Source organism: Ctenocephalides felis, unplaced genomic scaffold, assembly GCF_003426905.1.
Source record: "Ctenocephalides felis isolate EL2017-DRISC unplaced genomic scaffold, ASM342690v1 CF-g0.4_SCAFFOLD_01170, whole genome shotgun sequence".
Lineage (NCBI taxonomy): Eukaryota > Metazoa > Arthropoda > Insecta > Siphonaptera > Pulicidae > Ctenocephalides > Ctenocephalides felis.
In genome coordinates, this window is record NW_020537324.1 from 85,997,601 (window position 1) to 86,069,689 (window position 72,089).

The following is a 72,089-nucleotide window of genomic DNA, read 5'->3' on the forward strand; positions in this document are numbered from 1 at the left end:
TAAGGAATTATTTGCAGTTGCATATGTATAGATATATTTATTATTTGATTCCAGTAAATAATTAAATAATAATTTTTTTTGAGAAATTTAAGAAAAATATGTATAAAAATTTATATATATTCATAAATTATTATGTTTAAAATACATTTATAATTAAAATAGCAAATGTTAATTGTAAATAAATATATAATGTTAATAAAGAAAATAAAATTAAAATTAATTAAAGTATATATTTACTTAAATTAATAATGATCTAAAAATTTAATAAAAATTCGCTGAAGAAATTATCCTAAAAATGTTATTATTTAAAAATATTCATAGTTGTATATGTATAAATTTATATTATTTTGACTTCAGTAAATTCTTACTATACTTATTTCAGTTATTATTTTTATTTTTTAAGATAAAATGTTTTACTAAACATATATTATCTCTTCTTCTAATTTAATTTAATTTTTTTAACAATAAAATAACAATTTATGGGCCTATTCATATTTTAGATTCATATTTTAGATTATTCTAGGGTAAAAAAAACATACAACAAAATTTAAATACACTTACTTAAGTGTCTTTACTCAGGCATTGAACAAAGTGTGATTATTATTTTTAGTTAAAGTTATTAATTAAAAATAATTAAAATAAATATAATTTATATTATTTAATTATATTATATATATATATATATATATATATATGTGCATATATATGCATATATACGGGATGATAATGCACTGTGAACAAGTTTCTTTGAAAACTTAAAAATCGATATTTTTTATGATTGGGTTTGCACGTGGATTTGTCTTTAAAATGTAGAAAATTTTTACATATATATATATATATATATATATATATATATAAGGTATACATATTAAAAAAAATATATTTTTTATAATCTGATGCCAAAATGTATGTAAGCTTTCAAATTAAATACCATGATCTAATTAAAGTTGCACATTAAAAGTAAATGCCTTTTTTTCTATTATTACCGGTGCAAATTAAATTGAAATATAATCTCCATAAATATTTACCTGTTTCCTAGAAAGTTTCGATTTTGCGCGTTAATGAAGAAAATATATTTCGTCTTGGCAACCAGCAAGGTAAACAAGAAGACCATTTTCAGTTTTCCATTTTGTATTGGAAAAATCATACACAGTTCAGGTTTTCCTAAAAGGAAAAATATATTAGAAAATACTCTACATACAATAATAATAAATTGATATTAAAACATTGTGTATAATTATTAGTTATATTAATAATCTTTTTAGAATTGCTAATTGGGATTTATTTGTAAGTTCGAAAGGAATCTGTGAACAAAATATATTTTTGGTGCAATCATTTTGTATTAAAATTGTGTATTTTTTAACAATGGCTTTTTAACTTAATTATTAATAAGAAAAAAATTAAGACAGAAAAATCTTTAAAACTTATAATAATTTTACATACAAATATGAAACTTAAATATTTGCCACGAATTGAATATATTTTGCATTTTAATTATTTAGTTAAAAGTTTATTTTATTAAAATTATTAGTTTATCAAATCATCTAATGAAGTTAATAATATTAGTTTTTTAAGTCAGTTATAATTTGTTTTGTAATCTAATAAAATTGATTAAAAATGTGTAATTCGTAAAAATTAAACATTTAGCATTAAAAAAAATATAATTTGTATTTTAATAAAATATTAGTTAGTTAATTCACCAAAAATTATTTTTCATTAATATTTTAACAAAAAAAAATCAAAATTAAAAGTATTTTGAACTAAAAATTAAATATTTGTTACTAATTAAATATAATTTATAATTTAATAAACTTGTTATTAAAGTGTAGTTTGTGAAATCAGTTATTATTTTTTATTGTAATTTTAATAACGTATGCTTCTTTAAATTTAAAAGTAAAAACTATATATACAGCATTATTTATAGATATTAATTTTATATTTGTTGAAATTATCAGTTTGGTAAATCAGCTTTTACTTTTTATTAATATTTTTGCAAATTTTATTCATATACACCAAATATTATGCACAAATTAAATATTTAAACAAAAAAAAAATTAAATATCTGGTATAAATCAAATATAAGTTGAATTTCAGTTAGATTTTGTATTAAAATTATTAGTTAGTTAAATCAGTTATTAGTTTTAATAAAAAATATTTAAAATTAAAGATAAAAGATAAAAATCATTAAGATTAAAAATTGCAATTAAAAAAATACAGTTTGTATTTCACTTAATCATTTATCAAAGTTATTAATCTTTATTACAGTTAATAAGAAAACTGCCTAATATTGCAGAAGTGAATATATTTGTAATGAATAAATATATAATTTGAATTTTATTTAGCTATTTATGAAAAAATTTCAAACTTAGTCCTCATTGGATCTATATTATTAAACAAAGATGATTTAAATTAAAAGAATTGTTTAAACAATATGATGTTCAACAATAAACCATCATGTTCGTTGGTGGAACAGAAAAAAATGCAATGGGCTCGAGAAAGAGGTAAAAGTCATTTTTAATAATTTATTATTTAAAATAAAATATATATATATATATATATATATATATATATATTAGGGTGGTCCTTAAATGGATATTTTCGAATTTCCTTGCTCCCGAGGGCTCAAATGGTTCCAAATTGATGAAAAAACAATTCTCTTAAAGTTTTATCTCTTAATATTGTCTTTTTGATTGAGCGCAATTTAATCAAAGTTTTGTATGAAATTAATACAAAAAAAAATTCAAAAATTTTGCAGACGTCGAATTTTCAATGAAAAATGACACGAATTTTCACTTTAAATTCATTTGTCGCCAAGTTATACCTAAAAATTTTTTTTTCAATTTCCAAAATTTTTCATGCTATTTCCATATGAAGTTTGATTGAATTGCGCACTATCTAAAAGTTAATATTAAGAGCAAAAACTTTCAGATAATTGTTTTTTATCAATTTGGAACCATTTGAGCCCTTGGGAGCAAGAAATTCGAAAAATTTCCATATTAAGGACCACCTCATATACATAATAATACAAAATTCTAGTATCATTTTTCCTCATGAACGGCTTGACCGATTTTGTCAAAATTTTATAATAGCTTTCAGTACGACTCAGATTCACATTTATAACTGAGGTTTTCATACCCCTTGGTAGTAAGAGTTGGCAATCCTCATTTTTTTTTAAATATTTAGAACCAATTTATTATATTTTAAAAAAACACGTAAAACCCTAAATTTTCACCCTCTTAGCACAAACCCCAATTGCGCAATACCTATTTTAAAAATGAATGAATGTATTCAAATTTGCCGGGTCAACTAGTATATATAAATATATAATTATTATATTGATTGTTTCTTTTCCGATCAGTAAATTCAATAATAAAAAACAGTTTGTTTTTGAAGATGTTTAATTACGACGTTTCGGAACTAGATACGTTCCATCATTCTGAAATAATTTATATATCCATATCACTAATATTTTGTTAAAAACACTCGTTTTTTCGAGAATATTTGTAAATGTTTTTGACTTCACAAGGCTTTGTACCACACTGTAATGCTATTATATATTGAAAAAATCCAGGATTTATCTATTGAATATAATTATTATTATTATTTTAGAGGAATTGGCTCGTCTAGGAATGCCTTGGGATATGCCCGTATGGAACTCCGAAAGATTGTCAAACAGGTAATGATAATAAGTATAAATGAAACAAAATAAGGCCAAACGCCACTTACACCTAGTTATTTTCATTTACTATTCTAGATCTCGTTACACTTCGGCCAGCGATTTAAGCAGCGTAGTATCTGCCAATAGGTCAGAAGTAGAAACAACAAAATATTACGATATATCCCCTAATAATATTCCGAATCATAGACCGACAAGGAGCCCTAGTTTGCCGCCCCTGGCTCGGCACCAAGCCGAAGGAAACGTCGCCGAAAATACAGGTGAGGAGAACATTTTTGTAAAAATTTGGTTATTCCAATTTTTTAATGTTAATTTTGATTTTAGATACGCAGAGTTACGATGTTGAGACTGATATAACTATCGAGAGGCAAACTGAAAATAGGTAAGTGGTAATAATTGTTTATTTTTATAAGGGTATCTCGAGATAAGTTTGCGGTCTTTTCACTTAAAAGAAAATAAGATAAGAAAATATTATATAAATAATTAATTATGTATTATTAAGTTCATGCAACTTGCCTTAAGGCAAAATGCCACTTACATCTAATTATACAAAAGCATGTTTCATTTAAAAAATACATAAATTATTATTTTGAACAGATTTATATGATTTTTACAACTCTGCACTGATTGTGAGTAACCGATATTTTTCTAAATTTTAGTCAAACTATCCTAAAATATTATAAGCCTACGAAAAGTGGTATAAGATTTTTGAGGTTTTATCATACTGATTTTTGGTCATATTTTATCATATTATTGGAATGATTGCACATTATGTTATATTGGTTTATCATATTCAGTATCCACCATCAATTTTTAACTTGCCAAAGGAGAACTTTATGTTTTTGCTAGAAAATCCAATTTGCTAATTTTATGTCTTTCTCAAACGTTTTGGACCAAATTTGATAATGTTTTTTTCAAAAACGGCTGAACCGATTTTAAAAATTCAGAAACCAATCGATGTAGCTCAATAGGGACTCGCGTATAATGTGAAAAAAATATCTATTATATAAAGAGAGTCTGTTAAAGAAAAGGCTTATACATTTATTATTCAAAACTAAGAAAATGTTTTCACCCGGATTTTTCTTTCCAGAACCAGGTTAACTTTCACCCATAAAATAAAATGGCCATAAAAGTCCAGTTACCCCAGAAAAAAATGCGAAACATTTATAATTTTTACAAGAGACACATATAGATTAAAATCTAATCTTAAATAATTACCATTTTAAGTGACACGCGATGTTGTTCTGGTATTTTACATATTAAAAAGAAACGGAGGCGTTGTAAATAATATTTGGGTCGAATTATAAATATGATATTAAAAGAGTAGTGAAATTTGTATATTATGAAATTAGAACAAGCTCGATTCGCATTGTATAGAGGTACTAAGATCGAATCCCAGCAATTTGTATAAAAAATTGATTGGGGATAAGTAGTGAACAATATAAACCAATATAACATATTGTGTAATCGTTAATAAAATAGTAAAATTTAATATAATATACCTCAAAAATCTTAAACCACTTTTCGCAGGCCTATAATATTTTAAAATGAATATCACGGCAGCTTGATATCAAGCTGTCCGAAATGCAGGGGTAACCTGGGACGCCAGGATGTTCGTTTCGTTAAAATTTAAAAATAAACATCGGTTATTCCGTACGAAGTAGTAAAGTCGGTAAAATAACTTTACTCAATCAATTTTATACATTTAATTTTACAAATACATTTGGAAGTTATTTGCCTATTAGAAAGTAACCCTATGGTTGTCTTTGTTAATTGTACCAATGCCCTAAAAAACTATCTACCCTTGAAAATACATCTTGATCTATATTTTGACCTGAAAACTGATATCACTATTGCATGAACGGGTTTTTAACTCAAATCTCAAAAACATTTGGAAGACATTTACTACGATCATTCCATTGACTATATAATTGAATTAAATTATCGGTTACACAAATCTGTTAAAAATATCGTTACCTCGTAGTAGGTTTATTTTCTCCTGATCTATATTTATATCGTTTCCCATATAAATTATGCATTGGCAATAGTTCTTTGAACTTAAAGTGTTGTAAAACAAATGGACGGTCGTCCAAGTCCTTAAAGGAGGTCATATCACATTGAATGAATGGCTAACATGCAAACAATCTGGAAATAAAATCGATGACGATATAGTAAAATATGGAGATATATATATATATATATATACAGGCTGTCCCAGAACTCAACATCAAACCGAAATGAAAATTTGAGCTTCAAGAAAATTATCAGCCTTAAGTAAAACCCAGAGCTTAGTTGGAAAGGTGACCATTTTCTAGCTATTGTGGTCACGTTTTATCATTTTTTTTTTCATTTTAATTATGGATCTGACATTAGGTGGTTTTCGTTAGAATGCAACCCAATAGTTGACCAACAAATATTTATTTTTTGTTCTATTAAAATATTTCTAAAAAAAATGATATATTTTAAAATTTAAGCTGCAATGCCGGGCAAGTATATGTTTACTTAGATATTTCGAATAAGAATGAATATCACGGCTGCTTGATATCAATTTGTGCGAAATGCAGGTTTAAGATCCCTATTATAATAACATTAATAAATATATAAATATTATTAACTTCCCGTAGGGTGTGTTATAGTAATCGCAAAAAAATCGAAAATGAAAATTTTTATATATCTTCACGTTTCAGAAGTTTCTGAACAGTTTGGCATACCTTAGAAAAAATGAATATGTGTGTGTGTGTATGTATGTATGGATACAATTTTTCCTCCTAAACAAAAAATTGTTTTCGGACGCACGGACCAACCGATTTCAATGATTCAAAAAACATCCGATTCCTATTGATAAGGAGACGTGCTGATTAGTTTTTGGCAAAGGCAGGTCTAGCCGTTATGAAGATACGAAGCAAAGAATGCAGAAAATTCAAATCGAGTTTGTGAAAGAACGGAGTATCGGATTTGAATGATCTAAAAAACATTCAATTTGAAATGATTGGGAGAAGAGGTGATTAGTTTTTGGCAAAGACAGGTCCCGCCATTTCGAAGATACAGAGCTAAATGTGCAAAAACTGGCTGTTTTTGAGTGAACTAAGCATCCGATTTGAATGATATAAAAAACTTTCTGCTTGTATTGACAAGACAATTGCTTTTGATGATAAAAAATTATTACATCTTTTTTTTATTTTTCATAAAACAATTTTTGTAATTTTGGATTATAAATTGAAAAAATGACTCAGGCTAAGCACAGTCTAAGCGCCACTCTGGTACAAATGTTTACCCAAGTGCGTTTAGACTGTTTATCTACTGGAGCACTTTTCCAATTTTGTGAAAAGTATTGAAAAATGTATAAATGCCGCCAAGATAGGCACAGTATAAGTGAAAATGTCGCACATAATTATTTGCATTAGACTGTGACTATATAGGAGCACTTTTTCAATTTTGTGCAAATTAGGCAACTATTTTTTTCGAAATTGAATTCGAAATGAAATGACAATTGTTAAAGTTCTGGAGATAAATTGATTTATGATTTATGATTTACATTTGATTTGCTCAGATATAACAAGAGAGATAGCAAAAATAATGAAAATTGCAGTATTTGTAATAATATTTTTGAAAGCGTTTGAAATTTCTCGAATATTTCATTACGGTACGGGAAGTTCCAGCAATTTGCCTTAAGGCACGATTCCATACACCACTAGTTTGATTTTGTTTTCAGCATTTTTTTTTATTTCAATTATAGAATATACAGTTCACCAGAAATCTCATCACAATCTAGTGGAAGCATTCATGCACCCATGATGCCTACTGCAACAACCACAACCAGACCGAGATGGGATGATCGAGGTTAGTATTTGTCTTTATATTATAAATTTTTTTAAATTATTATTAACAATATAGAATTTTGTTCAACAATTTCAACCGTCTTCTTGAAAAAAATTGAATATGTGAATCATATACTTGGTAAAAAGTAGGTACTAAAAATTGAATCATAAAAATTACCAAAGTACCAGGTAGATTTTTATACATTTTGCATGTATAAAAACTACCTAAATTAAAATATTTAATTTTTATGTGTCAATTTCAAAATTAATTATAATTTGGCAAGTGCAATAAATCTTTCTATTATATTTCCTTTACCTAGGGTCCAGACAGATGCCAAGACGCATGATGAGCACCTCATCCTCCTGTTCGTCTCTGGTTGCAGCAAGTGCATCAGGAGCACCAGATTGGCTGGACAGAAGTAGCATTGCCGCTTCTGGTACGGAGCAGGAGGACGAACCAAGGTACGTGTCATCATCCTAAAATACTTTTGTATTATAATATGGTAATTGTGATTATTTAATGATGTAATTTTTGTTGGTCCTAGGACTCATTTGAGAGGTCAAAACGTGCCCCTGGATTCCATGGTGTTGATGGAACGCGAAGCAAAAAGGGCGCAAGCTTTAAGGGTGCAGGCTGAAGTTTTGAAGCAATTGAAGGAAAGGGAAGATAGAAAACGAGAGGAGTTGGAGAGGAAAAAAATTGAGGAACGGCAAAGGGATAAGCAGTTGGCAGAGCAAAGACAAAGGTAAATTTTACTCCAAAAAATATCTAACACCATAAACTCAAAAACAAGAATTGTATAAAAATTTAAACAATACTATTTTAAAGTAGAGGGCAAAAAAGGATGAGGTGACAATTTATAAAAAAATATCCAAAAAGCTTATTTCTATGAAAATTTTATAAAATGCTTAAAATGTATAAAAAAAATTAACGATACTATTTTAAAGTAGAGGGCAAAAGATTGTCCGTTTTTACCTTCCGGGATAAAAAAGACCAGGTTCTTAATTCAAATAATGATGAAATTTTTGCAAAATGTACAAAAACTTTTAATGATACTATTTTAAAGTACAGGGCAAAGTTCCCTTTTACCTCGTCTATGGGATAAAAAAGATCAGGTGACAAATTTTAAAAAGTACTATAAAGTTTATTTCTATAATGATGAAATTTTTATAAAATGTATAAAAAGAGTTAACGATACTATTTCAAAGTAGAGGGCAAAAAATGGTCCCTTTTACCTCGCCTATGGGATAAATAAAACTAAATGACAAATTTAAAAGGCATAAAGTTTATTTCTAAATGATGAAAAGTGTATAAAATGTACAAAAAATTTTAACGATACTATTTTAAAGTAGAAGGCAAAAAATTGTCGCCTTGTACCTCGTCTAAAAAGAACTAGGTGACAAATTTTTCAAAAATGGCATAATGCTTACTTCTATAATTAGAAAAAAAATTACCGATACTCTTTTACCTCGTCTATGGGATAAAAAAAACATGTGACAAATTTTTAAAAAAAGCAATAAGCTTATTTCTATAATGATGAAAATTGTATAAAAAAATTTGACGATACTATTTTAAAGTAGAGGGCAAAAGATTGTTCCCTTGTACCTCACCTATGGGATAAAAAGGATCAGGTAACAAATTAAAAAAAATAGCATAAAGCTAATTTATAAATGATGAATTGTTTTAAAAATTTATAAACATTTTTAACAACACTATTTTAAAGTAGAGAAAAAAAACTTAAAGCTTATATCTATAATAATGAAATTTTTATAAAATGCATAAAATGCAAAAAAAAATTAATGATAATATTTTAAAGCAGAGGACAAAAAATTGTCTTTTCCCTCATGAAAATTTTATATTCAGGTATATTAAACTAAATAACAGTGCTCAAAACCAAAATAAACTAATAATGAAAAAAAATACGTTTGTTGAAAAATTACCAATGTGGCCTTCATCTTGTTTTAGCAAAGTCCCCCAAAGTTAATAGCTACACATCATTTGCCCTCTACTTTAAAATATTATTATTGAAAAACTCCAAACTTTACTTGTTTTTGAAATAATGCTTGTGGACTTTGTTACCAAGGACTTTCAAGTTCCTCTCTATCCTGTTATTTAATTCTGGTATTTAATTTTTTTTTATATTTTAGAGAAGATGATCAAAGACGTCGAGAATTGAGAGAACGTGAAGAAAAACAAGCTCGTGAAGACGAAAGAAGACGAGCTGCCGAAGAAGCTTTAAAAAAGGCTGCTGAAGAAGCTGAAAAGCGAAAAAAGGAACGTAGGAAATCTAGTAGACGAAGCAACGACCAGGTTACTAATTTATTAAAAAAATTAAACCTAACCAAATATTTTACTGATAATTTTTTATAGGTTGATTCTGCTTTTGAGTCAGGAGCATCTACTGGAAGCAGAACTCCGAACGAGCCTCAAACTAATACAGTACTTATAGGATCACCTATAAAATTGCGAAAAACGCAAAAACCTGCAGCCAATGAAGAAACTACAGCAGATACCAATAAAAACCAAGAAGAAATTCCTGATCAAAACGTAGAACCAACAGACAATCAAACTAAACCCTTGATAATTCCAAAATCCCAAACACCAGTCATAAACTACATACATCCAAATATTTCCACATACGTAGACAATAATGTAAACTCATCAGAATATTACCAGCTTTTGAGACCTCCAGATGTTATGGTGCAATCTGCACCACCAGTACCAAATGTCCAGATACTGTCAGCACGAGAACAATTGGCTTATGCTCCAAATTTTATGCAAAACCAACAAATTTATCACGAAATTCAGAAAGAGTCATCACAAAACGTTAGCAAGTTACAGAGTAGTTTGGAATCTTTACAACTGGCGTATACACCAAATTTTATGGCTCCTAATGTGCAACCTCAGATAGTTTATACAGTCAGAAATTTGGGAAACGAATTTATCCAAAAACCTGATTCAACACCACAAAATACTGCCAACTTACCTCCAGAATCTTCACAAATAGTTTCACAACCACCTCAGAACCAAGAATTAGTTATCCCAAATCCCTTACCATCCCCCAACACTAGCTTCCAACCCTACCACAAAGACTTTTACCCTCATCAGGCAATACTACCACGATATGCTTCTGCAGGAAGTCTTTGCCACGTGGCTTGTGGCTCCGACAGACCCTTGACGCCTTCCAAATTCAGGTCAGGACAACTCAAGGAAGCATGGACTCAGACTGATGAAAAAAATAAAAGAAGATCGGTTTCTTCTTCTGATGGCGGTGCCAGCAGTGTTAGAAATAATAGTAAAAGGAGACCTTCGAATGAGAGGCCTAAATGGGGTGCTAATAGACCCACTGTGAGGTACGTGACTCAGAGTGAAAAGGATCCTTTTTATGAATTGAGGAGGAACAATGGAGGACGTAGGAAGCATCGCCAGATTAGACTCAGAAGGGCTTATGAAATACAGGTAAGTAAATATAAATTTTATCTTCATATATATAAAAATGGAGTTCTCGATCAAATGATCCGCTAAAACTCGAAAACGGCTAAACCGATTTGGCCAGTTTTAGTCTTGAAAAATTCGTGCTAATCAGTAGATTGTCGGAAAGGTGAGATATTATTTCAAAATCGCGTATAAACTTTACATTTTCAATTTGAACATTTTTGTAGAAGCGCAATTTGAATAAAACAATGGACGGTGGCAAATCCGTCAAATGACAAACGTTTTTGACAGATGATGTTCATTTACTTTTAATAGGATGTTTTACGTGAATATTATTTCATTATGATTAAATTGTTGTAAATAGTTTTGCTCGTAGTTATATTTATATACAAAAACGTTATTAAACGGATCGCAAGTGTTACTAGAAACTCAAAATATCAACTTTTTTGAAATGTTAATATAAAAATGCACTTTTTGGCGTTGTAGCACTCTTTTTTCCAAATCATATTTTTCTCAAACACTTTTTCTATTTAACCAGGGGCCCTTTGGGGTAGATGATACAATTGTTTGAGTATAAATACCTATAACTTATAACAATATAAAGAAGGCTAGCAAATGTAATAAGAGAAGAAGGTTGTAGGGTAAAGTTCAATATATATCAATAACTAATTCGAAAGTTCAATATATCATAAACTAAATAGAGTGGTTCTATTCACATATCTTATGGTGATGAAACATTTATAATTTGCAGTCCGCTTATATCTAATTAATGACAGTGATCCTCATCAATTATTTTTTTATTTATGTTATTTAAATTCAGAACCTAAATTTGGTATCGATCAAAGGGACATTTTGTCGAATAACATTTTCCCAGTTATAATTTCCCAGAATTTATCGAAAAATAGACAGTAAAATAAGAAGGTCCGGGGTCAAAAACGTCCACCACCAATGTGTCAAAAATCAGTTAAGTTAAGCATTGTTTAACAACAAAATTTGAAAGTCGAGGGAAAAGGGTGTATAACCAGCTATAACCTTGATTCTTATGACTTTGCCATCGGGAGATAAACGACAATCTTTGAAAATCCATAAAAAAAGTATTTTCTTACGTTGTTTTTCTGAGTTTTTTAGCATTTAGTTTAAAAGTGTAATTATTTTGTAAAATACCTTTAAAATTAAATAAGACATTAAACCTGTTTGCCACCTGGCCGTTCCGAGTTACTCCGCCTCCGAAAAGGTCTAGATAACAAATTTTTGAAAGACATAAAAAAATCACATTTGTACAATGATGAAATAGCTGGCAGTTTAACTGAACGTAGTTAGATAATTGTTCGTTTGATATTATTGTTGCGATATAATTAGTTTGATTTTTATAATATAATTAATATTTGCTCAAAGTCAAATTCGACCTTTGTGCCTCGCCTTGCTCTACATATATACTTTTTATTAAGTTTACTTTAATTCATCGAATATTACTTGAAACTTTTCAAAAAGCAGGTCAAAGAAGAAATATTTAATTCATTTTCTATCTCTCCTCGCAAAAATTTGAAAATTTTGTATAAGCTCAGTAGTATTATTTACAATTATACACAAAATCCAGAATCCAAAAAGAATCTGAAAAACTTGAAACGTAATCAATAAGTCGAAAGAGCAAAAAAGACTAGGATTGGATTATACAATGTTTTCTATAGAAAGTGAATAAGACTTCCAGTTTGATTGTATTGACAAAATATAGACAAAACTAATGGGGTTTATATTACCTCATTGTATATAGCATTCACAAAACACATCCTTATTCACTTAAAGTATTAATATTTTTGATTTTCTAGAAATTGTTTAGAATAAACCTTACTTAGCAAAACAACGTTTGCCGGGTCAGCTAGTATACAAATAAATATATGCATAATTATTTTTTTATTTCAGCAAGAGTACAGCGTGGATGGTTCCAGCGAAGACGATCAGCCAAACGACGAAGTCTTCTCAAAATCCACATCAGACCAATCTTCAAACACAGAAACACCATCAAAAACCCAAAAACCAAAACAGATTTCAAGAAACATCATCCACCAGACCACAGAAATCGTACCCCTGGTCCGTACTTCATCAGGTCTCACCAGGAAGGACAGACTGGACGAGCAGAATGAAAACCAGAAGAAAAAATCTTCGAGGAACAGAAAGTGGTCTAGTGGAAGTTCCAGCGATGTGATTTTGGAGCAGCTCATGACCGGATCTGGTGTGTGGAAAAATAAAGGGATTGTTACCAGGAACGGTTGGAGAAAAATTGAGAAAAATGGAGGCAGTGATGAGGATTTGAGGACTATTGAACGGTTGGAAATAGAAGATTGAAGGAATTAGATTTAGGTCTAAAACAATACGTTTTGGAATTATTAAATGACTAGTTACAAAGGTGTGCTATATATAGTAAAGATGATCATATAATTTCCAAAATATTTTAAACGTATGTTGGGATTTTTTAGTATTTTGAGAAGGACAGCTGTACCGATTCGAAGATTCAAAAAGTATTCAACTTGTAAATTTTTGTATTTCTGGTGAAGGCAGACTTAGCCATTATAAAATAATAATTATTTTGTTCTAAGAAAAGCTTTCTGAGACTTAATGGAAATTTTTTCAAAGTTGTTTTTTCATAAATAGTTAAATTAAAAAGTTTAGCTTTATTGATTATTAGTGAACTTGAGTTTTATGAAGTTTTTCAGAGTTTTGTATTAAATAATCACATAAAATCAATGTAAAATTCATATATTTTTTTATTACTATATTTATATAAATGATATATTAATATTGTTTTTTGTTTTTACTTCCCGTAGGGTAGTTATAGTAATGAGCCGAAAATCTTAAATGAAAATTTTTGCATTTTCGACGTTTTGAAGGTATTTGAATCTTAGCATACCTCAGAAAAAAATAATCAGTCTAAGCACAGTCTAAGCGCCACTTGGTTACAAATGTTTGCCCAAGTGCATTTAGACTGTTTATGATGTACTGGAGCACTTTTCCAATTTTGTGAAAACTATTGAAAAATGTGAAAATGCCGCCAAGCTAAGCACAGTGTAAGTGAAAATGTCGCACAGAATTATTTGCAAATGCGTTTAGACTGTGACTATGCGGGAGAGACATTTTCAGTTTTGTGTAAATTAGGCCAACATTTGTTTTTTGAAATTGAATTCGAAATGAAATGACGATTATTAATGTTCTGGAGATAAATTGATTTATTTATAATTACATTTGATTTGCTCAGATATAACAAGTATGCAAATTTGCTATAAGGCACGATGCCATACACCACTAGTTTAATATTGTTTTCTGTTTTCAATTTGATATTAAAAAAATATATCCTTGAACTTAAATATTACCGTATTGTTATATAATTATAAGAACATTTTTATAAATTTTCTGCAATTTTCAAAATAAAAAATAATTGTTGGCTTTTTCTATAAATTTTGGAATATTGACAAATAAAGTTGCAAAATTTTTAAGTCTTAAATTTGTAATTAAATTAAGAAATATCACAAAAAATCACATGTAAAATAAAAAATAATTCATAAACTCATGTTTACTATATATAGCACAACTGGCTATTATAAACTCACCAATAACCATTTATATAAAAGTAGATTTATTAAATAATAATTTTATATCAATAAATTAGTTGTGTTTTTGCACCGATTTATATTGATATTATACCTTATTTAATATTTTATATATTATTCTATTAAACAATAATTAGATTTACTGAATTTTGATTATATCTATTTAAAATATTTTATAACATTTATAAAAATGTTTAACCGAATGTAATCATTGTTTTAATAAAAATGGAGTAAAATTTTTATAATTGTTTGAAAAACTTATTTTTTCTTTAAACCTTAATCATTATCTGATAATATATTTATAATAAAGTGATTTTAATATATTTCCGCATTTTTATAATTCAAAAATATGTACAAAAGTAACATTCTGATCACCAAACCTTGTAAAATGATAAAAATTATTCTCTAATAAACATTGCTGTTGATAGGTGTACTTTAAAAACTAATTCATGATTTTAAAATAAGTTTAAAATTATCAGTTTCTAATTTGTTTTAATTTCCATTAAATCAGAAAATACTCCAAGAAAGCTATTTATAGAAATAGGTTAAATTTCCCAGTTGTTTGATCAATAAAACTCCATTTTGCCTAAAACTTGTTAACCTTGTTAGTTAATATTTAATATATTAAATGGATGATCTGTTTGGTGATAAAAAAGAGGAAACAACAGTCTTAGATTTATCCAAATGTTCAGCTGACACCAAGGAAGAATTTAAGAGGCTGCTGGAACAAGTACCTGACTACAAAACAAGACCCATCAAGGTAATAAAAAATGTCTAATTAAAAAATCTCTTATTAACTTCTCCAGAACAAATATTTTTGTAATTTTGGATTAAAAATTCCATAAAATGAGCCATGCTAAGCACAGTCTAAGCGCCACCCTGGTACAAATATTTACCCAAGTGCGTTTAGACTGTTGGAGCACTTTTCCAATTTTGTAAAAACTATTGAAAAATGTAAAAATGCCGCCAAGATAAACACAGTATAAGTGAAAATGTCGCACATAATTATTTGCAAATGCGTTTAGACTGTGACTATACGAGAGCACTTTTTCAATTTTGTGCAAATTAGGCTTTGTTTTTAATTGAATTCGAAATGAAATGACGATTGTTAATGTTCTTTTCGGAGATAAATTGATTTATGATTAACATTCGATTTTGATTACTCAGATATAACAAGATAGCAAAAATAATGAAAGTTACAGTATTTGTAATAATATATTTGAAAATTTGCCTTAAGGCACAATGCCATACACCACTAGTTATTTATAATTTTATTATTCAGGTTCGTCAAGAAGAGATCAGAATACGTGAAAAAAACTTCAAATTTCGCATTTCCAAAAAACGTTTGAGCCAGGAACTTCGGTTGCAACAAATGCAGGAGGCAAGGGCTAATAATACAGGATCACCTACACCAGGTAGAAAAGGAAATTAATGTATATTAAATTTATTAATTGCCATTTAATATTTGTTAACATACCGAAAGAAAAGTTCATGTTTTTGTCAAAAAATCCGACCAAAATTTAGAAACAACGCGTTGTTTAGTTTTGCTTGACAATCAGCCAAGAACTTTCTTAATTCTTTCTTCTTTTTTTTATTATTTAGGGATGGTTCGTAAAAACAAAGAAGCAAACACAGGCGGCAGATACAAATACCAAAATCCAATTCCAATAGAGATGCAATCTCTAAAAATGGAAGATTTATATTCAGTTCCAATAGATTGGAGAATGTTGACCACTTTGCGTCCAAAAAATAAAGTGGACGAAGAATATTTCAGCAGGTACAATGTTTAAATACATACAAATGATTAGAAAACAATAAAAGGTTTAAAAAATCACTTACAGACTGGTGGAACTCGGAAAGGCTTCAATGAAAGCTCTGGAACGAGAAAAGACCCAGGAAGCAAAACAACCTGATGCTCGAAAGACCAAAAATCGCGCAGGGGTCATCGAAACAAGATTAGTCTCTTGTGCTGAATGTCTTGAAGAACTCTGTGACGGTAAAAAAATATTAATACAAGATAAAAAAAAGTTTGATTTATCAAAATTCTTTTATCCAGGAAAGAATTGTTACAAATTCACCTACGACATGTTTGCCCGTCCAGATCCAAACGCGGCTGAAAATCAAACCGGAAACAATATTCCTAAAACAATAGCGCCCCAAAGTTCCGGAGCGCCCGGAGGAGGCACCGGAGGCGGAGGTGCGCGTGGGAAATCCCGAAACAACCAGAGGAGACCTCGTACAGTCGCTGTAGGAAATTCTAATGCGAAAAATAAAAGTGCGAAGGGCAATAAGCCCCTTAGAAGAAGCAAAAGTGTCGGACCTCAGTCTGCTAGATCTAAGAGCAAAACTATGACCAGGAGCAAAAGTTTGGGAAGGAAACAGAATTGAGATAAAAATATAAAAGGATATATAGTGTTTATTGTAGACATTTTTATTTATTTTTTTTTATTTTTATATATATATATACATTATTTTCATATCTCAGTCAGGCAGAGTTGCCTGGTATGAGAGATTATGAAAACAGTTTTCATATAATATATACATTTCATTGACTATAATAATCTATTTCATTAATATAATATCTATATATAACTAAAATATCTTTATATATCACTCTCAGTCTTCTTGGTCTTCAATTTCCTTATAGTGTTTTTTATTTTTCTTTTAAATTTATCGTCATCTTTGGTCATCTTAATATTGTTTGGCAATTCGTTATATGTTTTGCTGGCACTCCATATGACATTTCTCTGAAATTCTTCTTTCTATTGTGTTCAATGTGAAAATTGTTGTGTTGTCTAGTATAGTGTTCATGTATATCTTGATTTATGTCTATTGTTGTTGCTGTTTTAATTCGGTTAATTTCATTTTGTGTATTAGTTGCATTTCTCTATTTTAATTATGTTATTTAGTGAAAGATTATTTGTTTCTCTCTGTAAGTATTTGGTGGGTGTCAGATGTGGAAAATTGTATGCTATTTTGGTGGCTTTATTCATTATTGTCTGTATGTCATTTAAGTTAGCTTTAGTTGTTTGGCTCCATGTTGTTATTCCATATAAAATTATAGGTAGTATTTGTGTTTTAAGAATTAGTATTTTATTTTTTTGCGCGAAAGAGTGGATCCTTTTCAATGCCCTGTTAATGTTCCAATTTTTCTTTTTATTTTGTTTATATGTTCTGTCCATGTCAGTTTTTCATTTATTATCAGTCCTAAGTATTTTATGCTTTCCACTTCTTCTATTTCTCTATTATTTACTTTAATACTTAGTTTAGTGTTCTCTTCAGTATTTTTTTTATGTTGAAATATAGTATTTTGTTTTATTGATGTTAATTCTTAGTTTGTTTTAGTTAGCCAGTCGGTGTATGTTTTCATGTCCGTGTTTATTGTATCTTCAAGCTTTTTTTTGTCCTTATCTGCATATACTATGGCAGTATCGTCTGCATATAGTATGTATCTGCCCTTTAATTTTACATCTTTTAGGTTGTTGGTATATAGCAGATATAATAAAGGACCTAAAACAGAACCTTGTGGGACTCCACAAGTTATGCTACGACCCCCACTTGTAAAATTTCCCACCTCGTCCTTACCACCCTTTCCACGAGAAAATCTTTAATTATGTTGTAATACAAACCTACTACACCCAAATCTATTAATTTATTGAGCAATATGCCATGATCTACAGTGTCAAAAGCTTTTGTAAGTCAATAAAAATTGCAGCAGCTGTATGCATATTTTCCTCAAGGTGCTGACTGATGGTATTGGTCAAATCTATTAGGGGCACTTGAGTATTTGATGAAGGGAGGAAACCATATGATGTTTATCTATTTTTGAATGAGTAAATTAGTAGTCTTTCTTTAATTATTTTTTCATATATTTTGGAGAATGTATTAGTTATTGTAATTGGTCTGTAATTATTTGGATCTGTTTTGTTCCTGTTTTAAAAATTGGTTTTATTGTGGCTGTTTTGAGGCACGAAGGAAAAATACCCTTTTTATGCAGTTATTGATTAAAAAAGTGAGTAGAGGAGCTATTTGATAAATTATTTTTTTTATAATTCTTGCTGTTATTTTATCTTCTCCAGGTGCAGCGTTGTTTTTCAGGTTTTCCACAATTTTTATTATTTCTTTTTCATTTGTTAGTTCAAAATTTGTTTTTTGTTTTCAGGTCTAGATATTGATGATATGTAGTTGCATTGATCTAGTTTTTCTTGTAGTTTTGTTCCTATTTCAGCAAAAATGTTTATTGAGATACTCCGCAATGTTTTCCTTTTCCGTAAGAAATATGTTTTATCTTGATGTTTAATTTTTTAATACTGTCTTTATATTCATTTTTATTATTTCCCCCTTAATGATTTGTTTATTAGCTCCCAGATTTTCCGAGGATCATTTTCACATTTTTGTGTTTCTTCTAGATAGTACTGTCTTTTTGCTTTGTAGATCATATTTTTTATATGCTTTGAAATGTGTATGTTTTGTTATACCGTTGTTGTAAAATTTATCAATGTCACTTTAATAAAAATTAATATCAATTTACTGGTTGTTTTTTACTTTTAAACAAATTCTGTTAAAACCGCCATTTTGTTTATTGAAAACTTCAAACCAACGGCGGATTTTACATAGTTTTTTGGGAAAATTCACTTCATATAATTACATACAAATAAACAAAGTATTTACCGCAAAATTTGTGCAAATTATAAACATATTAATTACTCTTAACAATGAACAACAAGCATTCATAAAACAATACAATGACACTGTACATAACCCCAATAAAAAAATTCTTACCTTATATCCACATTTTTACTTATTTTATTTAGTTATGTATTACTAATAAAAACGCATCCACGTATATATAATAAAGATTTATATTCTTTTTAAAATCAAAACACATAATTACACAATAATTTTCAACAACCAAAAATTGTGGCAAGTACAAATAATGTAACTGTCAAAACACCTGAAGATAGGCGTATAAAAAAAATTAACTTAAAACCATCTTCACACCACTAAAGTAACGCGTCAAATTCAAAATTAATTATCTACAAATATATAATTTATAAATTATCTATTATACTACATTATTAATTACACATATTAAAAATCATTTAGTAAAATTGTCTTGTAAAAGATATTATAACATTGTTCAGTCCCATGGGTAAAAATTCATTTGGAAACTATACAAATTATAATTTATCAAATAGATGTATAAACATATCATGTTTTTACTTGAATTAATATTTGTTCAAAATGTTTTGCAAATTGCATTCATTATATAATAGTTTTAAAAACTAATTTTTCTGCTTTTAATCTAAAATTCATGGTTTGTTTAAAAATTCTTTGCAGACAAAACATTTTAATCAAATATTTCATTCTTACAATAACAATTGCAAAAGAATTTTATATTACAATTTCCAATCTGATTAAAATTAATTACTATAAAAAATGATATGCGTACATAATTTTATATACATTAGCTAAATTTAAAGAATCTTCAAAGTCGGACGACTGTATTTAGCAGCCTTTGTGATATTTATAGGTAAACTTTTGTGTTGCCGATAGGAAGAGACTTAGTATTCATACACTGAACATGCAATTTTATTTATGCCTAATAGAACTTAAACATTTTTTTTGGCACTAGCAAATTTTTACCCAAAAGCCAACAAAAATAACTTACAAAATATCTCATCTTATATTTCCATCGTAAGCAAAAATAGGGCATAACACATCTTTACAATATATCTATATCCAGATTATTTATATATATATTAATTGTCTTTTTATTTATAATCTAATTGATATATAACTATACTTATGCTTAAAAGTAATATTAAATATTTACAATTACACAGTATTTCAAATATCATCGAAACAGAAAACATTTATTTGGAAAAATATATAGGACATTTTATAAGTACACAAAAGCAGCGCTCTTTCTATGTTGCAGTCTTATAAAAGTCGTATAGCGAGTTTTAAAAATCATGTCATAGTGTGCTGTATTTAAATTAATCGATTTTAATTAATATATTCCAACTATTAGTTAAGGTTAACTAAGTTTATTGTCATACAGTCGATCTATACCAATAAATTATGTGATTTAGATCATATACACATTAAATGTATATATATATATATATATATATATATATATATATATATATATATATATAATTATGTATTGTTTGTATAAATCGACCCTAATTCTGTTGGACCTCCTAATACAATGAGTTTACTTTCATTCTAAACTATTAATATCTTCAAACAATAAAAAAAACATCGTTGTTAACAATTAGTTGGTCATTTCGCAAACAAAATCTAAAAACACAATCTCTAAAATCATTCTCCCGAAAAAGTTATTACACTTTACAAAATATAAATACATGCAGCCTTTGATTTATTTTATTTATCTCAACAAAAGCTGCATGTACTTTGACTAAAACAATTTTTTTTACAAAGCTCAGGTACCAGCTGAGAAAAGGCAGTGCACTTTTCACTCGATAAAACTTAGAAACATTCAACAAAATTATGTTTCAAAAACCAAAATTATATCAGCATATGATTCTGAAGTTTCAACCGCATTTATACGACTGACAGATATGATACAAACCATCACACGAGTGTCTTGTATTATTTAGACAGACAAGACAAGAACTCGTCAATTTTTCTTCTAGTAATTATCTACAATGTGATATTTATTCATTCCTTGCGAGCTTTTTCTTGGTTTTCTTTGCAGCTTTGGCCTCGGTCCACACATCTGGTAAAAGAATTATTGAAGATTAATTTGTGAATTGTATTAATTAATTGTAGACAAATGCATTGGACACTTGTATTTGAAACATAATTCTATTTTGTAATATTTTTCCTCTGGAGAAAATCGTGGTCTATTATTAACTTTTAAACAATAAAAGCAGATTACACCGGTTTTAAAGAAATAACAAATTTAAAACTGTAGTATTAAACGTGTAATTTGAAATATTGATAAATGTATATTAAAATTTCATTGTTATCTTGTGTAAACATGGAAGAATATTTCATTGTGTCTGCAATGAATTTTTAAACAAACAATTGACATGAGATCAAGTTTTTACAAACAAATGCTTTGTTTTCATTGAATTTCAATGTGATTTGCAAAATATTTAAACAAATAATTGTTTGAGTATAATAAACACTTTGGTGTACTTATACTACTATTTTATATTTTTATTTATAATTTCTTACCTCCCAATTCATCAAAAGCAACAGGCTGGTCTGATACCGGTGCAGGCACAGCAGTTTTAGCAACTTCAGGCTCAACTGCAACTTTAACAGCTTCCTCTTCGACTGCTTTGACCTCCTTTTTAACTTCCTTCTTCACTTCCTTTTTGGTTTCCTTTTTCTCAGCTTCAACCTTAGGTTGACTTTCGACCTTCTTAGCTTTCTTAGCCTTTTTCTTATCCTCAACAGGAGCTTCCTCTTTAACAGCTTCAACTACCCGGTGTAAGCACAACTTCCTTGATCTTTTCGACTTCTGCAGCAGCCTTTTGCTGTTCATTGACTTTGTCTTTAATTTCTTTTGTGACTTCTTCAAGTTTTTTGTTATCCAAAACCTCAGCTTTCTTATCCTTCTTAGCATTCTTCTTGGGGCTTTCCTTTTTAGCTTCTTCTAAGTTTTTGCGATTCTTTTTATCATTCTTGGTCAAAACTGTCTCCCAGTTGCCATCATCAAAGTCTAGAGGTTTTTCTTCGGGTTGCTTATTTTTGGAGCTCTTTTTAACTTTCACATCATCCTGTTGATTATTTTTAGTGGTGGCTGCAGATTTTTTATCATTTTTCTTTTGAGCGGGTGCTTCTGCCTTTTTATTTTCTTTGTCTTTCTTGGCAGCATTCTGCTCTTTTGTGGGTGTCTGCTTCTCCTTCACAGGAGACTTTTTAGTTGGGGAGGCTTTTACTTCGGACTTAGATTCTGAAGCGCTGGTGGCATGGCCATTTGACACAGTTTTCTGGGATAATAGAAATATAATGATCACATAGGATAGGTATTAAGATTATATATGTATTTATAAATCTATATATGCTTTTTCCAAACAATTAATCCAATAAAAAAACAGTTTTTTAGAGATGTTAACTACGACGTTTCAGAATTAGATACATTCCATCATTAGGTTTTTCAGTCAAAAACAATTTTTTATGAAATAACAATACGATGAAGATGATTGCAGTATATTAAAAAATTTATACAAGAATGGAAATTCTTTTTTCAGGTGCTTTTGACAAAAAATGAGAGGTGTTTAATTTGGTGTTAAGCCGAAACAATACTATTGTTCAATAAATGGTCAATCAAGGGGATAAGCAGTTGACCGGCTTATAAATGATTTAATAAATGACCAGAGACCAGTTTTATCTAAATTATTCATGTGAACATCTTAGTAGCATCAGAATAACCTTACTATAAAGTGAATCAGCGTTTTAGCGTTTATTGTATTAAAAAGTTTAAATAAATAAGTTACAACAATTAAAATATCTTAGTCGAAGTAATGCTCCAAAGAATAAATTGTTAACCAGTCAATAAAGAGCTAGAGATCAGGATATCTAAACCATCAACCATGATCATAAGATGGTGATCGTAATATTCAATAATTATAGTAATGTATTAAAACAATATTACGATACTACTCTGCTAAATCACAGAGCAATTGTTGAAAGAGTGAAGGAATATAAATTTTATAAACCAAATCATTTTTCAACCACTATACCTATTTTCTAAATGTTGATAGTTTTCATATTGTTTCACATTGCATAAGTATTGTAATTGCACACGAATTGAATTAGCATATGGTAAACTACAAATTCAAAACAATGTGAATAAATTATACTAAACAATATTGCATAAAAGTTCTTAATTATAACGAAAGACTACATATGCATGCACTAGATTTATAATTATAATATTACATATTATGTGTCCATTATTACATATGTCTATTATTACCTTCTCCTTAGTTTTCCTTTTCTTGGCATCGCGTTTCTTATCATCTCCGGCCGATAATTTTTCGAACTTAGGTTGTTCGGCCGACTTGAATCCGAAAATAAATACCAAAATCGCACAAACCAGAACTGCAGCCACAGCAGTTGCAGGGAAAAGGAATTGTGCTTTAAGGGCGCTCGATAGAACCTCCATTACGAATTAATTTATTTACGATTTAAACAGCTAAAAAGCTCCCGTGGATGTGGGAGAGACAGATATTTGATAAGACGATTTTAACTTATGCCTAGACGGTAGACACTTGCCAGCTTGTCACTTTGATATTTGATGACGCGTCTCTGACGTACACAAACTTGACAACCGGGACGACATAGAGGAAAAAAGGTTAATAGATAGGTGACTGCGTACAAAGATGGAGGATTCGAAAATGGATTGAAATTTATGAGTTTCAAAAGCAAAATATTTGTTTTGTGAAATAAACAGCTGCAATTTTTTATCTAAATAGCCAAATCTCAATTCTTAGATTTTTAAGTCAATGTTTTAGAGATATTAAGTCGATTATTTACTTGCAACTTGCCTGAGGCAAAATGCCACTTACACCTAGCCATACCAATTTAAAAAATTAACACATTTTAGTATGATTTTAATTATCCCTTCCCTTAATTATCTTTCATTTACTATTACATAACAATTCGTTCGTTTATTTTGAGAAGCACAGACATTCTCAAACATAACCTAATATATTTTTATTCGCATGCCGAATTTATTCGCTAATGTTTTTCAGCACCTGTGTACGTCACACTAGCAAATTTAGTAAGATTATAAATAAAACAAAAAGTTTTTATTTGAAAATGGCTGATGAAGCTTTGTTAACTCGCATAAGAAACAATAATGCTCAAGCAGAAAAAGAAATAGCATTCCTAAAGGAACAGGTATGACAAAATATACTTTGATGTAATGATGGTGATTGAACTAATTGTTTTTGTTTTGTTTCGTTAGATGAAAGAAATTCAAGAACTGTCTGTAAATAATGAAATAGCCAAATTGAGAACTGAGAATTCAAAACTGTCTCAAGAAGTAACCAAACTTTTAAATCAATTAAGAACTTTAGAGATTGCTAAAGGAATACCTCAAATACCTGTACCTGGTCAAACAGTCCACATAGAAGCTCCAAAAGAAACTAAACCAGCCCCAGTACAGGAACCTGCAGCACCAGCAAAAGAAACTAAACCAGTTCCTGAAGTAGCAGTAACTAAGGACCCCGAAAACAAACCTGCCAAGGATAAAAAGAAAGATAAAGCACCAGCAACTCCAAAAGCACCTAAAGAAGCAGCTCCTGAACCTGATATTGATGTAGGCCGATTAGACTTCCGTGTTGGAAAAATTGTAGAAGTCAGCAAGCATCCTGATGCTGACAGTTTATACGTTGAAAAAGTTGATTGCGGCGAACCAAATCCAAGAACTGTAGTTTCCGGACTTGTTAAATTTGTACCTTTAGAAGAAATGCAAAACAGAATGGTTGTTCTGCTTTGTAATTTGAAACCAGCTAAGGTAATAACTTAACCTTAATCCTACTTTATTCCCATTATTATTCAATTTATTACTTCAGATGCGTGGCGTTTTATCCGAAGCCATGGTGATGTGTGCCTCAACTCCTGAAAAGGTAGAAGTCTTATCCCCACCTGAAGGTTCTGCTCCAGGAGATTTAGTCCACTGTGAAGGATTTCCCAGGCAACCCGATGCCCAATTGAATCCAAAGAAGAAAATATTTGAAACTTGTGCACCTGATTTACAAACTAATGAATCCTTAATTGCATGCTATAAAGGTAAAGCTCTGCATGTGCCAGGAAAAGGTAATGTGGTTTCAAAAACATTAAAAAATGTTAATGTCAAGTAATTATATTTAGTTGTACTAAAAATCAATTATACAAATACTCGAACTACATGTGTATATATAATGTTTGTATAAAAATAAACTATTCACAATGATTAGAGGACTTCAGTTTGTTAAAATAAGTCACACACATAATAATTAAGCACTTCAGTTACTCTTCCATGCTCATACTCATTTCGTCGACGTTTGTTTCGTTCATTACTGAAATATTTGCAGATTGAGATGGACCACTTACACTTTGTGAAGGTTTTTCTGGTGTTATGAGTTTAATAGGTGCACTGGTGCCTTCTCTCAACTCAATACCTTTAAGTTTTAAAGGATCATTTGGAAAATCGTCAGGGGATAAATCTTCTTCCATTAATTGCTCTATTGTTAAACTGAGCATTGTTGTAGAAAATGTGTCATCCCTTCTTAAACCCAAGGCTATGTGGAACGAATCAACTGCTTGCGCAGTGTGTTTCATTAAAGCCTGCACAAAACCAATAGCAGCATAGGTATTAGGATTTTGGGGATCTATTCTTAGCGCTTGTTTGTGGAAGTCTAAGGCTTCTTGTAGTTTACCATTGCGGCGACAAGCATGTCCCAAATTGTTTATCAAAGTCTCCCAGCATTCATTCACCAAACAATCACCGGATGAAACTTTAGCTAAGGCTTCTCTGAACTTATTTTCAGCAGTTTGATAATCCTGGTTATGAAAAGCTATAACACCCATTTCGTGTATAACAAAAGGATCTTCTGGAGCTATTTTTTCAGCTTGCTGGAAAAACTTCTCTGCTAGTTTGTTATTATTTGTTAAACCACACTCCAAACCGATGTACAACATGGGTAAATGGCAACCACGCATAAGTTGTGAAGCTTTGAAATAAGCAGCCATTGCTTGGTCGTGCTCATTTTCCACACCAAAGCTGTGTCCATAAGCTAACCATGCTGGTCCTAGTAACTTGTCTAGTGAAGTAGCTTTAGCTAAGTATCTGCGTGCAGGGTCACTTTTACCAATAATGTAATAATAACATCCAACAGCATACCACGAAATAGCTTTATCCGGGTACAAATCAACAAGTTTATGTGCAAGATAAAAGAGTTTGTTGTAGTTACACATTTCTGATAAACAGCTGATGTGCACTTTTAAACAACCGACATGGAAAGGATCCTTTTTCAAAATTGCTTCTGTTAATTTTAAACATTGTTTGTACCGGCAGTTGTAAAAATGCATCTCAGCTTGGGAAACTTGGACATCAAAGCTTTGGTCAAGCCGCTTTCTGCCTTCATCCAGAGGCACTACAATGCCATTTCTATTGGTGTCCACCGGTTGTGCACCATCACCAATAGTTTCATTGATTTTAATTTTGTTGTTGGAGCCTAGTTTGTTTGAAAGTGACCAAGTCATTGAAGACATTTTTGTCGGATTATTGGTAACTGATTGATTCTGTAGTAAAGAAACATGAACGCTTGTGTTCCAATTTGATTTTGTCAATTTTGATGCATCATTTTTGTTAATTATAACTTTTAGTTCTGAAATTGTACTTTGCATATCCACGTCTTGTGTAAGGATTTCAGAGTTGTTGTAGCTTTAGATGTATTTGAATGGAATTTCTTTAATAAGCCTTCGTACAAGGACCGCACAATCACTGATTCAGATTCAGTGCATTGTTGATTAAAAGGTAAGGAATCCAGTAATTGTTTTTCTTCAAGAGCGGTTAACATTTGATGTTGCACCAAAGCATTAAAAGCCTCATAGCAATGCACGTCATTCTGTATAGCCATTCTGTAATACTCACAAGCCAAAACTCGATTATCTAAAGCTTCAAAGACTTGGCCCCTTAAATAATTCAACAAGGCATAAATCCTCATTTTACTTTTATCTTCAATAATAGACTCAGCATCTGCAAAACTAGTTCCATTAAAATTTGGCTCGTTGTCAGCACTATTCAATAAATCCAGAGCCTCTGCAAACATTTTAGCTTGAACCAAAGATTTAACTGCTAAATAGTGACACATCATGTTAGTTTTGTGCAAATTGTACTGTTTTATAACTTCACTGGCTCTGTGGTATTCGTTTAACGAATACATACACTGCGCCATGTTGTAGACATCCATAGGATCACCATTTGATAAGGCACAAACTTTATCTGCCCAAAACAATGCCGTGTTGTGGTCTTGCAAATTCATGAAATCTTTTACTAGTTTTCTATAGTTTGTTATGTTTATTAAAGGTTGTTTATCCGTGTCTTTTGAATCTTCCATTCTTAAATTATAATAATAAAATTTTATTCGTTAAAATTGATAAAAACTAAAAAAAATTTTGTATATGTTCCTGGGGCTTATGAAACTCTGGTGTCATTTCAAGCAACGCCTGAATATAATTATTTCGTTCAATTTTATGCCCTCTAGCTTCTTCAAACACTACAATAAAAAAAATTGATTCATAAACATTTTATGCAAACAAATTGAGGGGCCCATCCTTGGATAAAATAGTAATGGTAATAAATAAATATGGTAATTCAATAATCGTACAAATTAGTAGTCACAAATTTTAAAAAAACTATGTATTTTTACATCAAAAACAATTTTATCATAAGTGCTTTCTAATGTTTGATAACACATTCGTAAAGTAAGAATTTTTACTCATTACCACTAGTTCATCCTAAAATTAGCCCCCGAGTTCAACTACTTACATCTAATTGCTTGTTGAGGATGAAACCCTAACCTCCGAATCATATAACTACAAATAAAGAATCCTGTTCGATTTACACCATGTGTACAATGAACGCCAATAAACGATTCACTGTTACCGCAATTTCTAATATAATCATCTACAGTGTCAAAAAATCTAGAAAAGATAAAAATACACAATCACAAATTAATTTTAAACAAATTTGTCTGCAATTTGTATGTTTTTCTTACTCTTGCACAATTTTAGGGTCGGGCACAATACGTCCAGCTGTCTTGATCTTCTTATATTGTTTACCACGGGAAATTAACTCCTACAACAAAATAATGTTTTATATACAGATTGCTTTACAGTGTGCTCAATTAAGACTTACTTGATAATTATAATAACGATGTGTATTTGTTAAATCTATAATTAAGTCGACATCGGGGTGTTTTCTCATCCACATTTGAGGTGAAAACCTGAAAAAGTTATAAAATTAATCTAAAGTAATTTCAACATTAATCTATTCCATACATACCTTTTCCACCTTGGAAGATGTAACACAAAGCCTAAAATACAAAAACGTTCATTATCGTTAGAATTATTAATGCATAGTTTTATTTATAACAATATAACCTCTTTAAGGGGCACTTTAAGAGCTACAAATCTTGTCCCATCAATAGGTATACCATGAGGTGTATAATCCAACCATCTATAAAAAGAAATTCGAAATAAAATCAAATTATTAAAACACATGCAATAATTCTAATAAAACAAATTAACTACATAAAAGTGCTACTGTCAATACGAAATGAATTTAGGAAAAAATTACTTAACCACTCGTCTCGAACGAGTTTAACGATTAGTAGAATCCGAATATCTAATACCTATCTGGAATACTTCTGGAATGCATCCTTTTCATTTTTTTTATTATTTTTCTATATATAATTTAGAAAACTAATTACTTAGAGCCAGATCAAATCAAACTGAACAGATGCTTGTTGGTTATGTGACATTGTGACAACTTGAAAATTGCCAGATGATAAATTTAATATTTGCTTGTTATTTAAATTTAATTCACCTTTACGAATAATAATTTTTTTTTTCAATTAAAATAGTAATAATTAAATAAACAACTGATATGTTCTTTACAACCGCTTTTTAATAAAACATGTTCCCATAGATAAGGAAAGGCATGTTTGTAATGCCCATTACAAACTGACATTTATCATCTGGCAACACTTTTTAACCTAAAATGTGGTCCTGATTTTGACGCAAAAAGATATTAACAAAAACTCGATTTAAAATGAGTCTAAATACCATATTAAGATCCACCATAAATATCATCACCAAAAAATCAATTCCTATATCTCCATTTCTACAAAATGGCCAAAACAAATTCTATCACATACTGAGTAGAACCATAAGTCCTTTACCCATGTTAACGCCAAGTATTCCTGCAATTGTACAAAATTGTGGATTCAAAGTCAAAGGGCATTTAAAAAGAAGATGTAAAGACTGCTATTTTGTCACAAGGGAACAGAGACAATATGTGATTTGTCCAACACATCCTCGGCATAAGCAAATGGCTATGAAGAAGAAAGAAAAGAATACCTGGATATTGACTCATGCGACTCAAGGGAAATATAGGGAATGGTAGAATTAAGTACTGGATGTAGTATGTTTTTGTTGTAAATATTTATTTAGTAAATAAAGATATTGGAAAATATGGTTTGTTAAATTTATTCCCAGAGAAAAGTATCTTGAATGAAATATTCATTCACACTTAATATATAAATCTAAACTTTTATTCTTTGATCTTGTAAAATTTATCTCACATAAATTTCTGTTTTTTATCTGGAAAATGATGTTTACAAAACATTAAAGCAACAAATTTTCCTAATGAGCATCTATATTTATTTAAAAAAAATAAAAACATCGAGAAAAGTACGTGCTTACATGCAATCTGTAAAATAAGTTTTAATTCTATGTAATTATTCCTTCATCATTTAAATTAGTTAATAAATATACATGCAGTAACGAATTTGAATTGCACTCATTGTATTTATACATAATATTTAGCTTTTCTATTAAAATGATAAAATCTTGTATTTGTAACAAATTTAATTTGTTTAAATTTGAATAAATCTATTGCGTTTGTCAAAGTCATTTGTTAAAACTTAAATTAATATCAGGTTGACCTAATTTAGGTCAGTTAAATTTCTACAATAACTGTATATCGAAATATATACATTAAATCTTTACTCAATATACATCCTCAGTTAAACTGGTATATATTTGTTCGTTGCGTCTTTTAAATTTCTTAGCACTTGTAATAATGGGAACGCTTTTCTTATTTTCCAACTCAATAATAACATCTATATCTTTGATGTTTGCTTCAACCGGTTTGTCATCTTGCATCGTAGGACTTACTCTTTTATTATTTGAATTCAAATAAAAATCATCACTGTCAAGTAAATCTATCTCTTCCAAATTTTCGCTTGACAAATTTATTTCTTCAGATTTAGGCAAGGGCAAAGACAAACTCGATCTTTGAATATTAATTTGAGGTACATCATCTTTAGTAGAATTATCAAGCAAGCTTTCATTAAAAGAGTTTGAAACATCCGAAAAAGAGTTTGTAAGATCATGCTGCCGGGAATTGCAAAGATTAATTCTACCATTATTATACATAAGTAAAAGTGCAACAGGATCATCAATGTTCAAATTGTTACAAATAGCTATTGTTTGGTCGTTCACTTGTGCCATGGGCATTCCGTTTGATTTGCGAGGTGAATTGGGATTGTAAGGTACTACAGTTTGTTTGAAATTTAAAGGTACCTTTAAATTTTTACCAAGTTTTTGGTAAATCAAATCACACTCTTCTTGAGTTGGTGTAAAAACCCACCTATAGAAAAGTAATGAAAGAAAAAGCTAAAGTAAATTTTACTTAAACAAGCACTAAATTTAAATTTATTACCTTTGGGGTGACCCTTTGCCGGGCATATAATTTAAACCTTCCTTTACGCTCAACAAATGGTTTGTAAGATGTAAAATTGTTAACCATTCTAAATCGTACTCAATATCAATTGTTTTTGAAGAATCATGCTGTATATCTAATATTTGTAAAAACCTTCTTTGTGGAAGACATTTATCCAAAGCCAAAAATTTAGTACTTTCCGAAACACTATCATCAGAATCGTCAGTACTTTTGTGTGGAACAACCGCTGCAAATTTTGTGTGTAAATGTGCAGCAAACCAATATTTAGGTTTTAAATGATATAACAAATCTTCACAAGGCGGACTGCCTAAGTTGTTTGACTCAACCTCTTCCCTAATTTAATTTAAAAAACATTAAAAATAAATTAAATAAAAAAATGCAAGATGTTTATAAGTTTATACCTAAAGAATGGTTTATGTCTGAGCAACTGTTTTGCGTCCCCATGATTATATACTCCTCGAGGCCAATCATGCGATAAAAATATATCTATTTTGTTACTTAACTGTTTCAAACGAAATACGTCAATGTTCCTTATATGATAAACACTCCGTTTTGTACTATTATCATACGGAGCAAGTTCAAAACGTCCTTTATTATAATCATGCCCCTTATATATACCCGAAATACCAGCTATTCTTATTCCGGCGATATTTATAACTCCTGCATTTCCTAAATAATAAATATTAGGAGCTACCCAACCCCCATAAGATAGCTCTTGAAGATAATTAGATGCTTCATGATTGCCTCCGACAAAAATAGTCAAAAGTGGTGCTACTTTTTCACCACTGTAATACCTATAAATATGAAAAATATACTTAGCTTTGATATTTATAGGGTTAATTGTTGGGAAATCTGTGTTATATTTCGATTTTGATCTACTGACTTATAGAAAGTACACATGTGTTGATAACTTTGGGGTACAGCCATGCATTTTAGGTCGTCCAAATTCCTAGTAGATTGAAAATCGCCACAACAAATAAGCAAGTCAACTTTAACACCCTCACGTTGTTCAATTAAAGCAATAGAGTCATAAATACGTTCTAGCTCGCCGTGAGCGCATCCTTCTATAGCAATTTTCATCTAATTATAAAAAAAAACTTATATGAACTAGTTCTGGTTTTAAGAAAGTACACCTTTTGAAAGTTACTTAGCTGACTATATTTACCTTGTCAAATAATAAATTAAGAACGAACACAAACAAGGAAAGCAGGGAAACTAAAGATTTAACTAAATACGATTTAGTTAAGTTATATAAATAAAATAAACCTTTATTCACATTATGAAAGTGACGCTAAAGAAAACAATTGATTTTGTGACATGTCAAAATCTGCAGGATCGCCACTACAATAAGCTAAAACACTTTCTTCATTTCTCTTTGAATTATATAAATAATAATAACACAATTTGTTGATTTAATTAGGTAATTCAATTAATATTATAATATTATTGATGTATAATATATCACATTTATTAAAATATTGCAAAATCACGATTCTAATTTTTTTTTGGTGTGCTGGCCCTCCTGCAACCTTGTGTGACTCATAAAATGTCTGCTTAGCTGTCAAACAACAATGTTTACACTTGTACAACTACAAATAATTACTTAAACAATCTATATTATACGTGTAAATAAAAACAAAGACTTTCAAATAACAATATTTATATTTCAATAATAAAACTGACGTAAACATTGTGTGTTGAAACGTTATTAAAGTGTTCACCAAAACCAGAATATGTTAGGTTGAAATTTCAAACTACTTACAATTAAAACTTATATCACAAAACATAAGTAAGTAAACAATATTATTTTTAATTGTGATTAAATCTTAGTATAATATTTTTACTATTTTAGTGAAGTCTGCTGTTGTAAGAAGATCACATGATTCTTTAGACGATGATTCACCTGCTGAGGAGGCTCTTGAACAAGGAACATTGGCTTTTGGAAGTGCCCCAAAGGAAACAGGTATAAAAATTCATATTACATATATATAGATAATACACCAAACATTGGTTTATTAAAGTATCTTTTCTCTTTGGCTTTAACATAACAGTACCAGGGAAATGAAAGTTCAATTTGCCTACTTTCACAAATTTCTCACTATTGTTAGAATGCTACATGTTTACTGTTATATATATTGTAGGTAATGTTACAACTTGAAATTGAAACAAAAATGTAAATTTGTAAAGGAATTTTGGATATACTTTTTACCTACATTTTTTATCTTTTATTCTAGAATGTTAGAAATTATTTATCTTCTTGAATAAATTATTGTTGATAGTGATAAAGAATGCAAGAGCATTTTCAAAGTCATGTTTTTTCTATACTGATAATATTTGAAAGCTATTTTGCATATTTATCACAAACCTTATCATGAATGTTTTGCATTCAAGATTATATATATATGTTTATATATATATATATATATATATATATATATATATATATATGTATTAGTTTGGTTTAATGATTGGTAAACTAATGCACAAATCAAAGAAAAGTCAAGTAAAAGAATAAACACAATATAAATCTACTCTCAAACGCTTAATACTTATACAATTGTTTCCAAGATAACTAAAGTAGTTATTTGGTTATTCTTATATTGTATATAAGTCTTTCTAAGAATTCTTTCCCAAGTTGAAGATTTTTTCTGGGGCCTTGTTTATTTTTTATAGTATTCAACTTTTTTTTTTTCAAGATTTTTTATCACCACATTGGTTACATATTTTTATTACATCCCACGTAGTATTTATACACATTTTCAAACAACCTATATCTAATTTATGCAAATAACTCTGGTAGTTAACATTACTCCAAGTTTCGAGGTATTTCCTAATTAATATTGTATTACGAGCTTATCAATTTATTGTATTGTATTTGTTCCTGCAAGTCTCTTCAATATTAGCTCTGATTCAGAACCTTCCTAAATGTATATATAGAAAATTCTGCTTTTTCTTCATATATATATATATATATATATATATATATATATATTATAATATATTCATTATCAGCATGGAAAAGGGCTCCCAGGCCTCGACGACCAAATTATGACAATTCAAGAGTATTATGTTTCGAAGTAACTTCTGCCAGATCCATTCCAGCTACAGAACAGACAAAACGATATGTTTTATATACACTATGTGTCAGGTAATAATAAATTATACTCGTAATTTGAAAAATGGAAAAATGTTTGTTGTCCATTTCATTTTTAGACAAGACAGTGAAATTAAAGATCCACACCCTGCAGAAATTGAAAGACGATATACACATTTCAGAACGCTTTATCTTGGTTTAAAAAGACTGTTTCCAGATATGTTGAATTCTATAAGTTTTCCTAAAAAGGTAATAATTGAAAGATTTATAGTGGTTATAGGGTATTTTATTCTATTCTTGATCATTAAACAGAACAAACATTATTAATTTTGAATTACTTATTTATTTAATTATCTATTTTTTTTTTCTATTTTTTCCTATCTTTTATCCAGGTTTTGCTTGGAAATTTCGGAGCCGACCTGATATCCTACCGCAGCGCCGGTTTCGAATCCCTCCTCGATCGAATAACAATGGAATCTCGTTTACGTGAAGCAAAACCAGTCTTAGAATTCCTCCTAGGTTCACCAGACCTCCGAATAGCCAGCAGAAGCTCCATACAAAAACAACACGGCAAAATAGACAACTCAGCAATAGTTGCTCAACTCGAAAACCAATTCAGGTTGTTGAATAAAGTTTACATGGATCGATCCAGGCCTGTCCTGGCTGCATTGTTGTCTCTGGTGGAAGGCACTTGTATTGCAAATACTGGGAATGGACAAGTGCAGGGCGGTGGACAGGGTGGAATACATCCTCATGCGGAGTATTGGGCTGAGTTGGCACTGAAGAGGTTTGAAGGAGTCTCGGATTCTGACCTGCTGGCGGGGTATATACCATTGTTGAAGTGCTGCACTCATCTGTGGTAAGGATAATGGATTTTGTGAAAATTGAAGCTTAATATGTGCTAAGTTTTATATATTTTCTGCTTTAGGTGGCAAAAAGGTCGAGACAAGTCTGCTCTTGAACAGCGTCTTAAGGATATGTCACAAAAAGGTATACAAATTGATGGAGGCCTAACATTGACACAAGTAATTGAAAAGATTGATTTAAACAGTATGACTTGAATTTTATTTACTCCATTTTTTACTAATCGACATATATAAAATTATTTTTTCAATTACTTTAATTAATAATTGTATATAGACGTTTTTTTTTATTTTATGACTAATTTTTTAGAAATTTCAAATATGCCTATATAGAGAATAATAACGAGATTTTATTTAGAGCTTTAAATGTCATGACGAGAGTTTTTAGGTCTAGATTGGCAAGAGAGTTTGTGATTAGTTTTTAGGGAAAATGAAAATATAGACGAATAGATATATTGCACAAGCCGAGAAAAAGATTCTATAATTATTATAAATTCTGCTTTACCCTGATTTACTAGATAAAGACTAAGGCGTGCAATATATAAATTTTAACATTTTAGATAAAAAATTAGAATGTCAATTCCATAAAACATTAAAAAATCTATTACAAGCTTTAAATTTTTAAGTTTATACTAACCAGCAAGGTTTTCCGTCCACGTAAATAATATACAGCTGATATTAACCTACTAAACAATCTGCTTAATTTCACTCATTTAATAATAAATTTATGGTGATAAAATGATATAATTTAATACATAACAGTACAACTATAAACCAGTTAAATATATATATGAATATTTTTACAAGACATATTTATTCGTTTTTAATATATACTACAACTTGATGTAATTCAAGTATATATGGAGACTGCACTTTTTATATAGATATTAAAATATGGCACGCATATTGATAATTTTATTAATAATCGTTATATGAATAGATATAAAATCATAATAGATATTTAATCTATCCATTCATATTTTGTTATAATAATTGCATGATGAAAGTATAGGAATAAATTATTTTATTAGACATGAAAGAATTTGTATAGACACGAAAAAAAATAATTAGTTGCTTAAATTAAGAACAGTTCAATTATAAAAATTAAAAAAAAATTATGTATATAAATATATTATATAATAGCATTTTGTCATAAAAGTGAATAATAAAATATTTAATCAAATATTTTAAACGTTAACGTTATTGATTTGTTTATCTTAATTTAAATATGACAATGTTTTTGATAATAATCCTTAATTACCTAATTTATTATTAATAATTGATTGTAATATTTGTTGTATTTGCAATCCGATTGACAAGTATATATATATATATATAATTATATATATTTATATATATATATATATATATATATATATTATATATATATATATATATAATTAAAATAATTAGCTGACCATTTTTGAAATAAAAAAGAGTTAGAGGAAAATTATTTATTAATTATATGTTTTGACACTTGATGTGTGTCATCATTAAGCAAATCAATCAGGACAAAAAAACAAACTTAAGATATTAAAATTAGCTGTAAAAACTTTTATTACAAAAATCAACACTTAACTAAAAATTTAAAATAAAAAAATAAAGCAGAGGTCATGATGCCTTCTAGCCAAAGAGATAGTTATTAGTTAGAAATAATAATTATTAGTTCAGAATAGTCAATGAGTTTGAGTTTGACTTTTTTAAAACTAATTTTAGTTTTTTAAGTGTTTGTTTTTGTCCTGGTTGATTTGTTGAATGATAACACACATCAGGTGTCATAACGTATAGTTAATAAATAATGTTTTTCTTTTAACTTTTTTATATCATGGCAAATGGGCTGCTAACATATTTAATATATATATATATTTATATGTTCAACAAATTTGCAAAAAAATAGAGATATCGACTCTTAAATTTGCCCTAAGGCAATATGACACTCGCACCTAGTTCCAATAATTGATTTTCAAAATTTAAAAAATGATTTGAGTATTTTTGCTAATACTAAAATTATTAAATTTTGCAACAAAAATAATTAATTTTAAACAAATTTAAACTATACATAACCGTTTGAAGGTGTCTCGGCTAAATTTAGTTCAGCCTAACGCTCATAGATGGCTTCGTAGCCGCCAATTTCAAAATTAATTCACCGACTCAAGTTTTATTTTAAATTTTATTACAATTATTGTAATTTATTACAAAGTCCATTACCCTCTCGGTTTCGATTCATATTTTCATTCACAACAAAAAATAATATACGTTTTTTATAAATCTATCTATAGGAGATATATCGATTTCCTATCATTCGTGCGTGTTTGATAACATTTTAAGTTCAATTTCAGTTCGTTTGCAACAGTCGATAAGATGTATATGCGATCATTATCGTTTCAAAGCGGAAAATTAAACAGAAAAGATCAAATGGCGATTCGATTCTTTCTTATTGCATTCCACATTTAGTAATATAACACGAGATAAACATATTCTACTAGAAGAAATTAAATTCACACGCAATGATAAATGATAAATGGTAAATGAAATATAAACTGAATTAGAGGAGATTGATATAGAGTAAAAAAACTCTGTTAAGACAATTTTCCAGGAAAATCGTGTTTTGAATGAGAAAGCGTTTTATACGAAGCATCAAAAAAACTTATAAGTTTTGTTAATGTTTGCTTTAATTTCATTCATATTTTTTCATTGAATTATATTTTAGAAACTACTTTGAATACAAATAGTAATATAATTATATTTTATTGAGTAATTTTATTAAATCACAAAAACATAATTACTAATAAAAACATACATAAGTTTATACTTAAAATAATTTTATATTATTCATTTAATTTTAACAAATGGCCTTCAAGATTACAAAATGTGCCTGGACGAGGCACAAAGGTCCAACTTGACTTTGAGCAATTGTATTGTGAAAACCAAACCTATTATATCACAACAAACTACACATATCAACCAAACAACTATCTGACTATGTTCAGTAAAACTCCTAGCTAATTCATCATTGTAGAAATGTGTTTCTTTGCTGTTTTTCAAAAATTTGTCACCTGGTCCTTATTGCCCCATGGGTGTGGTAAAATGTGATTGCTAGGGGTGAACAGGTCCAATGTCTTATTTTTAATTTTAAAAGGTTTTTACGAAATAATAGCTACATTATTTAACCAATTCCAAATATGAACTTCATGAGTACATTTTTTACAAAGAAAACACTGTATATAACCTTGATCTAGTATTTCGTCAGAAATATTCATTAGCATAATAAGTATTTATTTAACTAATAAATAATAACTATTTATTTATTCTTTATTGTTTCCACCTTCACCAAGGTAAAGGTTCAGTTGGTCCTTTTTACCCCACCCACGTGTTAGTTTTTATAAAGGTTATTTTAAAAAACTGTCGAATCTAACGTAAAATTAACAATACATCTTATATAGCAATTAATAAACGTATACTTAAAAATTATATTAAGGTCTTGTAAACTAAACAACAGTGCTCACGACCAAAAAACTAATGAAAGCAAATACTTTTGTTATGGATTTTTAAACATTGCGGTTTATCTTCTGACAGCAACGTTGTAAGAATCAATGTGGTGGCTTGTTATACATATTTTGCCCTCTACTTTCAAATATTGTTGTTAACAAATTCTTAACTTTACTGAATTTTAAGATATCGGTTTAAGCGTCGCAAAAAAAATTTCCATGTAATTAAAAAATCCTCAATCTCCCAACAAAGACAAAGATTGCCTTTGTAATTAACTTCTAGGGATTAATAACACCACCAGCACCACCGAGACCAACCAAGACCTCTTTCATTTGATTCTTTTTCCTTTAATTATCATTAAGATTCCACTAATTGACATTTTTATAGCCATTTTTACGGACAATTTAACTCGATTCGTTATTTTTTGTTTTGGACTTTGCATAAAGGAGCACTTTTGTGTTCATTTGCAAGGAATTAAAATTAAATGGGACGTTGGAGGAGGATAGTAGAATAATAATTATGAAAATGTAATTGTAATGGAATATTTAGAAAAACTTTTGGCCATATTAATGTACAATTACATATATACTAGGGTGGTCCTTAATATGGATGTTTTCGAATTTCTTGCTCCCAGGGACTCAAATGCTTCCAAATTGGTAAAACAAAATACTCTGGAAGTTTTAGCTCTTAATATTAACTTTAAGATAGTCCGCACTCCAACTAAAGTTTCTTAAGGAGGTAACATGGGTAAAATTCCGTTTTTTACAATTTCTGACAAGTGAATCAAAGTTTTGAGAATAATTGCTTATTGATCATAAATAAAAAATTTACAAAAAAAAAATGATATATGTTATAAAAAAGTATTATCTTAGGAAGAAGTACCAAGAAACTTTGTTGGAGTTCGGACTATCTTAAAGTTAATATTAAGAGCTAAAACTTTCAGATAATTCTTGTTCATCAATTTGGAGGCATTTGTGCTCCTGGGATCAAAAAAAAAATCAAAAATATCCATATCAAGGACCACCCTAATATATTACTATATATACATCTACTCATCTTTATTCAAGTCTGTTAAATATCCTTTTTCCATGTCAGATGTATTTATTTTAAATCGGTCATCAGGGAGGCAATAAAAGTGTCCATTACTTCAATAGCCCCATTTCACCCATTTCACCGTTTCAAGGGGGCACTCTATGTTAAAAAAAAACATCCAACTAATAAAAAGCCAAGCTAAATAGGATAGAAAAGAAATTGCCGAAAAAGTCATTCATTACGGCTCATTAATTCTCTACAAGGGAAAACTTAATTAAACTCGACTCTCGAATAGGAAATAAATATATGAGTTATTTATAAAGGTGTAAATAATATATATATATATATATATATATATATATATATATATGTATATATATGTATATATATATATATATATATATATATATTAATATATTGAATGGTAGAGTCTTGGATTTGTGTATATTTTGTAGAGTTTCGAACAAAAATCCAAAAATAATACAAAATAAAAACAAGAAAAGTTTTTAAAAAAAACAATTTCTTTATTTAATTATTTGTTTATTGTCGACGTTTCGGATGGAACGTACCTAGTTCCGAAACGTCGACAATAAACAAATAATTAAATAAAGATTGTTTTTTTAAAAACTTTTCTTGTTTTTATTTTGTATTATTTTTGGATTCTTGTTCGAAACTCTACAAAATATTAATATATATATATATATATATATATATATATATATATATTCATAATTACAAACTCGTAATTCTTTTCCCATCTGCTGCCCCTTCGCAAGTAAAGATATAAAAGTATGAAAATCTTTTAAGAAAAAATAATAAATTACTTTTCTTACACCACCCTGAGTCGGTGTTATAAAAAGATTACGAACTTTACATATTTATTTATTAATGTATTAATAATGGAAACGAGGAAAAAACACGGAAAAATGAGCTATTGGAAAATCATTAATATCGAGTTTTACACAGATTGTTTTTTCTTGGGAACATTGATTAATTTAAATAGAGGAAGAGCTGGTAAAAGGTTAAAGATATTATAAAAATATTGTAAGTACGGTTTTGTTAAATTATTAACATATAATTGAAGTAAAACTGCTTTAGGCTCCACTAGGAGGTAATTCTACGATTTGAAACTGACAATTAAACTGAAGTTGGTTACAACGGACTTTCTTGAATTCTGATTGGTCATTCGTTGATGACATCATTTCAATAGAGTTGATGCGATTGGTCGTTCAATGTTTCAAAATGAGATAACCTATATTTTTGATTGAATTAATTATAAACAAATGGGAAACTTTTAGAAAAACAATACAGTCGTAATGAAATTGAAGCGAAATTGAATTATATTAAATTAATTTATATTTGAATTAATAAAAAATGAATATTTGATATGTCCTCGAAAGATTGACCACTGATATTTCAAAAACAAGTAAAAATTTTAACTATTCAACAACAGTATTTGAAAGTAGAGGGCAAAACATGTATAACCAGACACCACCTTGATTCTTACGACATTGATATCGGGAGATGAAAGAAAATTTTAAAAATATTTCAAGAACAAGTAAAGCTAGGATTTGTTTAACAACAATATTTGAAAGTAGAGGCCAAAAAATATATAACCAGCCATCACCTTGATTATTACGACGTTGATATCAGAAGATAAACAGAAATTTTTAAAAATATTTCAAGAACAAGTAAAGCTAGGAATTTGTTAACAACAATATTTGAAAGTAGAGAGCAAAAGATGTATAACCAGCCATTACCATGATTCTTACTACGTTGCTATCGAGAGATAAACAGAAATTTTTAAAAATCCATAACAAAAGTACTTTATTTCATTAGTTTTTTCGGCTGTGAGCACTGTTGTTTAGTTTACAAGACCTTAATATAATTTTTATGTGCACGTTATTTAATTGTTCTATAAGATTTCTTGTTAATTTTAAATTAGATTCAACAGTTTTTTTAATATAACCTCTATAAAAGTTTACACGTGGTTGGGGTAAAAAGAACCAACTGAACCTTTTACCCTGGCAAAGGTATAAACAATAAAAAATAGTCAATTTAGTTTAAAATAAGGAATTTTACAAGAGATAAATTAAATAAATACTTATTCCAAGTCTGTTGATAAATATTTTTGACAAAATACCAGATCAAGGTTGTATACAGTGTTATCTCTGTAAAAATGTACCCATGAAATTTATATTTTGCATTTGTTGAATAATGTAGCTATTATTTCGTAAAATCCTTTTAAAATTAAAATAAAACATTGGACTTGTTTGCTCTTTGGACGTCTCATTGTACGCCATTTATGGGGTAAAAAGGACCATGTGACAAATTTTAGAAAAACAGCAACAAAAACACATTTCTACAATGATGAATTCGATTTTACTACATTCGAATTAACTGGAATTTTTATTGAACATAGTCATATAGTTGTTTGTTTGATATGTGTTATTTGCTGTGATATAATAGGTTTGATTTACACAATATAAATGCTCAAAGTCAAATTGGATCTTTGTGCCTTCACCTACTCTATAAAATATTTTAAATAAATATATACCTTACTACCGTCCCTCTATCTATTTATAAGCGTATTCAATTAGCAAAAGAAATTGAGTACACGACAAGACCAACTACCCCTATTTTGTTTCATAACGACTTAGTAATATAAAAATGAATGTAGAAAGAGCCCCCCTGGTCGCAGTTCAAGTTTAAAAAGTTTTTATTTTGAATTACGCGCGCCACTTAATTCAGCAGCATCGCGCTCTCATCTTCAAGATGGCGCCACGTAAGGGTATCCTGGAAAAGCCGTTTTTACACTGGAAATAAAATTAAAAGGATAATTGTAAGTGATAAATCGTGCTATATTTGTTTATATGGTAATAGTAATATTACTCAATTGTTGTAATATAAATAGTAACAAAAATTTTAAATAGTTTTTTTTTTGAATGACAGTTTGACATGAAGTTAGCGGAAGTTAATTCAAATAATATCATATTTAATTGAAAACATTTAAACTATTACACTATAATAATGAATAATTTTATAAGAATTATTTATTATTATTATATTTGTTGCAAATATCTTGCTAAAACTATTTAAATTTTTATTTTAATGACGGACCGCCATCTTTGTTTTTTTGACATGTGTGTGACGCTTTGTGCAAGAATTTTAGTTGTTGTAAAATATCAAAAATATATTTAATATATGAATATTTAGTGTTAAAAATGTAATAAATACATAAATCTTCAAGTTCTACATGTACAGAAATGTTTTTACAAGAATTTTCTAACAAGTATGTGTTTTGTGCAAGAAAACATCTTCGGGGTTAGGTGAGTTGTTTATTGTTTAAATAAATCATTAATATTCTATAAAATAGCATGATTCATATTTTAAATTTAGTATTTCATATCTAAATCAGTTTATAAAGTTGTCATTTGAATTTGCTGAACGTTTTGATTTATATTATATCTGCAAGTTGTATTTTTGATAAGTGTTCTTTCTTCCCTAACATAATTATAATTTTGCCAAAATCAAAACTATATTTAATAAAACAAGATAAATATTTTACTAATTGCAATTTATATTTTCTAAAGTTCACATTTTTTTCTTCATATAAAATGAATTTAAATTGAAGATTTAATGAATCTCTAAATTATATATCAGCATACAAAGATGTCTTTGAAATTTGTTGAACAATTTAATTTATATTAACTCTTCATTAACATGTATTCTAAAAAGTGTGTTTTTCCCAAATTTTACTTATATATAACTTAAAAAATATATTTTAATATTCTACTAGTATATAAAAATGATCTTTTACATTTTTCGTGAGTTTGCATAGGGCTTTACCAAAGTGTTCCCTTTTAAAATGAGATTTTCTCAAAAACTTTTTTCGCACAAAAGACAAACAAGATGGAGCGCCCGCAGATGTTACACTGATCGTAACATTATACCTTAATAGTTCAATATATTTAGTATATTGAATAAAATTATTGTTCACTTTAATTGCATAAACATGCAGCAAAGGCCAAAATATCAAAATTGATCAAATTGTTTAATTTTTTTAAAATATTATTCAAAATTTATTTAATACTGTTGTTAAATTAATTTACAAACTAGTTCTGAACCTTACATTAATTAAAAGGCAAATTAAACTTTCAAAATTTTCAAGAAACTAAGTTTTTCACAAAAGTTTCCTATACCAAGAATCTTATAAGACTTTAGTGTAATTCTTAGGAGAATTTGTTAGAATTTCATATTTTTTTTAGAAATCCTATTTGAATCTTATATTTTTAACAACGTTTTTGGCATATGTATGAAATGGACACCTAACTAGTGGTGTATGGCATCGTGCCTTAAGGCAAATTGCTGGAACTTCCCGTACCGTAATGAAATATTAGAGAAATTTTAAACGTTTTCAAATATATTATTTTCAAATATATTATTTTCAAATATATTATTTTCAAATATACAAATACTGTAACTCTCATTATTTTTGCTATCTTTTTATATCCGAGCAAATCAAATGTTAATCATAAATCAATTTATCCCCAGAACAATAACAATCGTCATTTCATTTCGAATTCAATTTAAAAAAAATAGAAAATTGAAAAAGTGCACAGCTCTAAACGCATTTGCAAATAATTCTGTGCGATATTTTCACTTATACTGTGCTTACTTGGCGGCATTTTCACATTTTTCAATAGTTTTTACAACATTGGAAATTGGAAAAGTGCTCTATTTGTACAAGAGTGGCGCTTAGACTGTGCTTAGCCTAGGGTATTTTTGAATTTTTTAATCCTAAATAATTAAATTAATAATAAAAAAGATGTAATAATTTTTTATCCTCAAAAGCAATTGTTTTGTCAATACAAGCAGAAAGTTTTTTGAATGATTCAAATCCGATACTCCGTTCTCTCAAAAACTCGATTTCTATTTTCTGCATTCTTTGCTTCGTACTTCCGTAACGGCTGAACCTGCCTTTGCCAAAAACTAATCAGCACATCTCCCTATCAATAGGGATCGAATGTTTTTTAAACCATTCAAATCGGTTGATCCGTGCGCCCGAAAACGTGGACGAAAAATTGCGGACATATAAAATACACACACACATCCATTTTTTCTGAGTTATGCCAAAATGTTCAGAAACCTTCAAAACGTCGTGAAATGCAATCAATTTCAGCTTCGATTTTCGACCCATTACTATAACTACCCTACGAGAAGTTAAAAATCATTAAATTTTGGAAAAATGGGTCGTACTTCTAGGACACATAAACGTTTTTGCACTTTAAATATAAATATATTAGCAGTCTGTTTGAAACATTTTGATTGAAAATCGCATTTATTTCTATTTGTTCAATTTAATCTTAATTTTAAAGTATTTCTGGAACAAGTAATTGAAAATTTTGTTTAAAAACCTAAATCTGAATTTCTGAAGTCGTATTTTTAATATTACTAATACTATTTACCCGTATCAGATAGTTATTTTAACTTGCCTTAATGCAAAATGTTACTTACACTTAGTTCAAAATCAATTTAATTTTTCTACTTTTCTATTCATAGTACAACTGGCTAATTTGTGCCAATAAAAATAAATATATAATTCTAGTCCTCCACTCGGCATCGCTTTTACAATTTTGTAAAAACTATTGAAAAATGTTATTGAAACTTAATGCAAAATGTTACTTACACTTAGTTCAAAATCAATTTAATTTTTCTACTTTTCTATTCATAGTACAACTGGCTAATTTGTGCCAATAAAAATAAATATATAATTCCAGTCCTCCACTCGGCATCGCTTTATTATTATTCCATTTCCATTATTTCGTGTCGGAGCACAATATCGCATGTTTACACTTTATTTCTCTCTTGACGTTTTGAATTGCGCGCCACTTGCGTCCACAGGATACAGGGGGGCCCAACAGTCGAGGGGCAGTGGCAGCCGGTCGGTCGGTCGGTCCATTAGCGCTAATGGCGGCCGATTATTGAAACTAAGTGAATTGTTTTGCGAGCGGCGCAATAATTAATTCCATGTCAATTCGACGACGACGATGACGACGGCGACGTCTGACATGCACGGCGGCTAATTGCTGCTGCAGCAGCGGGAATAATTAATTATTATTATAACAGTTATCGATAAGGCGGATTGATTGGGCATGAGCCTTAATTGAAAGTAGAAATATAATTTGAAGATCTGTTTGACGATTCTTTTCTCGTTCAACCTCCAGAATCCTTTGTCAATTTGCTAATTAACTTCCCATAGGGTAAGCTATTGTAATCTTCCAAAAATCGAAAATGAAAATTTTTGCATTTCCCGACGTTTTGAAGGTTTCTGAACATTTTGGCATACTATTTTGGCAGAAAAAATGGATGTGAAACATTCGATCCCTATTGATAGGAAAATGTGCTGATTAGTTTTTGGCAAAGGCAGAACCAGCCGTTACGGAGATACGAAGCAAAGAGTGCAGAAAATGAAAATCGAGTTTTTGGGAGAACGGAGTATCGGATTTGAATGATCTAAAAAACATTCAATTTGTAATGATTGGGAGAGGAGGTGATTAGTTTTTGGTAAAGACACGTCCCGCCATTTTAAAGATACAGAGCTAAATGTGCTAAAAATGGCAGTTTTTGAGTGAACTAAGCGTCCGGTTTGAATGATCTAAGAAATTTTCTGCTTGTATTGACAAAAACAATTGCTTTTGAGGATAAACAATTATTACTTTTTTTTTATTTTTCATAAAATCTTTTTGTAATTTTGAATTTTGGAAATTCAAAAAATTACCCAGGCTAAGCACAGTCTCAGCGCCACTCTGGTACAAATGTTTACCGCACTTTTCCAGTTTTGTGAAAACTATTGATAAATGTGAAAATGTGAAAATGCCGCCAAGCTAAGCACAGTATAAGTGAAAATGCCGCACAAAATTATTTGCAAATGCGTTTAGACTGTGACTATACGGAAGCACTTTTTCAATTTTGTGCAAATTGCAACTTTTTTTTTTGAAATTGAATTCGAAATGAAATGACGATTGGTAATGCTCTGGAGATAAATTGATTTATGATTTACATTTGATTTGCTCAGATATAACAAACAAGATAGCAAAAATAATGAAAGTTATATTACAGTATTTGTAATAATATATTTGAAAACGTTTAAAATTTCTCGAATATTTTATTACGGTACGTGAAGTTCCAGCAATTTGCCTTAAGGCACGATGCCATACATCACTAGTTATCATCTAAAATTGGAACCAAAGTGCATATTAGATTTGTAGACCTGGTTTTCGATTTTTTATCCATTGCGACATCATTACTTTGAGGTGAATCTGAGCGCAGTTGTATCAGAGATTTTGGCATATCCGATTTTCCTAAACTGGTACTAAATGTGTTAAACCTACTTGATATTTTTTACTAATACAAATATTTGCCTCGAAAGAAACAGTCGCTTTCTCGTCTCACAGGCAACTTTATGACTTTTACGTATAAAATGTCCTAAAATGATGCAATTTTGTATTCTATATTATGCATACAATAATACTACTTCTATTGGTAACTTTTGTAGGTATTACATAAGACTTGGAAAGATCCTTTTTAGGAGTGGACACGTCTGAATAGATATTGAAATTGGACGCCTGGTTTTCTCTTACTCCGTGGTAATATGTTTATTACCATCTAACAATTTTGTGTCCAATTGAATTTGGAGGCCTGCCTCTCGATCCTTTCTCCACTCGGCCACCAAAATTCCGTGTCGATTTGTTAATTATCATCTCATGTCCGTCGAAAAACTCTCATTGATAAAAACAGCTGTCGAAATTATATACATATTGGACGAGATAATTTCTGTTCTCTCTTTCATATACATTTCCACGATGATGTTTTGTTTTCCTTCTTTTATGTATTTATTTTTTTTTTATTATTACCGTGTGCGGCCTTTTTGAAGCGTTGTCATTATTGGGGCAAAGCGAGCTCGGAATTTCAATCAGTGATTAAATTGACGGTAATAACACGTCGGCGAAGCGACTGCACGAGAGCGCCGAGACGCGACTTCAGAGACTACAGAGACTGTAGTAGAGACTACCAGTGCGAGTACCGAGTACGTGCCCCCCGAGAGACTCCGCATTGATGGATGGACGATCAATTATTGTTGTTAAAGGCCGACGTAATTACTCACTTTTCGAAAATGAACAATCCGACCAAAGAAACGCCGATAGCATCCGTGACGAATTTTGGAAAATTGTCACATTGGAAAAAATTTATATATGTGTACTAGATGACACGACAGACATTGTCCTGTACACATGTGTACAATTTTTTAATATCCTATACTAATCTTTACCGTTTACCTAAAAATAATAATTATTGTTTTTTAAATTACTCTTCACACCAAAATGCATATACATTTTACAATATAAGGCTGGATTTAGAAATTTGGCACTGGAGCATTGTCAAAAATGCCGCCCCATCCCTGAAATTTTACTTAATTAGTTTTTATGTCTCATTTTCCTAAAATTAAAATAACTATTTGATTGCAAAAAATTTATTACGCATTACATACTATAACTAGTAGGGCATGGCCTCGTGCCTTGAGGCATATACTGAAACTTACATTTTCCTGTTTCCTGCCAAAAATTACAATTTTTTTTTAAATTTGAATATGATAAATTTTTTAGAATCTTGAAATTTTGAAAAGGTTTGACTTTTAAAAAAAAAATGTTTGTTTTCTATTATACATTTTTTTAAAAATTTTGAACTTCTTTAAAAGCAATATATCTAATGATCATTTTTGACCCCCAAATGGCATTTTTGTTTACTATTTCTATTGGATCTCCGAAATTGTTGAACCTACCTCCCCAAAAATGTAATTTAATTTAATTTAACTATAGTTTTTCGTTTAAATCGCATGCTCCGTTATCTCAAAAACCAAATTACTATTTTTGGTACTTTTTGTACTTTGTACAGCACATTTTTTTCCCATTAAAACAAACCGAACGTTTTTAGAATTATTCAAATCCGTTGAACTGTGTTTCCGAAATCGTCGACGATAATTTGTATCCGGACACACAAAAATACATCCATTTTTTCTAATTGTAAGATATGCCAAAATGATCAGAAGGTTTTGAAACGGTTTATGCAAAAATTTTCATTTTTCATACCCTATGGGAATTTAATAATATAACAAAATACTCATATTTGTTCTAACAATAAGGCACATTCGACGAACTTTTTAACTTCCCGTAGGATAATATCTAGAAAATATATTTTTATTGGACTTTCAGCTCGTTTTCTCTCTATTTGCCAAATTGCCTTATTATATTTTGTTAATTATTTTTATTGAAATAAAATTGTTATTAAGAAAAATCAGTTATTTATATTATATCGTTTTTTTTCTCACTTTCCGAATTTTGCCGTTCTAGAATATTTTCCGTCCTGGGCAATAGCCCCGACTGCCCCTACTGTAAATCCAGCATTGAATATAAGAGATTTTAAATGTAGAACTGCTTTAAATAAAATGATGGTCCTAATTTTCCATACTATATTGGAAATTGAAGTCTTTTAAACTTCTATGAATTGAAGTCTTCAAACTTAAATTGCTCCGATAATGTTGCCTATAATTTTTATAGTCTCGCATCATATTTTAACTGGTTTTTATCAATTATAATATCTAAATTTACAATTTTCTTAATAATAATCTAATATACATTATTATCAGGGATGCTTCTGGGTTCCTCAGCGACCGCATGCCATGTTTTTCTAGCGAACCTCACCCCTCCCCCTCCCTATTATCATTAATCAATATTTGGCTTTTGAAACATTTGACTTATTTATTTTGGGCATTTTATGCGATTTATTCTATTGGGCAAATCATAGAGAGCAAAAAAATCTAGCATTTTATCAATAAACGTAACACTGGTACTTCATGTTGGATTATTTTAATTTAATTTTTCATTATTTAAAATATCTAAAATTGCATCTTAAACTTCTCCTAATCGATATCGTGAGGGCCAAATTGTATGTATTCATCTTTGCTTTCCCATTTGTTGTTTTAAAGTGAAATTTTAAATATATTTTGAAAATATTGTGGAAGGATTAGTACAAGATGCAAAGAAATTATATATAAAGAAAATTTAATATCCGAATCTTGTGTTGGCGCCCCCTAAGGCGTGCGCTTGTATTTTTCGCATGCATCGCATTAAAGGTAAGACCGGCCCTGATTAATTCTTAATTTCATATTTTAGGTGAATTTATTTTTTTATATGTGTATCATTCAATCTGCCATACATATATTGTATTTTATATTATTTTAATTTCCGGCACATATCAGCTGCTTTTTAGCAATAATAATGTAGGCATTTCATTTTTCTTATTCCTAATTATGAATTTATTATACATATTTCAATATTGTCTAGGTTCATGAGTAAATTGAAATTTTTGGCAGATGATAGTTTTCATTTGTTTTCAATGCAAACAATGATAAGTCGATTTTAGCCTCCGGCGTTGAAGTGGCTCCTCGACTGTCTAATTTGCTTTCGAATTTATCTACCCTTCTCTCTCGGCTCATTCGATTATTTTCTGTTCGTGTGTTTTAGCTTTATTGCAATTCACTCCTCTTAAGGGGTTGCAGGTAAATAGGACGAAAACTTAAAAAAGAACATGCCTGCATCCAATGCACTCTCTTGTTGACATAATAAATACATTATAAGTAAAATTAAGGAAAATTTTATAAAAATAAATTATATAAAAACAGTACAAATACATATAATTTTACTACAAATAAATATTAAATAAATTTACCATTTATTAACTTCCCGAAGGAGAAGTTTATGTTTTCATCAAAAAATCCGACTCGCTAATTTTATGTTTTCTCAACGTTTCAAGCCATTCTGAATCGAATGAGACCAAATTTAAGAAAAAAGTATGTGTGTGTTGTGTATGTAAACAGATTTTTTGCCGTAAATCGACGTTTTCTCCAAAACGGATGGACCGATTTCAAAAATTTAAAAGCCGATCGATGTATCTCGACCGTTTCTTTGTAAGTTGCAGAAAAGTGAAAAATTTTTCGTCCACGTTTTAGCCCGCAATTCTGAATCGATTTTGAAAATTCAAAAACCATTCGATAGATATTGGTTGGGAATCGTGCTGATTAGTTTTTGGTAAAGATCGGCCGGGCCGTTTTTTTGTAATAAAGTTTTTTTAAAAAAAAATTTCGACGATTTTTATGATTTTTTGTTCGACGGTAGATACCATAGTCTTCTATATCATACTAAAATATTACGGCCCTGCGACAAGCCGTTTAATTTTGAAAATTCTTTAAAGTTTGCAAAAATTACTATCGTTTTTTTGGCATTTGTCAAAATTAACCCTTTGATCGACATTCTCTCAAAAACGCCTGAACCGATTTTAGAAATTTAAAAGCTATTTGATGTATTTCGGTGAGGACTATCGTTTGTCAGTTTTGTGCGACGATCTGCCAACCCGTCTTTGCAATTTGAGAAAAAGTATTAAACTTTTCGTCCACATTTGAGCTCAAACTACCGAACCGATTTTAAAAAATCAAAAACTGTTCGAAAGATATTAGTAGGTAATGATGCTGATTAGTTTTAGGTGAAGATCTACCGAGCCGTTTTCTTGTATTTAACTGTTGAAAAAAAAAATTGAAGCCGATTTTTATGGAACTTTTTTTGGCGATATATATCATGGTCTTATAGAACTTACTAAAATATTGCAGCCTTACGACCACTAGTTTAATTTTAAAAATTCATCAAAGTTTGAGAAAATGAGTAGTTTTTTTGACGTTTGTTAAAATTAATATTAGACAATTCACTTGGTGTAACGATAGAGTACTCGGTCTTAATGAACATACTAAACCATTAAAGTCCTATGGAAACTGGTTCAATTATAAAAATTGATTTTTTGAAAATTTGCTTTTAGAAAATACTCCGAGTTAACCTTGATCGTTCGTTTTCAAATGTGTGTAATAATTCCACTCGGAATACTTTTAATGACTCATAAATTAATTTATTTTTTATTGATTAGGTCGATTATTTACACATATCGGGAAGTTCATGTAACTTGCCTCAAGGCTAAATACCAAACCAACTAGTTTCATTTATAATTTCCACTTAGCCGCCCCCGAGCGATAAAACTGAAAGAGTTGTCTCAATTTCGCTCCCTCCCGAACAAATTAAAATAATTACAACCACTGCATGAAGTGTATCGTGTTAACCCCAACTGTCTGATGTCACATCATCCCTTCGGTAATCATCTCTCATCCCTTTGCGAAAGGGGGCTCTTATTAGGGAATGGGGGCTGACGCTGACACCGACGCCTCTTTTTAAATGGAAATGTATCTCAACTTGTCAAAAGACGGAAAATTAGGGGTGGATGGATTGGAAGCATTGTTTTTTGCATTTGGGATTTAAGCATTGAAATGACGGAATTCATGTACCTAGTTTGTTTTCTTGAGATTGACGAATATTTGTGATCATTGAAGTAACAATTTGATAAATAACTTCCCGTAGGGTAGTTATAGTAATAGGCCGAAAATCGAAAATGAAAATTTTTGCATTTCTCGACCTTTTGGAGGTTTTTCAACATTTTAAGGCATACCTCAGAAAAAGTGGTTGTGTGTGTCTGTGTGTTTTGTATGTCCGCATTTTTTAGTCGTCGTTTTTGGGCGCACGGATCAACCAATTTGAATAGTTTAAAAAACATTCGATCCCTATTAATCGGGAGATGTGCTGATTAGTTTTTGGCAAAGGCAGGTCCTGCCGTTACGGAGATACGGAGCAAAGAGTGCAAAAAATAAAAATCGAGTTTTTGAGAGAACGGAGTATCGGATTTGAATGATCTAAAAAACATACAATTTATAATGATGGAAGAAGAGGTGATTAGTTTTTGGCAAAGGCAGGCCCCGTCATTTCGAAGATACTAGGCTGAATGTGCAAAAAATGGCAGTTTTTGAGTGAACTAACTAAGCGTCCTATTTGAATGATCTAAAAAAATATCTGCTCGCATTGACAAAACAATTGCTTTTGAGAATAAAAAATTATTACATATTTTTTTAATTTTCCGAAAAATATTTTTGTAATTTTGGATTAAAAATTCAAAAAATGACCCAGTCTAAGCACCACTCTGGTACAAATGTTTACCCAAGTGCGTTTAGACTGTTTATGTACTGGAGAAATTTTCCAATTTTATGAAAACTAATGAAAAATGTGAAAATGCCGCCAAGCTAAGCACAGTATAAGTGAAAATGTCGCACAGAATTATTTGCAAATGCGTTTAGACTGTGACTATGCGGGAGCACTTCAATTCAGTTTTGTGCAAATTAGGCAACTATTTTTTTGAAATTGAATTCGAAATGAAATGACGATTGTTAATGTTCTGGAGATAAATTGATTTATGATTTACATTTGATTTGCTCAGATATAACAAGATATCAAAAATAATGAAAGTTACACTATTTGTATTAGTATATTTTAAAACGTTTAAAATTTCTCGAATATTTCATTACCGTACGGGAGGTTCCAGCAATTTGCCTTATGGCTTTATTTAATAATTGGGGGTCTTTAGAAATGTTATAATGTTGAAGTTGTTCTATTAAATTTTGGCTAGATTCACCAATATACATTTTGTTGCAATCTTAACAATTGATTTGATGAATTAGATTTCTAAGACGTTCGATGTTAAAAGGAGTTTTTGTTTTGTTTCTGTAAAAATAGTATTAGTGTTTGTGCTGAAATTGTATACGCACACACACACACACATATATATATATATATATATATATATATATATCTATATCCATTTATTATCTAAGCTGTGATCTCGTAAAACGTTACCATAACCTCCCCCTTTGTGCAATGGCGTCATTTTATATACATCCACGTAGGTATATATATGAATATAATCTGAATGTGTGCAGTGTGGAGGGTGCTCTGGGGGTGCCCCCCACAGAGCCCCATATCCGTGTCTCCACCTCTCTATACATGTCTGTGAACGGAAACCATTACCTATGGGCTTTTACTGTCAAAACGTACCAAATAATTCATCGCGAGCTAACTCTCTAAAAAAAGGAAAACAGAATAGGAGAAGACATTTCATACTTGTAAGGGATATATGTATATATATATATATATATATATATATATATATATATATATATTTATACAGAGTCGTACTGGGGCGTCAGAATAACTTAAATCCCAGTTGCTCACAGGCTTGTGGTTTATTCTTCAAATTTCTTCATTACTTAAAATAAATTGTGAACTATTTAATATACTTACTAGTGGCGGGTGTAGCTCAGTCAGTAACATGCCCGACTCACACGTCAGGGATACTCGGTTCGAGTCCTGGCACTGATATAAAATTATCATTTGATTTCTTGGGAAATATAAGTTAGAATAAGAAGCAAGGTTAAACGATAAAAAAGAATGAAGAAGTCAGTTATAAAAAAATTGTATAGTATAAAATATATAAAGATAGCTTATGATATAATAAAAAATAGTATAAAGTTATAATTTTGGCTCATAAATGCTCTAAATAAGCGAGGCTAATTTTGAAAAAAAGACAACAAAAATTTTTTTATGTAGGGAAAGTTATGCATGTTCTTTCACAAAATTAGAGTTGATGGTGGAAACAAATTCTTTAAATTATTAGAGGCCTATGGAAAGTTACAATAATTTAATTTATTGTAATTAATTATTTAAACAAATAATTTAATTTTGCAAATGGAATGTTTTTGTTATATAGCAATATTTTCTCAGATATTATTTATCAATTTTCTGTTGGGTAAATTATAATAATCGTCCAAAAATAGAAAATGAAGATTTTTGCATATCTTTACTTACGTTTTAGAAGTTTCTGAACATTCTGGCATACCTTAGAAACAATTGATGTGTGTGTATGTTTATTTATTTATTTATTTATTTATTCATAAACACATATTTATTTATTCATGTATGTATTGTTACAATTTGTTGCCCACGTTTTTTGAAGCATGAATCAATCGATTTGATTGATTGAAAATTGATTGGAGTTTCTCTAAGATTCTTATTGATTGAGGCAGGTCCAACTGTTTCGGAAATAAAGAGCAAAAAGTGCAGCAAATAGAAATTAAGTTTTTGAGACTACAGAGTATCCGATTTGAATGATTTAAAAAACATTTCACTTGTATTTTGCAAAGGCGGATCCAGTGGTTTTGGAGATCCAAAAAATAAGTTAAGACAAATGCTATTTGGCGATCGAAATTCAGATATTTTGACAGTATGTATCAACTGACAACAATGGGCCAAAAACAAACTAAAAATTTCAATATTTTCCAAAAAATATAAAATATTTAAGGAATGTCTCTTTAAAAAAAAATGCAAGTTCTCAAAAAATATCAGTTATTTTAAATAATCACACATTTTTCAAAAAAAACTGAAATTTAAAACTTTTTCAATATTAAAATTTTTCATAATTTTCTAAAATGTTCGAAAAAATTCTCAAACAAATCTAATTTTTCTTTTCTGAGCTTTTAATAATTAGCAATTACGGTATGGGAAGATCCAGCAATTTGCCTTAAGGCATTATGTCAGGCACCACTAGTTTCATATATCATTATTATATTATATACTATATAAAAAATATTTCTAAAATATTATAGATTTGATTTAGGTAATTTGAATAAAAAATGTTTAGAAACAATTGCGAATTTTGAATGCAATTTGAAAAGTTACTAAATCTAAAGTCTTATCGATTAAAATTTTGTTAAATATTAAAATACCAGTGGAAACATAAATTAGTATTTCTGAAAAGTCCATTTCTGTCAATTTTATTTTCATTTTCTTTTTCTCTTTATATATATATAAATGATACTTTTTTGTGCATACACGTGGGGAATAGTACGTAAACGAATAATAGGAGTGCTGGTGGAAAATCATATGAAAAATATATGATCTTACATAAAACTAATGCATTTAATCTAGAAAAACTTTGTCCTTATTTTGGTACTCAAATATAAAAATATTGTACGAATTCGAGATCTTCGTAAAACAAAGTACAAACTCGTGATTTTTCTTATCACTTTCACAAATATTTATTTTAGATAACTTATAAAAAAAGCTTATTTTGTAGTATTTCGATTTTGTATTTTCAGCGCCTTCATTTTTCTACATTTTTTTTTTACTTGGTATTACCTAATAATAATTAAAAAAAATAGCTAACTTATTGTTAAGGTTTCATTTTTTTCCTCTAGGTGTCTCACCATAAGAGAGGTATAAACGTGAAATATGTTTATCGTTCTGAATAAAATATAATTTCTTTCGTAGCCCCCACAGTATATACAAATATATATGTATCTACAAATATATGTAGCCGCATGTTTCACGTGGAACGGGTGCTTCAGGGGTGCTTCGGGGGTGCTATGCCCCTCGAAAGTACAATTGACATGTCAAAACTCGACGCCAGTTTCAGTTTGAGGTTATGACATCGTAGTTTATTATGAAGACACTGCCGGGATAAATATTTTATGGCTTTTTGTGACGATAAACGTACGACACACGAAACGAAAATTTATACTCGATATATATATATATATATATATATATATATATATATATATTAGGGTGGTCCTTAAAATGGTCATTTTCGAATTTCCTTGCTCCCAAGGGCTCAAATGGTTCCAAATTGATAAAAAACAATTCCCTGAAAATTTTAGCTCTTAATATTAACGTTTAGATAGAGCGCAATTCAATCAAAGTTTGGATGGGAAGAGCATGGAAAAAATTTTGAAAATTAAAAAAATGTTTTAGGTATAACTTAGGGACAAAGAATGGGATAATGAATGAGTTTTATTCATTCTGGCTTGTTTCTCGTTTACAACAACAAAAAATCCGAGACAATTTAAAACTATGCTTGCGGACCATATTTATACTTTAAAACACAATATGTACTTCTTTAATAAGGTCACAAGAGGCTAAAATTTATTATTATTGATTTATATGTCCATCTTCATCTTTCGTCCGTTAAATACATTTAAATATAAATAAATAAACACACAGGTGATGCAACACAATGGCACAAGTAGCAAATAATAGAATGATGATTATATACGTTCAGGGTTTTTTTGTGTCGTTCAGTTGGCTACTACTATGCCTTTGCCATTTTGCCATTGTCAATAACAATAATAAGTGGCTCGTTAATAACAATAGTTATTTCTTATATATGTATATATATATATATATATATATATATATATATAAATGTTGTGACAGAAGTAACGCCCATTCAATGCATCGTATTGTATTCAAATAATATAATGCACCATTAGCACAATTACGAGTACTAGAAGAAATATTTTCTACATTCGTTTTATAGTTTGCGTTTTACTTAGGAATTTGTTGATAAAATATAATATCTTATATATAAAATTCTTCTGTAATGTATGTAGATATACTCCTCCTAAACGATTATTCGGATTTTGATAAATCTTTCTGAAGTTTGTTAAGGGAATTTTTAGAATGTTTGTAATTATAACAATGTAGTAATATTGTAGAAATAAATGAAAAAAAATGCAAAAAACGATATGTAATTGTTTGACATTAAAAATATTTGAGACATTGTTTGGCATTGAAAACAAATGAAAACAGTCATCTGCCAAAAATATCAATTTACTTATGAGCCTAGACAATATTAGAATATGCATAATAAATTTATGATTATGAATAAGAAAAATGAAATGTCTACATTATTATTGCCAAAAAACAGCTGAGATGTGCCGGGAATTAAAATAATATAAGATATAGATATGTATGGCAGATTGAATGGTACACATATGAACAGGAATTGACAAATTAATTCACTTGAAATATGAAATTAAGTATTAATCAGGACCCGTCCTTTCATCAGTGCGAGGCATGCGGAAAATACGAGTGCACGCCTTAGGGGGCGCCGACACAAGATTCGGTTATTAAATTCTCAATATAGTTTTTTTCCAATATATAATTTCTTTGCATCTTTTACTAAAATTTGCTCAATATTTTTTAAATACGTTAAAAATTTTATTTTAAAACAACAAATGGAAAAGTAAAAATGAATACATACAATTTGGCCCTTACGATATCAATTATGAGAAGTTTAAGGTGCAATTTTGGATATCTTAAATAATAAAAAATTAAATTAAAATAAATCCAACATGAAGTCCAAATCGAATTGTTATTATTCATTATAAATATTCACATAAATTTATCTCCAAGCAAAAATTAATTCCACAAACATAAGAATTAATTCTCCATTATTATCTATATAAATATTAATGTTAGCAGTAATTGAATTAAGACCTTAGCAACAATTATTGTATAATTTTATATTTATTTAAAATTATAAACAAAACAACAATTGTCTATTAGGAATACACAGAAATTACACGCCCTGATGATTAGAACAATTATTAGATTGTATTGCATTAGTTGGAGCGAAGATAAAGTTTTAATTATATATATTTGTAATTTAGGGTTCCGTACTAATTGAAAAGGGAAAATTATAATCGTAGTAATAGATAATATGTTCTTTATCAATATTTATCGAACTAAAATTTAAAATATACTAAATAGTTATATATACATAATATATAAATAAAAGTACAACAAATTAACTTCATTAAAAAACTAGTGGCTTAAAAACTTAAGACAAATTAAAGGAACTTCTCCTACTGTAATTTAAAATTTCTAAAAACTTAGAAAGAAACAAATAGCTTTTTTTGAGAATTTTGTATTTGTTAGAACACTTTTGAAAACTTTGCAAACATTTGAAAAATTTGAATACTTTTTGAAAAAATAAAAAAAAATGCCTCTTTTGAAAAATATGAAATTTTTTAACTAATTCAATTTTTTTGAAAATACTGAAATTTTTTGAATGTTTTTTTTATTCATATCGGTTGACCCATATTGTCTAAAATATCTAATGTTCGACCGCAAAATTGATTTTTTTCTCAACTTGTTTTTCTGGATCTCTAAAACCGCTGGACCTACCTTTGGGGGCGTCAATTAATCACGTGAGGTTTTTAGGGAGAGGGGGGGTTTGACAAAAAAATTACGAAATATCACGTGGGAGATGGAGGAGTATAGTAGATATTCCGTATATTCATTTTTTAACTATTTTTTTTAAAAAAGTTCGAACATTTCAAAAATTTTACAGTTTTTTCACGTAACTAAAAATACACGTGATGTTTGATGGGGGAAGGGGGTTCAAAAATCCTTAACAACTCGCTCACGTGATTAATGGACGCCCCTTTTGCAAAAATTCAGTCAAAATCAATTAAACTAGTTCAAATTTCTTCAAAAAATTATTTTCCGTAATGGTGCGGTTTTAACTTTTGTTATAATTAACATCACGTTGCAAATTTTTTCACAAATATCTTTTTAAATCTCACATTTTTCTCAAAAAAAAGGTTTTTCGTGCCGATACACATTATTTAATAAGATCATAAAATTTTTCACGCCTCAACGTAACGCGGTATCACGTATCTCCGTTATATAAGAAAAAAGATAAATTAATTTATAAAAAAAAGTATCTGGATCAAACCACAATTTGTGTAATATGTATATATATATATATATATATATATATATATATATATATATAAATGTATTTGGTGCCGCCAAAGAAACCGCAAACCACATGTTTTATAAATTATGTTTCAAGTTACACTAATTTGGGCCTAATTAGCGATTTCACGCAAATGCCTACACCTTTATAATATTATATATATATATATATTAAGATGGTCCTTAATATGGATATTTTTTGGAATTTCTTTACTCCCAGGGGCTTAAATGCTTCCAAAATGTTGGAAAAAAATTCTGAAACTTTTAGCTCCTAATATTAACTTTAAGATAGTCCGCACTGCAGCCAAAGTTTCTTATGGAAATAACATGAATAAAATTCCATTTGTTTTTTAGAATTTTATCGCTTACTGACATGTGAATCAAAAATTTAAGAATAACATTGTATTTGATTATTTTGATCATGAATAAAAAATCTAGAACAAAAATTTAATATATTTTATGAAATAAGTATTTACTTAGGAAGAATAACCAGGAAACTTTGGTCGGAGTGCGGACTATCTTAAAGTTAATATTAAGTGTTAAAACTTTAAGAGAAATTTTGTTTATCAATGTGAAAGCATTTGAGCCCCTGGGAGCAAAAATAAAAAAAAAATTAATTAATAAAATGTCTTCCGTTCCTATTTTTATGAGTAACCGGCGCAGAGTACTTTCCTTCAATTGAATCAAGAATTAACTAATTGCAAGATCTTATTCCCGTACGTGTCATTTATCGAAGTGCACCTAAAGAAATCTGTCATGTCATGACACCGTGTCACGTTTGTTAAATAACCGAATGTCACGTTCCTCTTTGATGACGATAAAACGTGTCGCTTTCTTCATTCTGGGCAATTACTTGAGGAGAACAAATTGTAATTGATTTCTCTTATTTATAATAATATTTACCCAGGCTAAGCACAGTCTAAGCGCCACTCTGGTATAAATGTTTAAACAAGTGCGTTTAGACTGTTTATGTACTGGAGGATTTATCCAATTTTGTGAAAACTATTGAAAAATGTGAAAATGCCGCCAAGCTAAGCACAGTATAAGTGAAAATGTCGCACAGAATTATTTGCAAATGCTGCTTAGACTGTGACTATACAGGAGCACTTTTTCAATTTTGTGTAAATTTGTCAACTATTTTTTTTTTTAAATTAAATTCAAAATGTAATGACGATTGTTAATGTTCTGGAGATAAATTGATTTATTTATAAAGTACATTTGATTTGCTCAGATATAACAAGATAGCAAAAATAATGAAGCAATTACAGTATTTGTAATAATATATTTGAAAACGTTTAAAATTTCTCGAATATTTCATTACGGTACGGGAGTTCCAGCAATTTTCCTTAATGCACGATGCCATACACCACTAGTTTTTATTATTTTTATCCTAGTAGATTTTTTTATTAAAATAACCCCCGTCCCTCTGACTACTTCTAAGTAGAAAATATTTTCCATATCCTTTGAAATTTAATCAAATAATATCAAAAAGGATAGCATAAGGCGCCACAGGATGTGTATGGGACGTGTGCCTGTGCATGCCAAAAACAAATCCTTTTTTACGGTCAAAAGGATTTATTTAATATGTCGTATTACCCACAAATGTTACAATGCAATAACACTACGAATATTTTTAACCACATTATAGAAGAAGTCATGGTGAAAGAAAATAATAAGAGGAGAAAGGATTGAGGAAAAGTTTTCAATAATAAATGTTTGTTATTTATATAACTAGATGACCAGACAGACGTTGTCCTGCAACCATGTCTACAATTTTTCAATATAATATACTAATATTTACCGTTTACCTAAAAATAATAATTATTGTTTTTTAAATTGCTCTTCACGCCAAAATGCATATACATTTATAATATGAGCGATGTTAAATGTATAACTGCTTTAAATAAAATGATGACGACTCAATTCCCACACTATATTGGAAATTGAATTCTCTTAAACGGTATAACATAACCATAACCATAACATAACACTGGTACTTCATGTTGGATTAAATTAATTTAATTTTTTGTTATTTAAGATATCCAAATTTGCATCTTAAACTTTTCCTAATCGATATCGTGAGAGCCGAATTGTATGTAATCATCTTTACTTTCCCATTTGTTGTTATAAAGTGAATTGTTTACGAATTTTAACAATATTGTGAAAAGATTAGTAAAAGATGTAAAGAAATTATATATTGAAAATTTAATATCCGAATCTTGTGTTGGCGCCCCCTAAGGCGTGCACTCATATTTTTCGCATGCATCGCATTAAAGGTAGGACTGGCCCTGATTAATACTTAATTTCATATTTCAAGTACAATCTGCCATTCATATACTGTATTTTATATTATTGTAATTTCTGGCACATCTCAGCTGCTTTTTGGTAATAATAATGTAGACATTTCATTTTTCTTACTCATAATCATGTATTTATTATACATATTCTAATATTGTCTAGATTCATAAGTTAATTGAAATTTTTGGCAGATGATAGTTTTCATTTGTTTTCAATGCAAACAATGACATGTCGTTTTTTGCAATTTTTTCTATTTATTTCTACAATATTGCACATACATCCCAGTACTTTATAATCACATACATCCTAGAAAATTTCCTTAACATGCTTCAGAAAGATTTATCAAAATCCGAATAATCGTTTAGGAGGAGTATACAGTGAGTGTTTGTAATTTAATATGAACTTTATATAATAGCAATAAAGCTCAAATTGATTCTACGTTTTAGTTAGAAAACGTTTGTATGTGAAAAAGAAAAGGGCTGTTTTTAGAGTTTTCCCGGCAATTGTTCGATTTTTTCTCGCCGTAAGAACCATCCAACTATTCGAAAATGGAAGAAATCTGTTAAAATATTAATTGGAAATTACATAGATAATTTTTTAGTGAAAGCCAAAACTTTATTTCTTAGATGAACAGTTGAAACTTTTATCCAAAGAGCTAAATCTCATATTCAATAAACTGCTCAAATTGCTATTTAATATACATTGGTAAAACATGACAAAATCACAATTTCCACATCATCCACTACTTTATCATTTTATTAACCAACTCTACAATGATTCCTTTACTTTTATCCTGACTATGCAAATATTTTAGTGTTTTTCTAGCGACCAATCCAATAAAGGGAATTTGTTTTCCTCTAGGGCACACGTTGTCCTTAATGGCGAGCAACGCGCAACGTCGTCTTCTGTCCACTCGACTTTTGAAGGAAACTTACAAAGAACAAGAAACATGTCACATGTGCTTTTTATATTCAGATTTTTGCATTCTATGATAAATCTGAGTGAAATAGTCAGGGACGAATTCGGAGAGACAAAGAAATTTTTTTTAGTAAATAGGTGAATTAAATAGTTATGGGAGAGGTATGGTAAAGTGGACCAATAAAGTGGCAATGTTTTTTTATTATTTTATTGAGTTTGTCACTACCACTAATGCTAATTTCACCAGTACAAAAACTTCTGTCATTGTCCTGTCACCCCCGCAATAATTGGATTATAACTCTTTTAATTCTGATTTAATTATCTCTTTCAATTATCAGAACTTGTAATACACTATTTTAAAAGTAATTAAATGAGCTATAACTATCTCTATTATAAATTTTACCGTAACTTCTCTTATTTTGAAACGGCGAAGGGTTAAAGGGCTCGGAAGACACATGCGGTTGGACAGCCGCGCACTCTTTAAACAATCATAACTCTATCAATATTTGTATAACAGAAAAATAATAAAAAGTCAATATCGAACGTTTTAGAAATGTGGTTTATCAAATTTATTGTTAAGACTGCGACTCAACTTATATTGGTGAAATTAGCCCAAATTTAATAATCTTCAGCAATATAAAAACAGAGGTCAGAAGTATTGTCAGAGGATACTGGATTCGGAAAAAAATCCTATCAGACTTTTGCATTCTATGATGAATCTAAGTAAAATAGACAAAAAGACATGGGAAAAGAAAAATGTTTTAGAAATAAATTGGATAAAACTAGCGGTGTATGTGATGTTGGAAAAGGAAAGATAAAGTGGACTATGAAAAGAGGTGGAAATACTGTCGGAGGATACTGGATTAAAAAAAGAATTCTACCTGATTTTTGCATTCTATGATAAATAGAATTAAAATAGGTAAAAAGAGATGGGGAAAGAAAAATGTTTTATAAATTAATTGAATGAAACTAGTGGTGTATGTAATGTTAGGAGAGGAAAGATAAAATGAACAATGAAGAGTGTTCGAGGACTACTATCCGAAGGAAACTGGAAACTTTATCGAAAAAATGTATTATGGTAGATGAAAATAATGCAAATGTTTTATTGACAATGATAGTCAATCTGAAGAAAAATACAGGAAATTGAAAGCAGAAGTAACAAGTATTAACTTGTCCTAAAATATAAAAAAGATTGTACTAATTTGCTAACCAAATGTAGTCATATGAAAAAGGCAATGATTCCACAAACTTAGAAAGAGTACTTACTAGCAGATTGTACTTTATGGACTAGTGGTTAGAGTTATGGGTTTTCAATTATAATTGTCAAATTTGGACAGCCTGATGTCAAACGGTAGTTCCTTCGATTTTTATTTGGAAATATTTTTAGTAGTTTTTCTCCAAATAAAAATATACCTTGCCACGTCTTCTAAGAAGTCAGCACAACAGCTCATAGGAGACAGTCCTCAAGTTCTGATTGGTGTTAAAATAAAATAGTTTCAGATGTTTTTTCTATTTCTCCCCTGGTTTTTATAGAACTAAAACAGCATCACGTCCAATTTCCAAAAGTGTCCAGTCCAACTGTCCATGTAACTTTCGTAAAGAAACTTTATTCCCTCTTCCGGGGGCGGCAAAATCAAATTACATCCGAGGTTAAAAAATGACCAGAACATGACGACGACGAATAAATATGTGTTTCTGAATTTATCGAATATTTCATACACTTTGCATTTCTGCGACGGAAATAACAAATTGGAAAGGATTAAAAACTAGTGGTGTATATAGTAATAAACAAAATATATTTAAAATTCAATTTAAAGGTTATATAGAATCCTTAATCCAAAAACATATATTTCTATTTATTTATTTTTATTTTCTAATAATATTACGGAACCCTCAGTCGTGTTGTAACATTTCTACATATAATTCTTTGATCTTTTAAAAGGAGCATCCTGAGCTTTTATGCGGTTTGTACGGAACTTTTGTACAAAGTAAACATATTTCATAACGTTAACAAGACATTAAACATCGTAAACATTGTAAACAAACTATACAGAGTTGCATCTTGGAAAAAAGATGGTCGAGATAAACAAAACGAGGGGCCACTATAATAGAAAATATATTAAAACCTTGATAATAACACTATGATAATTTAAATAAATTGAAATTGAAAATAGATGCTGATGTTGATGTAATTTGTATCATGGATTTAAAAAAAAATATTACCTGGTTCCAAAAATTTTCAAGTTTTCTATAACTATATGAGAGAAGTGCATGAAATTATTTTTTTCATTCGAATCACAAAATTTTTAATAAACCACAAAAGTTTTCTACATTATTTTTGTCAAACATGAACTAAAAGTAGAAATCTGGTTTTATAGAAATTACTAATCAAAGTTTGTTCAAAAATACTATTATTTGTAAAATAATTCTAATCCATCTTTTACTATATTTGTTTTTCAAATTTTGTTGAGCTTCAATTTTTCCTTGATTTTTTTTTTCTTGTACTTTGACCCTCATTTTCTGCGTCCCTGCTATATTTAAAACCAAAACAGAAGAAGTAGTTAAAATGCTATAATGTCTGTATCAAAATTACAAAAGAGTAAATAAAAAATAATTTCAGATTTCTTGTTTACATAAACATTGAAGTCGAGGTGGCGGCTAGACGAGTAAATAGAACTTTGATGTTTTTGTTTGTAACAAAAATTAAATTTAATAATAAAATAAGGGATATATATAGGTAAAAATAGTATTTTTATCTTAATAATAATTTCAATTAAAAATCTATTTCCGATCAAACAATCTTTATCTCCCCAGATGGAACATCTTACAACTTGTCCATACCAAAAGGGACTCTTAAAATAAAATCCCTTTTACCAGTAGCGATGACTTCTCAAAAATAGCTCACAAGTACCTTCGATGGTACTTAAGTCTTTTAAACTTATCACAAAATTATAAAAAATATATAAATTTCAAAGACTCCGCCAGAAAGTGGAGTACTTGTACAAGATAACCCGAAATCAGAGGCAGATGCCGGTCTGGGGCCGAAAAGGGCATGTGGTCCCTGGTAAAAATAAAATTAATAGACAAATTATCGAAGAGATTATTGCGAGTAATTTGGGAAAGTGGAAAATGTTAAGGAACATTTGGTAAGGAGTTATCTTCAAAAGGTTTTGGAACACGTGCGTCTGCTAGATAAAATGGTTATACTTACATATAATACCAAAAAATATTAGAAATTCGTCCAGTTATTATATAGAAAAAAAAATTAATTATTTATATAAATTTTATACTATATGAATGTGATTTGACTATATAATTTTCCACAAAAATTAAACAAATAATTTTCAGATGTAACCTTTGATGTTTGGGTCTCTTTGCTCTTGTCCCTTTGAAGGTTTCATTCATTTCGTTCGAGGCGATCGTAAAATATTTATTTCGGTGTTGTTGTTTAATGTTTAATGTATGATGTTTATTGTTTATAATAATTTTTATGCATTCGTTAAACTGTTTTTCTTTGCCGGTGGCCCCATAAGTTGCTTCATAAATCTTAAATCAAATATAATGAAAAATGTGAGCACGAACGTAAAGGAAAGGTAATTTTACTCATGATAATATTGAAGTTAACTAGTGGTGTATGGCATCGTGCCTTAAGGCAAATTGCTGGAACTTCCCGTACGGTAATGAAATATTCGAGAAATTTTAAACGTTTTCAAATATACTATTACAAATACTGTAACTTTCGTTATTTTTGCTATCTTGTTATATCTGAGCAAATCAAATGTAAATCATAAATAAATCAATTTATTTCCAGAACATTAACAATTGTCATTTCATTTCGAATTCAATTTCAAAAAAATAGTTTAGTTGCCCTACACAAAATTGAAAAAGTGCTCCCGTATAGTCACAGCTTAAACGCATTTGCAAATAATTTACTTATACTGTGCTTAGCTTGGCGGCATTCTCACATTTTTCAATAGTTTTCACAAAATTGAAAAAGTGATTGAAACAGTCTAAACGCACTTGGGTAAACATTTGTACCAGAGTGGCGCTTAGACTGTGCTTAGTCTGGGTAATTTTTTCAATTTTTAATCCAAAATTACAAAAATATTTTATGGGAAAATTAAAAAAAAAGATGTAATCATTTTTTATCCTCAAAAGCAATTGTTTTGTCAATACAAGCAGAAAGTTTTTTAGATCATTCAAATCCGATACAATTCTGCACTCTTCGCTACGTAACTCCGTAACGGCTGGACCTGCCTTTACTAAAAACTAATCAGCACATCTCCCTATCAATAGAAATCGAATGTTTTTTGAACCATTCAAATCGGTTGGTCCGTGCGCCCGAAAACGTGATCGAAATATTGTATCCATACGTACATATACACACACACACACATCTACTAGTTTTCTGAGGTATGCCAGGAAAATGTTCAGAAACCTTCAAAACGTCGAGAAATGCAAACATTTTCATATTCGATTTTCGGCCCATTACTATAACTACCCTACGGGAATTTAAAAATAAGGATTCTACTGACTTCAATTTCATTTCCAGAATAAATCATTTCATTTACATCATCAAATTTATCCATTATATGTGTTATATTCATCGATAGAAGTCTATTGTCAGGTCCAATTAACAAGCAATTGAAATTGGGTACTGTCACCCTCACAGGCAAGGTGAGTTTTGACAATCGGTGGCAGTTGGTCATTTTGCCAACACTGACCGCGGTCAATGGACCTCAAACATTTTGACAATAGGTGGTAATTAAAATGGTCAAGGGTCGACACGAGGCTGTCGATGACGATTTATTTGATTGGACGAGGATATTGAATAGCATTATTGAGTAGTTTTCAAATTTCCAAGGGTGGAAGTTATTTTTGACTAAAAATCCGCTAAAATGTTCCAAGACATTATGTACTTACCAAGTGGCATTTTTGCACTATTTGCTAAATGTATAAATATGCAAAACTGTATAAATATATATATATATATAAAATTTTCGTATCATTATGTTTGTCGCAATATTTTCCCAAAACGGTTTGACCGATTTTTATGAAATTTCATAATCACATTCAGTATGATTGATTGTGAGAATGAGCCAACATCTACCCCCAGATTATTTTGTATTTTCTAGACATTTTTGTTTAATGTTATTTTTTAGTAGTTCATAATTAAAAAACGCATACGGCCCTAAATTTTAACCTTCCTACCACAAACCTCTATTTTGTAATAGTCATTTTAGTAATCGAATAATTTATTTCCGGCATTCAGTCAGGACTTTCCTGAACTTGTGGAAAATCTTAAATCTTATGGAAAATCTTCAGAATAATTTATTTTTATTAAGAGCTGCCTATCAGCGGAATAAAAATATTTCTAGAAAATTTTAGAGTAAAACTAACAACTGGATCGTATATACCTGAAACTTTTAGGAAAAGAGGCTGTTAATACTAACACTTTTTTGTAAATTTTAGGACCAATTTTATTTGTTTTAATTTCTTATAATACAAGATTTAAAAATACATACAATACCAAATTTTCACTTTATTTCACCATTTTATAATAGTCATTTCAGTGGTTTAATCATTTTTTATCCAGCTTGAAAACTGATCAATAATGGTCTTTTTTGTGAACTTTTTTCACTTAATTTTGCTCAAAATTTGTTTGAGCGTATTGAAAAACCTTAAATTTATCTTCTCTATCCATTGAAACTTTTTAAAATAATTCTTGCATATTTTAGACGGGAAAGTTACCATCGACAAAAATACATGCGTTAAATTATAAAATAAAATTAAATAAAATCAGTTTCAGATTAGGCTGGCACTTGCAATAACTATCAATATGCCTAATGAACATTTATATGTAGCATGCTTTGCAGTGGGTAAACAATAAACCATTCAAATTTGTGTTAGATGCTTCCTTTCATGTATATACAATCCAGTAGTTATTTTTACTCTAACATTTTTCTAAAAATATTTTTATTCGGCTGAACGTTTGCCTGGCTAGCTAGTATATATACATATATATATATATATGTATATATATATATATATATATATATATATATTATAATTGAGTACAGCAATGATGTAGTATCACCAACTAAAGGGTTAAAACAGTTCGAAAAGGGCGAAAACGTCCCTTAGACAAATTACTCACTTTAGATTATTATATTATTATAGAAAGTGCTGTTCAGAGTCACCCTTTCGGAAATTAAGTCGATTAATAGTCTTTCCAATGAAAACGACGATAAAACTTTTTCAAATAACAAAGTACTTGCTTCTGAAATATTATTTTATTGCCCAATTTAGGAGAAAAATTAATGGATATTTATTTAGAATTCTGGGTTGTAAAATATGTATATTTCAACATTAGTTCAATTAATAATAATAATTTATAAGAATGTTTTTAGGGAATCACATTATAAGTATCACATTCAAATCTTCGAATTTTTTTCGAATCATTTTAATTTGTTCAATGGAATATTGATTTTGGTATACTCTTATTTGTAATTAGCAGCCAATTTTCCGAAATAATAACTGGAAAATATTTTCATTTTTAAATTTGCTAAATTTTTGGCCAAAACAATAATGTTTAATTCATAATTACACAAAATCAACTTCCACTTAATTGTTTTTTATACAAAGTTTTAAATAGTAAGGCAAAGTCTTAGGACATACACCGTGCATGTCTTAAGCAAGTGTTTATTTTTTGTTAAATAAGTGTTAAATCGAAACTATTTGTCTAAAATAATGAGTATATTAGGCAAATTTGAACAAAATTAAACATACTGCAATTTTTTCTAACAATTCTACCAGTTTCTAACAATACTGCAAGTGTTTTATAAGGCCCTACAGCAAATCTTTATAAACATACATCTTTTTTTAAGTCAATATATTGATATCTTGTTGACTAATTTAACTATTTACACATCCATACAACTTGCCTTAAGGCAAAATGTCACTTATAACTAATTTTATTAATTTTTATGGAAAACTGCTTCATTGACGTCCGTAAGTCGAATGATTTTATCGATTCGGAAACCAGATATTCGATATTATGTAAATCGATGGAGAATATCGATATATATATATATATATATATATATATATATATTCGTATAATATTGTAATTCTGTTAACATATTTGTAGATTCGATATAATTTACGAGAGGCTTGGGTGTCGTATTTCGAAATTGTCACCTAATCTCCAGCCGAGACGAGAAATTCATTCATTCATGATATTCCTTTTGAATAAAATATTTGAATAATAACGAATAATATACGATATAGACGTATACAATAAAATTATTGCAAGTGGAAAATAAATAACTTAGAGCAATTTGCCATAGTAGAAACAAATATGAGGCGAATAATAGGGAATGTTAATTTATTTACTATATCAAGAGCTTATTTTATCTTGATGATACCTTTTTATTATTTGGTTCTTTCATAAAGCAAGCCAATGGTTGTCCAATTTTTTGATAATTGTATCAGAACTATTTCAATATGAAAATCTTAAACTAATATTATAAATACTCTCTTCAGCCTAATAATAATATAATTGTAACTTTTTTTTAATATTCAAGATCCGACTTGTTAAATTTTTATTTTTTCGTTTCGAGTCATTCTGAATCGTTTGAGACTAAATTTGGACAATTTATGATATCAGACAGTCAGGTGCATTTTTCAACGACAGCAATAACAATAATTCATATAAAAAATTATTCATATATTTAAAAAAAAGCTAAATACTCACAACTGTGAACTTAGTTTCGCTACACGTGTACCAACCCAAAAACAACAAAAAATCGATTATCACAATTTAAATTATTACTAAATTTTGGATTACTAATGAATGGAATTAAATTTCTTATCACTTTTTCCTGTTCATTCAAGATATCAATTACCTCCTACAGAAGACAGTCAAGTGTCTTTTATTCAACGACAGTGACAAAATCTCGTACAATAAATTATTTATATATAAAAATCTCGTTGTGATTATTTTTATTTCTTTATGAATTTTTATCGGTTTCATATTTCGATTCGGATCTTCTTCGCGTCCGTTAAATTAATTTATTTCTTCCTTTTGAAAAAAATGTCTGGATTCATTCAACAGGCCACGAAAATATCGCTTCTGAATAATTTAAAGACATTCGGATATTTGAATATATATATATATATATATATATATATATATATATATATATATTATAAGATAAGGGTCACCAAATCGCAATGGTTTGCACCTAATATATTGAGGGTCAAGGAAATATACAAGATTTATAAAATTCATTAAACTTTGAAATAATAAACTTGTATAATATAAGCAGAGGCACATAATCATAAAATATTATTGAAAGGTCTCGACGAGAAGAATAAGAATTTAGTATCTGTATTAATTTTATATTATCGTGTAACACAATTTTCTTGAAATTCATATTAACCAAAAGTGCAACTTGCCTCAAGGCAAAACTTGAACACTAATTTGCGTGTGATATATCATTTGAAAGGGCTCGAAGAGCAGAATACAAATCTGTTATTTGTTTTGATTAATTTTTTAATATATTGTGACGCCAATAAATGGATGAAAAAGTGGGATGAAGGGCAACTTGCCAATAGGCAATTTTGGTACAGATTTATGCATGTTATATATCATTTGAAAGGGCTCGAAGAGCAGAATACGAATTTAGTATTTATTCTTGATTTTATCTTATCATATTACATAATTGTAATCAAATTCGTATTAAGGAAGATTGTAATCAAATTATTGTAAGGAAGATTATGTAACTTTAGGCTGCATGCCACTTACACCTTTAGAATTTTGGTTCAGAAAAAAATACGAATAAATCTGGTGAAAATGATTTAGTCCTATATAAATAAATTGGCAAACGCATTTGAAAAAATGAAAACTAACTAATATAATAAAAGAGATGAATCAGGGATGAGCACCTCAAAATCGTATTAGAATTAGCCTTCAAATACCCTTAATTATTAAAAAATGCAATATTTATATGTTACCAGCTAGTTTTTAATGATTTTTTGATAAAACAAGGAAAACAAAAAATATACCGAAAATTAATAAAAATGAAACAAAAATATTGCATTATAAATTGGTAAATTTTCCTGGTGATACGTGTTACATCGGAGGCATTGGCCATATCTGATATATATATATATATATATATATATATATATGTATGTATATATGTAGTTTATATCGAATACCTGTCCGTAATTCATATTTATATTATATGTTTATAGTGTTGTGTATCGTTTTTTTTCGTCGTTTTTGAAAGTGTCCGTAATATTCTGAAATGTCTATGGGGGTCCCAGTCGTTATGGACTGACCACATACAGATTCGAATAATATACACCTCCTTATACAAATATATACATGTATATATATATATATATATAAATGTATATATCGATATATAATTGTATCGGTTATAAACGGATGCTGTAAATCTCGCACGTTTTTGGACTTGTGACAAATAAAACAAATTTATTATGTGTGGGGTCTGTATTTATTTATTCATATTTTTATATACATATACAAATATATATATATATATATATATATATATATATATATATTTGTGGTATGATAAAGTGATGAAGAATTCTCTATTCATAATTGTTGCCTCTCGATTTGTTTGGTCAGTTAATAGACATATTGTTATATTATATTTTTAAACTTGGTTAGAAATATCCCAAAGTGCTAAAAGGCTATATAATATTAGATGGAATTATGGATTATTTAATTCTGTACAAAT

General features: G+C 29.2%; 9 protein-coding genes across 10 annotated transcripts; 5 read left to right on the forward strand and 4 right to left on the reverse strand.

Annotated features, from left to right (window-relative positions):
* The first annotated feature begins 2,431 nt into the window (after positions 1 to 2,431).
* On the forward strand, positions 2,432 to 13,273 carry LOC113367891 (myb-like protein X). Its single transcript, XM_026609465.1, has 10 exons — positions 2,432 to 2,501; positions 3,610 to 3,676; positions 3,755 to 3,936; positions 4,001 to 4,058; positions 7,413 to 7,516; positions 7,815 to 7,956; positions 8,040 to 8,240; positions 9,643 to 9,805; positions 9,866 to 10,954; positions 12,851 to 13,273. The coding sequence occupies exons 1-10, from the start codon at positions 2,432 to 2,434 to the stop codon at positions 13,271 to 13,273; spliced, it is 2,499 nt and encodes an 832-aa protein (XP_026465250.1).
* Positions 13,274 to 15,160: 1,887 nt separating this feature from the next.
* LOC113367892 lies at positions 15,161 to 16,920 on the forward strand. The gene is made up of 5 exons (XM_026609466.1): positions 15,161 to 15,292; positions 15,815 to 15,875; positions 16,135 to 16,309; positions 16,374 to 16,528; positions 16,589 to 16,920. The coding sequence occupies exons 1-5, from the start codon at positions 15,161 to 15,163 to the stop codon at positions 16,918 to 16,920; spliced, it is 855 nt and encodes a 284-aa protein (XP_026465251.1).
* Positions 16,921 to 21,218: 4,298 nt separating this feature from the next.
* Positions 21,219 to 23,800, reverse strand: LOC113367893 (triadin-like). Its single transcript, XM_026609467.1, is given in 4 exon segments — positions 21,219 to 21,280; positions 21,745 to 22,051; positions 22,053 to 22,505; positions 23,495 to 23,800. Coding segments are annotated over 4 exon segments (1,011 nt in total). The 5' UTR covers positions 23,684 to 23,800.
* Positions 23,801 to 24,207: 407 nt separating this feature from the next.
* Positions 24,208 to 25,478, forward strand: LOC113366416 (aminoacyl tRNA synthase complex-interacting multifunctional protein 1). The gene is made up of 3 exons (XM_026608013.1): positions 24,208 to 24,420; positions 24,488 to 25,039; positions 25,098 to 25,478. Exons 1-3 carry the CDS (start codon positions 24,262 to 24,264, stop codon positions 25,383 to 25,385), a joined length of 999 nt encoding a protein of 332 aa, XP_026463798.1. The 5' UTR covers positions 24,208 to 24,261; the 3' UTR covers positions 25,386 to 25,478.
* Positions 25,479 to 25,514: 36 nt separating this feature from the next.
* LOC113366415 (cell division cycle protein 16 homolog) lies at positions 25,515 to 27,659 on the reverse strand. Its single transcript, XM_026608012.1, is given in 3 exon segments — positions 25,515 to 26,641; positions 26,777 to 26,942; positions 26,945 to 27,659. Coding segments are annotated over 3 exon segments (1,956 nt in total). The 5' UTR covers positions 27,627 to 27,659; the 3' UTR covers positions 25,515 to 25,533.
* LOC113366417 (RNA/RNP complex-1-interacting phosphatase) lies at positions 27,647 to 28,600 on the reverse strand. The gene is made up of 5 exons (XM_026608014.1): positions 28,574 to 28,600; positions 28,427 to 28,514; positions 28,287 to 28,366; positions 28,058 to 28,212; positions 27,647 to 27,785 (listed from the first exon to the last, which is right to left on the reverse strand). Exons 2-5 carry the CDS (start codon positions 28,499 to 28,501, stop codon positions 27,673 to 27,675), a joined length of 423 nt encoding a protein of 140 aa, XP_026463799.1. The 5' UTR covers positions 28,502 to 28,514; positions 28,574 to 28,600; the 3' UTR covers positions 27,647 to 27,672.
* Positions 28,601 to 29,275: 675 nt separating this feature from the next.
* LOC113368045 (54S ribosomal protein c83.06c, mitochondrial) lies at positions 29,276 to 29,755 on the forward strand. Its single transcript, XM_026609608.1, has one exon. It carries the CDS (start codon positions 29,342 to 29,344, stop codon positions 29,693 to 29,695), a length of 354 nt encoding a protein of 117 aa, XP_026465393.1. The 5' UTR covers positions 29,276 to 29,341; the 3' UTR covers positions 29,696 to 29,755.
* Positions 29,756 to 30,117: 362 nt separating this feature from the next.
* LOC113366371 (lariat debranching enzyme) lies at positions 30,118 to 32,341 on the reverse strand. Its single transcript, XM_026607971.1, has 5 exons — positions 32,202 to 32,341; positions 31,920 to 32,116; positions 31,438 to 31,830; positions 31,016 to 31,369; positions 30,118 to 30,943 (listed from the first exon to the last, which is right to left on the reverse strand). The coding sequence occupies exons 2-5, from the start codon at positions 32,114 to 32,116 to the stop codon at positions 30,301 to 30,303; spliced, it is 1,587 nt and encodes a 528-aa protein (XP_026463756.1). The 5' UTR covers positions 32,202 to 32,341; the 3' UTR covers positions 30,118 to 30,300.
* A 325-nt stretch (positions 32,342 to 32,666) lies between these two features.
* On the forward strand, positions 32,667 to 35,644 carry LOC113366646 (sorting nexin-21). Of its 2 annotated transcripts, XM_026608288.1 has the most exons (7): positions 32,667 to 32,825; positions 32,889 to 32,999; positions 34,049 to 34,184; positions 34,250 to 34,379; positions 34,523 to 34,817; positions 34,851 to 34,989; positions 35,059 to 35,644. In XM_026608288.1, coding segments are annotated over exons 1-7 (945 nt in total). In that variant the 5' UTR covers positions 32,667 to 32,824; the 3' UTR covers positions 35,192 to 35,644. The 2 variants fall into 2 exon arrangements, with proteins under 2 accessions (XP_026464073.1, XP_026464071.1); XM_026608286.1 differs by having other exon boundaries at positions 34,523 to 34,989.
* The last annotated feature ends 36,445 nt before the right edge of the window (positions 35,645 to 72,089 follow it).

Excerpts from the sequence above, each read along its gene's own strand:
- LOC113368045 (XM_026609608.1), top strand. The coding sequence starts at position 29,342 with ATGAGTCTAAATACCATATTAAGATCCACCATAAATATCATCACCAAA.
- LOC113366417 (XM_026608014.1), bottom strand. The coding sequence starts at position 28,501 with ATGTGGATGAGAAAACACCCCGATGTCGACTTAATTATAGATTTAACA. Across the intron at positions 28,367-28,426 it reads ATCGTTATTATAATTATCAA|GAGTTAATTTCCCGTGGTAA; the intron begins GTAAGTCTTAAT and ends ATTTTGTTGTAG. Across the intron at positions 28,213-28,286 it reads GACCCTAAAATTGTGCAAGA|ATTTTTTGACACTGTAGATG; the intron begins GTAAGAAAAACA and ends TATCTTTTCTAG.
- LOC113366416 (XM_026608013.1), top strand. The coding sequence starts at position 24,262 with ATGTTTTTCAGCACCTGTGTACGTCACACTAGCAAATTTAGTAAGATT. Across the intron at positions 24,421-24,487 it reads TAGCATTCCTAAAGGAACAG|ATGAAAGAAATTCAAGAACT; the intron begins GTATGACAAAAT and ends TTGTTTCGTTAG. Across the intron at positions 25,040-25,097 it reads GTAATTTGAAACCAGCTAAG|ATGCGTGGCGTTTTATCCGA; the intron begins GTAATAACTTAA and ends TTATTACTTCAG.
- LOC113367892 (XM_026609466.1), top strand. The coding sequence starts at position 15,161 with ATGGATGATCTGTTTGGTGATAAAAAAGAGGAAACAACAGTCTTAGAT. Across the intron at positions 16,310-16,373 it reads GACGAAGAATATTTCAGCAG|ACTGGTGGAACTCGGAAAGG; the intron begins GTACAATGTTTA and ends AATCACTTACAG. Across the intron at positions 16,529-16,588 it reads TCTTGAAGAACTCTGTGACG|GAAAGAATTGTTACAAATTC; the intron begins GTAAAAAAATAT and ends TCTTTTATCCAG.
- LOC113366646 (XM_026608286.1), top strand. Across the intron at positions 33,000-34,048 it reads AAGTGCCCCAAAGGAAACAG|CATGGAAAAGGGCTCCCAGG; the intron begins GTATAAAAATTC and ends ATTCATTATCAG. Across the intron at positions 34,990-35,058 it reads AAGTGCTGCACTCATCTGTG|GTGGCAAAAAGGTCGAGACA; the intron begins GTAAGGATAATG and ends TTTCTGCTTTAG.
- LOC113367891 (XM_026609465.1), top strand. The coding sequence starts at position 2,432 with ATGATGTTCAACAATAAACCATCATGTTCGTTGGTGGAACAGAAAAAA. Across the intron at positions 3,677-3,754 it reads TCCGAAAGATTGTCAAACAG|ATCTCGTTACACTTCGGCCA; the intron begins GTAATGATAATA and ends TTACTATTCTAG. Across the intron at positions 7,957-8,039 it reads GAGCAGGAGGACGAACCAAG|GACTCATTTGAGAGGTCAAA; the intron begins GTACGTGTCATC and ends TGTTGGTCCTAG.
- LOC113366371 (XM_026607971.1), bottom strand. The coding sequence starts at position 32,116 with ATGAAAATTGCTATAGAAGGATGCGCTCACGGCGAGCTAGAACGTATT. Across the intron at positions 31,370-31,437 it reads AGACATAAACCATTCTTTAG|GGAAGAGGTTGAGTCAAACA; the intron begins GTATAAACTTAT and ends AAATTAAATTAG. Across the intron at positions 30,944-31,015 it reads GGCAAAGGGTCACCCCAAAG|GTGGGTTTTTACACCAACTC; the intron begins GTAATAAATTTA and ends ACTTTTCTATAG.